Raw genomic sequence first — 61,396 nt, forward strand, 5'->3', positions numbered from 1 at the left:
TATGCCATTTGGCCCATCTGGGCTGGATGCAGTAACTTTTTACCTACAGGGGATATGCCCCATCTCTGAGATGGTCAAATTAACCCTAAATCTTTAAATCCAGCTGATTTGAATTCTTTTTCTTCAGAAGTCTTTCAATTTTTATCAACCAAGACTTACTAAATCAAGATAGACCAGACACTAAACCCAACGTTCTGCAGCTTAACTTGGCCTTACAGCATATTGTTTAGCAACTGAGAAGCTCTTACTAAGAAGCAAGAAAACCATGCCAGTTAGTTTCTGTTAAGATTGTCAGAAAGTCTCTTCACTTTAATACTTGGATACTGATTTAGAGCTTAAGTCACCTGTAAATGCTGCAAAAACGTACAAAATGCTGAAAGAACTCAGCAAGCCGGGCAGCATCTGGAAGAGGTAAACGGCTGAGGGAATAGGACAGTTGACTATGGAAGAAGGGGGAATAGAGGGAGGAGTTGGGCACACGAGAAGATATGGGGTCAGAGGATAACCAGAATGGGGTATGGAAAGAGAAGGGGTTAGGGGGATAATTACCAAATGTTGGAGAAGTTAATATTCACGTCATCAGGTTGGAGGTAATTTCTTCCCCCCTTTCTCCACCTTCTTTTCCACTCCCTGTCCTAGTTACAGTGTCTCCTCTTCCGTTGTCCTTTCTGCCCATTACCTCCCTCCTGTCCCCTCCCCCCCCCCTGTCCTTTCATATTATATTCCTTCTTCTTCGGCCCTTTATCTCCTCCACCAATCACCTCCCAGCTTCTTACTTCACTCCCCTTGCCCCTTCACCACCTTCCCCCTCACCTTGTCTCACCTATCACCTGCCAGCTGGTAATCCTCCCCTCCCACCCACCTCCTTATTCTGGCTTCTGCACCTTTCCTATCCAACCCTGGAAAGGTTTTACGCCAAAACATCCACTGCTTATTCCCTTCCAAGATGCTGCCTGACTTGCTGCATTCCTCCAGTTTTTTATTGCTCAAGATTACCAGCATGGGAGAAATACCACTAAAACCATTAACAACTCAAAAAATGCTGGAGGAACTCAGCAGGTCAGACAGCATCTATGGAAAGGAAAAGCAGTCAACACTTTGGGCTGAGACCCTTCACCAGGAATAAACATCGACTGTTTATTCCTCTGCAAAAGATGCTGTCTGACGTGTTGAGTTCCTCCAGCATTTTGTATGTGCTGCTCTCGATATCCAGCATCTCTTATGTTTATTAAAACCATTAATTTTAGTTTATCAACCGTGCAATAAATCATTTAAAACCTTCATATCAAAACCAAAGAGCAAAGATTACTTAGTGAGAAAAGCTGAAATCAAAACAAGTCGCAGCAGAGTTTTAAGCAGAGGACATTGTTATAAGCCAAAAATGCATTAAGTCTGTGTAGGAAAGCAGAACACCGGGTGAAGACAACGACTAAGAAAAACCTTGAGCTTTATTTGACTGTTATTGTAGTCAGAATCATGTAAACTTGAATTCAACTACTTGTTTCTATTTGTCTAATACTTCACTGAATGTCAATCATGTACATAATATTATTTGTACACCTACTACCAGCCTCAATTACATTTTAAGGGAATTGTAGTAATGTATCTTCTAACTAAATTAAACAAAATGAGGGAAAACAATGATTCTAGCTTTGGCTACATAATGAGAAAAAAAAACAAATTTCTTTGTCTGATAGAACCAGTTAACTCTCACAGGAAAATGACTTTTATTCACAAGAGGCATTTTACAAAGGAGAACAAAAGGCCTCCAGCACAACTGGTGTTTGCAATGAGCTCAGATGTCACATTTAACACACCACATGCAAAGGGAGTGAGTCATTTTGAAATTCAACACAAATATTAAAACACAAAAGTAAATTTAATGTTACCACAATCACGTGCAATTTCTACATAAAGAAACCTACGAATTGCAAAAAGGAAAAAGGCAACCTTGCCTAAATGATGGAAATTAAAAATTAGTTCTGATTTTAAACAAGTGCAATTCTGGCTGAGAAATTCTACATTCCTCATTTGCCCTTAAGTTCTTTTAAGAATTGAAGTTGAAAATGTCTAGACTTCTGTCACAGTGCACTGTCCATCAGGGTGCTGCTCCCTGGCTCTGAGACCATTGCTTGTTGCTCCTTCTGGGGATGGCTCACCACCTGGTATCTCATTTTCCCGCTCATTGGTTGGAGAAACGATTATTTGCCCACTGAGGGCAATGGCTGTGGATTCCTGGAGCAAGCCGGCATTCTCGTCCTCTGCGTCAGTGCTCGTGGCTGACTCTGTGTTATCATACGACACCCTGGCCGCACTCTGCTCCTCCCCCTCACCTCTGTGATTCCGGCTCACCCTGTGGCTACTGAGCTGCAACTGAGCGAGTGAGTTCACAAGCAGCACGTTGACATCTGGGGAAGGTGTGAGCGGGCTCTCTGGTTGGTCAGCTACGGAGGGTGCCTGTCTGGCCGACGGCTGCGTTGACGCTGGCGCAGGTCCAACACCAGCGGTGCTATCTGCTCCATCAGCAGAATTCTCCCTTTCTGAAGTCAGCGAACTGGAGTCACAGTCTAACCGGAGACCTGCTACCCCCTTCTTGGGAATATCTGCGACATCTCGCTTCATCTTTCGGCGCCGGCCGTGCTCGTTACGCCTGAACTGAATCATGTTCTCCAAGTCTGCCACGTACAAATACCCAGCGATCAGCATCTCGATCGTCTTCTTGCCTTTTATATGAGCGTCTTCCAGCTCCGTGCTTGTGCGTTCATCGTACTGCCACCAGCCATTCGTGCCTTCGTAGTACCAGGCGTACTCGCCATTGCCTCGGCTCGCTGCCTTCAACTCTTCAGGGGACAGCAAAGCGGGCTTGTCTAGGAAGTCTTCAGGGATTTCCTGCCGACAAAGGGCACACCGTCTGCTTTGCCACGATGCTCCTTTCACACACAGGAAACAGAAGATATGTTTGCAAGGCAGTTTCACAGGGTGAACACAAGTCTGCAGGCAAATAGCACATTCTGGTACAGTCAGGGTTGGTGTAGTGCTTGAGCAGGAGTCACTTAACTTCCGTCCTCCTGGAAGCATGTTTGATGCGTGATCAATGTTCCCGCAGCTAGCCATCCTAATAAAAAAAATCAGAACAGAGATTTTGTATCAGAAATGTTACCTTGATTAAAAATAAAAAAAGGAAAACTATTTTCTCTTTATGACTACTCAATTAAATTGCACACATCACATAAAATTCAGGTCCGCTTTCTTCCTAGAGGTAAAGCAGTCTTTTCAAAAGAAAAATAATTGCAATTTGGAGTTATAAAGGCGATACACATCTAATTCAGACAAGTACTGGGGCAGCACAGTAGCGTAACGCTATTACAGGTTCAGTCTGCCTTATCCAAAATTCCAAAATCTGAAAACCTCTGGTCTGAAATTTTTTTTGAGCACTGACATGATGTCACAAATGGAAAATTCCGCAGGGCATTGGGAAGGTTCCCAGGCGATGCACACCACAGACAGTTCTGAGAAGTGACCTCGCATGTGTAGTGAACGGACGTTACTGAAAAATAGAGAAATACCGCATAAAGTGAAAAATGAAGATCGCAATTGTGTATTAAAAGAGTGGATTCATCAGGAGAGTAAACATATGCTACTTAACGACATGCTGATCATGAAACAAGCAAGGATCTATCACAATGAACTGAAAATTGAAGGTAATTGTTTCATGCACAAAATTATTAAAAATGTTATAGGAAAATACCCCCCCCCACCCCCGAGTCATTGTTGCCATGGAATGGGTGGCTGTTTGAAACCATTGGCAGATATGAAGCCAACTGCAGCGCCGGAACCCAGTAATAGATGCAGTCGGGGGCAGTCATTCAACTCCAGCGGTCTGTGGAGGACCCAGCTCCATTACATCAGGATGCGGACTCACTTTGTGAACTTCGTAAATCAGGAATTAAATTAATTCTGGTGGGCTAATTTCTGGAGAGAACTAAGTTAGATGGAAGCAATCTGTAAGTAAAAACAACATTTTGCACCTCATGATATTTCATACTTCCTAAGATTTCTCTCATCTCACAGGAAAGCATTTTCAGAAGACAGTTTTGAGATCTATATGATTTTAAAGGGAAACTAAATTCATTAATGCCCAGTGACTTCGCACGTATAGCTTGTGTAAATACAGATATAAAAATGCAGGCTTTAACTCCAATTGCATGCAAAGATACTGGCTCAATTTGAAATAATATTTCATTTTTTTTCCCCCAATCAATGTTATAAAAATCAATAGGAAACTTCTATTCTGCTTTGACATTGTACTGGAACTTATATTTAAAAGATATAGGATTCTTACATATAAACTGATGACCCTGCTACAGAAGAAAATAAGCACCTGGATGCTATATTTTACAGGAGCTATGCTTTTGGGTGGCAGTATGGAGATACACCTCAACCAAAGGAGGTGCAGAGTGCCCCTTCCCTCTGCTAGCCTGCAGATCACCCTTGGGCAAGGTGTAGCATCCAATTAGGTCACGATCATGGTCACGTGAAGCCATGGGAGCAGATGGTGGATGGTCGTATGAGCAACCACGGAAATGGTTTGTCATTGCCTTCTTCTCGGCAGGGTCTTTACAAGACGGGTAACCCCAGCCATTATCAATACTCTTCAGAGATTGTCTGCCTGGCGTCAGTGGTTGCATAACCAGGACATGTGGTATGCACCAGCTGCTCATACGACCATCCACCATCTGCTCCTGTGGCTTCACGTGACCCTGATCAGGGAGCTAAGCAAGTGCTACACCTTACCCAAAGGTGGCCTGCAAGCTAGCGAAGGGAAGAAATACCTTACACCTCCTTTGGTAGATTATCTCCACCCCACCACCCAAGTTAGGGAGTATATCGGAGTTATGTGAATACAGCAGACATTATTTCAAGCAAGAACCAGTCTTTAGTTCTTAATGTAAAATAAATTGCAAGCAGTAAATTGAAGTTACAGTACTGTACAATGTATGTAAGATATCTTATTTATATTTATTGCATTTTTTAATATGTTCTTTAATATGTTCAGTGCTATCGTGTTTGCTGTTGTGTGCTGGGGCAGCAGGCTGAGGGTAGCAGACACCAACAAAATCAACATAAGGCCAGTGATGTTGTGGGGATGGAACTGGACTCTGACGGTGGTGTCTGAAAAGAGGATGCTGTCCAAGTTGCATGCCATCTCGGACAATGTCTCCCATCCACTACATAATGTACTGGTTGGGCACAGGAGTACATTCAGCCAGAGACTCATTCCACCGAGATGCAACACTGAGCGTCATAGGAAGTCATTCCTGCCTGTGGCCATCAAACATTACAACACCTCCCTTGGGGGGGGGGGGGGCGGGGTCAGTCACCCTGAGCCAATAGGCTGGTCCTGGACTTATTTCCTGGCATAATTTACATATTATTATTTAATTATTTATAGTTTTATATTGCTATATCTATACTCTATTCTTGGTTGGTGTAACTGTAACAAAACCCAATTTCCCTCGGGATCAATAAAGTATGACTATGACTGTCTTGTTGTGATTGTTTGCACTGTATTGGATCTGGAATAATGATTTTGTTTTCTCCTTTAGGCTTGTATATTGGAAATGATTTTAAACAATCTTGAATGTACACTTATTTTTATGAAAGGGGAAATGTATTATTATAAATTTTATGCAAATATATGTCAAAAGACTATCTGTTTAAGCATTTGCCCACCAATAATATCATCAGGAATTATGAAAAAAATTTTTGTTTCTACATCATAGCACTTTTGCTTTTATGCTGGTCCCACATAATTTTCAAATCACACATGACTTCTGATTGCTTGGTTTCTTTACCTCATGACTGTTTACTGTGGCCCTCAATGGGCTGCAGTTCCACAGGCAAAAGCAGCAATTTCCTTTCCAACATGACACATATAAGTAAAAATGTCTCTAATGGCTGTCCCAAGGCAATGAAGTGAAGCCATGATCTTTGCATGTTATTATTTGAGGACTATGAAAAATATCTCCTTTTTAACCAAACTTAACAACTAAAGCTTACAATTTGAGATTATTTTAGGGGATATGAAATAGTGGGGCTGTTGGAGGACAATGACAGAAGTTTCATTGAACCACTCCTTGAAGGAATGCAAGACTCTTTGGAACAGCAAAGCACAGAAACTGCAGGAAATTCTTTAATATCAAATTTATTTATCATGGAAGTCAAACAAAGGTTACTTCAGGGATTCCCAACCTTTTTAATGCCATGGTCCCTCACCATTAACTGAGGGGCCAGGTTGGAAACCCCGAGGTTATTTTGTAGATGATGTACTACCACCAACTCGCGTGTTACTGAATATCGGTTGCCACATTACTTTCTCCCCCAAAAGGTTTTATGAAAGACAAGCCCACAATATATCAAACAACAACAGGAATTCTGCAGATGCTGGAAATTCAAGCAACACACATAAAAGTTGCTGGTGAACTCCTGATGAAGGGTCTCGGCCTGAAATGTCGACTGCACCTCTTCCTAGAGATGCTGCCTGGCCTGCTGCGTTCACCAGCAACTTTTATGTGTGTTCCCACAATATATCAGCCTGCTCTTTTTAGAGAATTAAGCTTCTAAACTTCTTCCTACTTTCTAAACAGACTAAAACTGTCAATTGAAACCTCCTGAATTTCCAGGGTATTCTTGCTGGGTAAGGCTTTCTTTAGGAGCAAGTCAATGACTTGCTTCAAGAAAATATGAGTTGACATTATATGGAGATTTTTTCCCCTGCGGATGTCACACATATTTGTAGTTCTCTTGTCATGTTTGAACTCACTCAAAAAAGTTAAACTACAAGAGAATCAAGCCATAAAGATCAACTTTTTTTTAGAAATTTTACTGTGGTATTGCATATAGTACTTAGATTGATCTTGGAGTAGGTTTAAAGTTCAGCACAACATTGTGGGCAGGTGGGCCTGCACTGCACTATGTTCTATGTACTTCCCTGCCCTTGGCAACCTACAATGGCTTCCACCATCAAAAATCTCTCCAGTCAATCTGATCTAGCCAGTGAGACTGGTCGGAAAGATTACAAATACAAGTGAGAAATAGTCCAGCATATAAAATTTCAAGTTATCACTGTTTAACTTCCTTCAAATCTAGCCAATATCCAGCAAACTCCTTCAAACCTGCAACAAGCTCTCCAAACTTGCCCACCTCTGGACAACCTATTTCATCTAACCGCTTGCTTATCCTTTGTCATTGCTTGCAATTCTACCTTTGCTATTTCCCTCTTACTCTGGAATTCCATCTGTAAACATGCAAAACTTTACCTAGTTCATTATTAAAAATGAGCTATCAGGGTACTTGGAGGCACATGATAAAATAGGCTGAAGTCAGATTTCCTTGAGGGGAAGTCTTGCCCGACAAACCTGTTGGAATTCTTTGATGAAATTACAGGCAGGATAGACAAAGGAGACTCACTGGATGTTGCTTAGTTGGATTTTCAGAAAGCCTTTGCCAAGGTACAGCTGTTAAACAAGAGCCCATGGTATTCCAGGAAACATACTAGCATGAACAGAAGAATCGCTACTGGCAGAAGGTAAAGAGTGGGAATAAAGGGGGCATTTTCTGGTTGGCTGCCAGTGACTACTGGTGTTCCACAGGAGTCAATGTCAGAGCTGCTCCTTCTCAAGTTATACGTTAATGATCTCAGTAACAGAATTGATAGCTTTGTGGCCAAGTTTGAGCTGATAAAAAGATAGGTAGAGAGGCAGAAGGTGTCAAGGAAGCAGGGAGTCTGCAAAAAGACTTGAGCAAATCAGGAGACTGAGCAAAGAAGTAGCAGATGGAATTCAGTGTAGGAAAGTGTACAGTCGTGCACTTTGGTAGAAGGAATAGAAGTATAAGGTATTTCTAAATGAGGAGCAAATTCAGAGATTGCAGGTGCAAGGGACTTTGGAGTCACAGTGCAGGATTCCCTATAGGTTAACTTGCAGGCCGAGTCTGTAATAAGGAAGGCAAATGCAACGTTAGCCTTCGTTTCAAAAGGATTAAAACACACGAGCAAGGATGTAATGTTCAGGCTTTATAAGGTATTTGTCAGGCTACACTTGTGAACAGTTTTGGGCCCCTTGGAGAGGGTCTAGAGGTGGCTTTCAAAAATGATCACAGGAATGAAAGGATTAACATATGAGGAGTGTTTGATGGCCCTGGGTCTGTAAACACTGGGGATCTCATTAAAATATATCAAATATGGACAAGTGATTTGGGTATATTTAAAATAGAGGCTGATAAATTTTTGATTAGTAATGGCATGATAGGTTATGAGGAAAAGGCAAGAGAATGAGAGGCAGAGAGGCAGGATGCTGCCTGGTTTAGAGAGTATGCATCATGATCAGAGATTAAGGGAGCTAGGGCTTTACTCTTTGGAGAGGAGGAGGATGAGAGGAGACATGATAGAGGTGTACAAGATAATAAGAGGAATAGGTAGAGTGGATAGCCTGTGCCTCTTCCCCAGGGCACCACTGCTCAATACAAGAGGACATGGCTTTAAGGTAAGGGATGGGAGGTTCAAGGGGGATATCAGAGGAAGGTTTTTTACTCAAGAGAGTGGTTAGTGCGTGGAATGCACTGCCTGAGTCAGTGGTGGAGGCAGATACACTGGTGAAGTTTAAGAGACTACTAGACAGGTATATGGAGGAATTTAAGGTGGGGGCTTACTATTCTATGTTCTATGAATGGGGTTGAGTGGGAAAATAAATCAGCCATGATAGAATGGCAGAGCAGACACTGAACCAAATGGCCAAATTCTGCTTCTGACTTATGGTCTGAATTCTCTATTTCCTCTAATAGCTCTTTAAAACACAATAAGTTGTTGACCAATTTTTCTAATACCACATTTGAGTCTGGATCTGGTTTTCTGTCAGTTTTCAAAACATTTACAGATGTCAACGTGAAATGAGAATTCCTGAAGTAGGCAACGATGCAGTAAAATGGGGATGTCAAACAGGGGTAGAGTAGGACATACACACTAAAATGGTGGGACTGTAAAGAATGCTGATGACCAAAGGTGCTTTGCGTGAAAGCCTGTAGTTCCCCAAGGACTGGAACACGTAGAAGCAGAATTAAGCCATTCCATAATGGCTGATCTGTTATCCCTCTGAACCCCACTCTCACGCCTTCTCCTTGTAATCTTTGACATCCAGACTAATCAAGAACCATTAACCTCCGCTTTAGGTATAACTCAATGACTTGGCCTTCACAAATGTCTGTGGTAATTAATTCCACACATTCACTACCCTCGGGCTGAAGACAATTTGCCTCATCTGTTCTAATGGACGCCCCTCTGAGGCTGTGCCCCCTGGTCCTAGAGTGAAGAACTCATATTCCATGTTTGCCTTCAGAGGTCAGGGCTAGAACTTAAAGGTGGGACATCATGTTGCCACTTTACAAAATGTACTTATGGGCAGCTCTAATCACCATTCTGTAGATGTGTTTGTACTGGACAGGGTGCAGAGGAGATTCACCAGTCTGTTGCCTAGACTGGAATTAAGGGAGAGACTGAGTAGTTTTCCTTGGGGTGTAGGAAGCCCAGAGCAAACCTGATAGAAGTATATCGTTGCCAGATTCACTCCACCCTCCCCCCAATGGTAGTGATATCAAAAACAAGAGAGGAAGAAGTTTTAAAGATGATTTAAGGGGAACGTCACTTCGTTCAGAGTGATTGATACCTGAAACTCACCATCAGAGGATGTGGTGGGGTAGTCAGATACATTCACAAGGTTTAGGAGATATTTAGACAGGCCTTTAAACCGGTAGGGCAGAGGAGGATACAGATCAAGTGTGGGCAACTGGAATGAACACTGATGGGCAAAAGATTGACACTGGTATAAGACAATAGAACATAGGCACAGGAACAAGCCACTTGCTCCATCAAGTTAGCTGTGCATTGCAGTATTGCTGGCAAAAGATTACATTTCTGTGCTGCAGAACTCTATGATGAATGTAAAATGATATTATCACAATAATTAAGTTACCTGAGGTTTTTCAAAAAAAGAATAGCTGCTGTGATAAGATTTAAGTTAATTGTTGAATGGCAAAGTTAATTCTGGCTCTAAATTCCGACACAATGTATTATCATGCATGGTAAATTTAACTTGCTGGTACCCTGTACTTATCTATGGCATGACCTGTCTGGATGGCATGTGTTATGTACCCCGTAACTGGGTTGCCAAACCAGCAGAAATGGATCACTCAGTTGGAGTCTGGATTACTAGATCTAAGAAAAGTTTTATTAAAGAAACAAGCAACACAGTAATCGAAAGGATAATAAATGCAACAGTTCAGCAATGATAAACACACATGTGCACAGAATTAAGATAACAGGATCCATCAAGCTCTATCGTTGTCTAGGGGTAAATGACCAATTTCAAAGTGACACAAAGTCCAGTTTGCAGTAATCGTTGCCATGGCGATGGACAGTGTGGGGGGAAGGAGAGAGAGAACAAGAACGAATGATCATTCAAAACGGCTTCCACACACAGACCTGCGATATTGCTCACAAGCAGCTTTCGGGCGAGTCCTTTGTGATGACACCTGAGGTCACCGACTGTGACCCCTCCTCCAGATGCGCTCGATCCTCTGCAGTGAACCTGGCACCCAAACAAGGGCGGACACACACCGGGTTCCTGCTGATCGTACCCTTCCACCCTGTGCATTTATGGCCCGGTACTTCCCACCGACTCGTGAGAGGCGCACCGCTTCCAGGGTCTCGTTACCTCGAGTGTCGTGTGTGTCCTGCCTTAGCGAACCTGTCCCTTTTTAGCCCCCTGCTGGGGTATCGCCTGTCCATCACTTCAAACAGTTCAGGGTTCAAAGGGGGAGCCACTCTAGACAGCTCTCTCTCCCGTCCCTTCATTACACATCTCCAAATACTACTCCATTGTCTTCCTTATCTCTCTCTCTCCCGAAGACAGGTGGCAGACCAACTGCTGATCACACAGGACAGCTAACATCTATGTGTATTCTTGTCACACATGCAAACAAAATTGTTTTACTATAAAACACACAAAATACTGGAGGAGCTCAGCAGGTCAGGCAGCTTCTATGGAAATCAATTAACAGTTGACGTCTCGGGCTGAGACCCTTCTTCATGACTGGAAAGAAAGCCAGAATAAAAAGGTGTGGGGAGGGGAAGGAGGATAGCCAGAAGGTGATTGGTGAAACCAGGTAAAGAGCTGTAAAGGTAAAGGAATCTGATAGGAGGGGCCAGCAGACCATAGGAGAAAAGGAAGAGGGGGACCCAGGGGCTGGTGATAGGTAGGTGAGAAGTGGTAGGAGGCCAGAGTGGGAATAGCAGAGGAGAGGGAGAGGGAATTTTTCTATTTATAAGCTAGAAGGAGAAATTCATATTCATGCCAACAGGTTGGAAGCGACCCAGACGAAGTACAAGGTGCTGCTCCTCCACCCTGAGGGTGGCCTCATTGTGGCACAAGAGGAGACCATGGACTGACACATTGGAACTGGAATGGGAATCAGAATTAAAATTTGGCCACTGGGAAGTTCTGCCATTAGTGGATGGAACGCAGGTGCTCAATGAAGTAGTTCCCCCAATTTACGACCGGTCTCACCAACGTACAGGAGGCTACATCAGGAGCACTGGACTGTATCTCAGTACACGTGACATTGATAAACCAATTCCAATTGGAGTTCAAAATACTGTTCTTAATTGAAAGAATGTATGTGTGAGGACACGTGTTTCCACTGTTTCTTATTACATCACTTTTTAATAAAAGCCGTTTGCTCTCCAATAATATATAGAAGTGGGATGTGGTACACTTTGGAAGGACAAACTCCAAGGCAAAGTACAAAGTAAATGGCAGGATACTTGGTAGTGTGGAGGAGCAGAGGGATCTGGGGGTACATGTCCACAGATCCCTGAAAGTTGCCTCACAGGTGGATAGGGTAGTTAAGAAAGCTTATGGGGTGTTAGCTATCATAAGTCGAGGGATAGTTTAAGAGTCGCAATATAATGATGCAGCTCTATAAGACTCTGGTTAGGCCACACTTGGAGTACTGTGTCCAGTTCTGGTCACCTCACTATAGGAAGGATGTGGAAGCATTGGAAAGGGTACAGAGGAGATTTACCACGATGCTGCCTGGTTTAAAGAGTATGCATTATGATCAGAGATTAATGGAGCTAGGGCTTTACTCTTTGGAGAGAAGGAGGTTGAGAGGAGTCATGATAGAGGTGTACAAGATAATAAGAATAGATAGAATGGATAGCCAGCACCTCTTCCCCAGGGCACCACTGCTCAATACAAGAGGACATGGCTTTAAGGTAAGGGGTGGGAAGTTCAAGGGGGATATTAGAGGAAGGTTTTTTACTCAGAGAGCGTTTGGTGCGTGAATGCACTGCCTGAGTCAGTGGTGGAGGCAGATACACTAGTGAAGTTTAAGAGACTACTAGACAGGTATATGGAGGAATTTAAGGTGGGGGCTCATATGGGAGGCAGGGTTTGAGGGTTGGCACAACATTGTGGGCCGAAGGGCCTGTACTGTTCTATGTTCTATAGCAAGTAACTTAAGTTCAAATGTTAATCAACAAAATGCATTCATAAGTAAACATTAGATTCAACGAGCTATGATAAATTGAATAAAATTTAAAACAAATTTACCTTCACCCCATCCCCCCGTGCTTCTCACCTTCACCAATATTTTGAAGACTTAGTCAATGAGTTTATTACAGAGTAATAATTACTCAATGAGCATTTTGGTGTCAATTCTAAATTCACGTTTTATCAGTTCCAATGTGTAACTTCTTGTTCCGTTCTAGCATTTCAGTTTGAACTATCTACAGGTTTCAATGTCTGCTGTCTGCTCTACTCAAAAGACAAAGGGAAACAAAATTTCTGTAGCTCTTCATAAACAGCTCTCGGATGTGAGGGCTCTAGCGTGAACTACTTCCAGCAACCTCTGTTATTAGGAAGAGTACTTGGGCAAGACAAGATTGCAGTCTGAACATGCCTCCCCTCTGAACAGAATCTCAGTGTTCCACTTGCACATCATAAACACAAGTATATTGGCCCACGGCCTTCTCTGCTGCCATGATGAGGCCACACTCAAGTTGGAGGAGCAACACCTCATATTCCATTTCAGCAGACTCCAACCTGATGGCAGGATCATTGATTTCTCGAACTTCTGGTAATTTCTCCCCCTTCACTTCTTTCTTTTTCCATGCATTGTTCTAGCTCCTCCCCTCTTACCCCTTTTCTACTCCTCACCTGCCCATCATCTCCCTCCGTGCCCCTCCTCCCACTGTCCACTCTCCCCTATCAGACTCCTTCATTTTCAGCCCTTTTCCTCTTCCACCTATCACCTTCCAGCTTCTCACGTCACACCCGTCCCTTGTCCACCCACCTTTCCCCTCATCTGGCTTCACCTGTCACTTGCCAACTTGTACTCCTTCCCATTCCCCACCACCTTATTCTTCCCCTTTCCTTTCCAGTCTTGATGAAGGGTCTCGTCGACTGTTTACTCCTCACCATAGATACTCCATTTGAGGGCAGAACATCAGATTTTGAAACCAAGGATAGCAGGTGAGCCAAAGCAAGATGGTGCTGTACAATATAGTCATAGTCATACTTTATTGATCCCGAGGGAAATTGGTTTTCGTAACAGTTGCACCAACCAAGAATAGAGTATAAATATAGCAATATAGCAACATATTTTCAGCGGTGAAAATATGGTCTCAGGATTAGTGCAGAAGAAAATTACTCACAAGTCAAATGTGGCAAAATGTTATTCAAAGAGAGAAGGCTGGAATTCACTGCTTACAGGGGACAACACTATTGAGAGCTCCAAAACTTTGAGAAAATTTCCACTCATCCAGTACTATATGCCAGTCAAGTAATGGTGGAAAGGTGACAATGTACTTGTGAAAATTGATATTATTTCAGTTTCTCTTGGTAACAAGCAAAGAGAAGCGAAGAAAATAATGGAGATAATAGTCAAGTTACTGGTGCTGTCATCCAACTGTGGCTTTTTAGATAGTAATAGGGAACTAGGCAAGTGCAATCTCAAAGTTCAAAGTAAATTTATTATTAAAGTACACATACGTATCATATACAACCGCGAGATTCGTTTTCTTGCAGACATACACAGCAAACCTAAGAAACAAAATACAATCAATGAAAGACCGCATCCAACAGGACAGACAAGCAACCAATGTGCAAAGGACAACAGACGGTGCAAATACAAAAAAGATATAATTTATAAACAAGCAATAAATATCAAGAACATGAGATGAAGAGTCCTTGAAAATATGCCCATAGGTTTTGGGAACAGTTCAGTGATGGGGCGAATGAGGTTGAGTGAAGTTATCCTCACCGGTTCAAGAACTTGATGGTTGAGGAGTAGTAACTGCTCCTGATTTGGCCAACGACAGTAGCCTCCTCAGCAAACTTAAACACAGCACTGCTGCTGTGCTCAAGTCATAAATATAAAGTGAGTAGAGCACGGGGCTAAGCACAGAGCCTTGTGGTGTGCCTGTGCTGATGGAGATAGTAGGCGAGATGCTGTTACCAGGTCGAACTGAACTGGGGTCTGTAAGCCTAGAAATCAAGGATCCAAACTGCATAAGGAGACATTGAGGCTAAGGTCCTGAAGCTTATTGATTAGCTTCGAGGGGATGAAAAGTGTTGAATGATGAGCTGTAGTCGATAAGGAGCATCCTTGTAATCCAGGTGTTCCGGGGCTGAGTGAAGAGCGAATGAAATGGCACCTGTTGTGCCAGTAGGCAAATTGGAGCGGCAGTCTCACTCGGGAGTGGAACTGGGTCAAGTATGTCAAAGACTGCTGACAGGTCAAGATGGATGAGGAAAGATTAATGTTGCAAGTAACCACTGCACTACCACGAGACAGGTGGAAGTGTAACTGAAAGTAATCGGTTTCTTCTTCTCATTACTACCATCAGGGAGAAAGTACAGGAGGCTGAAGAGAAACATTCAACATTTTAAGAACAGGTCTCCCCTCTGCCTTCATATATTTATAAATGAACAATGAACACTATTTAGCTCTTGCAACACATATCAAAGTTGCTGGTGAACGCAGCAGGCCAGGCAGCATCTCTAGGAAGAGGTACAGTCGACGTTTCCAGCCGAGACCCTTCGTCAGGACTAACTGAAGGAAGAGCTAGTAAGAGATTTACTCTAGCTCTTCCTTCAGTTAGTCCTGACGAAGGATCTCGGCCCGAAACGTCGACTGTACCTCTTCCTATAGATGCTGCCTGGCCTGCTGCGTTCACCAGCAACTTTTATGTGTGTTGCTTGAAATTCCAGCATCTGCAGAATTCCTCGTGTTTAGGCTCTCTTTATTTTTAAATTTCTTGTTGCAACTTACAGTACATGTATTGCACTATACCGCTGACATAAAACAAATTTCATGACATATCAGTGATACTAAATTTGTTTCCGATTTTGACGTTGGAAATCACTTGGAAGGAGACAACATTTTCCAAGGAATGAGAAGGAAGGGGCAAGGAGATGGAACACTAAATTTACAAAACAGTGGTTTGCATGCATAAGCGAACGTAGGCAACTGACAGAAAGATCAATTGAGGCAGAGTTGAAGTAGTGAAAATATTTTTTATGAAGATAGGGTAAACCACCTCTTTGCAGTGACTTCAGTTGTCAATCTATGAGGTGGTGGGGAAACAACTGTCAATCTGTAAAGAAAATAAACTGAACAGCTTCTCTTACCCTCTGTCCATCTTGAATGTTCCTTCCACTACAAAAGCAAGAAATGTGTCTCCCAGAGCTACCGCTGAACAAAAATGTAGAAACCCAAGAGCTACAAAATCTTATTTCATTTTGATGTGGTATTGCTTCAGCTATGCTATGCAAAATGTAACATATAGCAGCAATTAACATTGATAGTGTCTTGTGATTCAAAAATGTGATTCTTGTGAATGCAATGTATAAAATGAGCTATATTGTTCATATGAGAACAGATTTAGTGTTAATACCTTAACCAACGCACAAACCACAACCCTAGCACAAACTTCACTCATTAGTTCAGAAAAGCTTACTAACACCGGCTTCCATGCTGGCCTCTCTAATCTCCAAGGAGCTCACCTCTAGCACACCACAGGGCCTTGGCCCAACTACATTGTGGCACCCTGGGATCACTGTGGCAGCTTGGGGTGCAAGAATATAAAAAGACAAGGGAAAAGAAACAAAAAAAAAGGATGTGGGCAGGGGGAAGCCAGGTTGCAGATGTATTTACCAAAATAGAAAAACCTACACCTCTAAAAGAAAAATTAAGCTGTTTAACTGGGAATGATATGAACAGGTGGAAATAGGGCTGGATTAAGCATTAAATATCAGTACTTTAAGGAGTTCTATTTAATTCCACAAATGAACAACCAAAACCAACCAAGCATTCTAATAACCCTATCCAATATTTAATCTCAAATCATTCTGCTGTTTCTTCACAGTCATAGAAAACTACAGCATAGAAAGAGGCTCTTTGGCCCATCTAGTCTATGGCGAAACATTTAGTGCCTAGTCCCTCGACCTGCACTGGAACATAGCCCTCCCATCATGTGCCTATCCAAACTTCTCTTAAACGTTGAAATCAAACCCACACCCACCACTTGCGCTGGCAGCTCGTTCCACATTCTCACCACCCTCTGAGTGAAAAAGTTTCCCCTCATGTTCCCCTTAAATATTTCACCTTCCACCCTTAACCCATGATCTCTACTTGTAGTCCCACCCAGCCTTATTGGAAAAAGCCTGCTTGCATTTACCCATCTATACCCCTCATAATTTTGTATACTTCTATCAAAACTCCCCCAAATCTTCTATACGTGTCAATTTTAAAAGAGGCAGTATTCTATTCCTCACAGTAATTATCTTCTAATACGTGTCCACAGAATAGATTCCTGATTGTTTTTATTCCAAACCCTCTAAAGAAAATGAAAGGCAGTAAGTAAACAATACCTTGATTTTACATTCACCCACAAATTCGTCCTCCAAAACCTTAGGCTTATCATAGAATAGTGGCTGTGGATACACTTAAGTCCAAACTTAAGCAAGAGCCAGAGGTTAGGTGAATCCGTAGAATTTTAAAATTCGAGTTGGATATCTGCCTTTTTGATGTTTTATATTCTGCGTTTTTCGCTGTTTTTTGCCATTTGTGCAATTAGTTCTTTTTTTGCGCGTTGGGTGTTTGATGTTTTCTCTGAACAGGTTCCATGGTGTTTCTTTGTTTCGTGGGTGTCTGCGGGAAGACAAATCTTATGGTTGTATACATATTTTGAAAATAAATGTACTTTGAATCTTTTGCTTGTGTGCTTCTACCTCTTTATCTACCTCTTGCTATCACTCCCACTCAGAATCAGGTTTAATATCACTGGCATACGTGGTGAAGTTTGTTGTTTTGCCACAGCAGTACAGTGCAATACACTAAGAACTAAATTGTATATTTATTGTACTTTTTATTTTTCTATTCTGATTCTGAATGAGAGTGAAAGCAACTCAAATTTTAAAATTCAAGATTTACCAAACCTCAGGCTCCTGCATCCCAGCTCCAAAATAAAAAGAACAAAAACAAAGCAGTGCCCAAAATGTTGACTACTTCCCCCCACCGCCATAGATGCTGTCTGGCCTGCTGAGTCCTTCCAGCATTTTGTATGTGTTACAAAGGAAGTATAGATTTAAGACAGGATTTTGCGGGTTCTTTTGAAATTATTACAATACAAAATATCTAAATCCAGCACCCCAAAAGCTTAAAAAAAACACCTGATGTGTACAAGCTGAAACAGAAATGGTGGAAACACTCAGCAGATCACATAGCATCTACAATCTACAGAGAAAGTTATTTGTTTCACAGTACTATCTTTTATCAAAATTTGGGAAAAGTTAGAAATGCCACAGATTTGAGTTGATAGGCAGAGAAAGGAGGGAAGTTGAGTAATACAGGGAAAGGCAAGGTTTACAATAGAATGTGAGTTACAAGAGTTTAAAACAAAAGATGAATGCACAAAGGATCACAATTTAAAAGGAACAACGTAGGGAGAGGGGATGACAGAATAATGAAAATTAGTTGATTTTCAAAAGAATACTCAAAACATTGGTTATCTGAAATGTCTGAACATATTGTTGCATCTTGAAAGAATTATGAAAAAATTGTTTGTCTGCAACATCCCGAATTGCGACAACTCCAACATACTAGAAATACCACACAAGAAAGGAGGGGTGACTGATAGGCAAATTAGAATGTCACAGAATCTTCATTTCATTGTTGAAAGGGACGGGGGCAGATTGTTTGATACACCGTGTCAAAAATAATACAGTAGGACCCATCAAATGGGTAAAACTGGTGACTGGAATGCGTATGTTTCCTAGTTTTGCCTCACATTGATGAAAAGGTAAACATATCAAAACCACCTGCCCGGAAGTTTATATCGCCAAAACAGATGAGGCTGCGCCACCCGGAGAAAATAATTTACGGGAATCGAGATGGAAGTTAGTGTAAACAAGGTAATTATGGGAATCCGTGAACTTTTAATTGATAACCAATAATCGAAATGGAGTACAAGAAAACAGTGACAGAACATTTACAGCACCTAACGGAGGGTCCTGGCCCCCAGTTTCTGAGGCCAGCAAACGTGTTTGGTCCCATTCGGTCAGAGAGTTGTTAAAGGGGAAGACCCCGACGACAAATGAACCCGTCAGCCCCGCTTGCAGCGACGTAAATATGGGGAGGTGGACGCTAACTCGGGTTAGGAAAGACTCCCAAACAATCGAGAGAGAGAGGTGGAGAGGGGGGAGGGAATGAGAGGAAGATGGAAGAAGTTCCTGCTATGCTGCTGAATCTAGCCGCCTGTCGGATACGCGGTGAAGTGTCTCCAGGCCGCGTTCGATTGAAACTCTCAGACAGTGTCACCGCGTTCGATTGGAACTCTCGGACAGTGTCACCGTGTTCCATTGGAACGCGGACTCCCAGTCCACTTACAATCGGCACCCAGCACCGTCGTCGCCAGCAGGCGGGCGATGGGGAGTGCTACTTCTTTATGAGCTAAACAATGAGAGGACCCGCTGGCCGATGTATCAACGTACGGCACTTACCCAGGACCGCTCCGCCACGGTGCCCACTATCGCGCACCAAGCCAAACTCAACGCCCGCCTGCCACCGGCCTAATAACTCCACCGCCGCCGCGACCACCACCGCGCAGTTTGCGGCGCTGTCGCGATTTCCGCACGTCAGCTCCGCAAAGCGTGCGGCCGCGGTAACGCCGGCAGCGCGCACTCGGCGGCCGAGCGGGAGAGGGGTCGAGGCTGTCCGCGCTCCTCGCTGCGGTAGGACTAGGTTGTCGAAGCCGCTCAGCAGGTGTCACTGTTCAGTGGGAAATAGCTGGAGCTGTCCCCGACCGTCCAGCACGCACACAAAACGCTGGAGGAACTCGCTCGGTCAGGCAGGCATATGCGGAGGGAAATGGACAATCGTCGCTTCGGCTGAGATTCATCATCAGGGCCCAGCATTTTGTGTATAAAATTTCAACATTTTTTGTGTTAGCCTACACACACAAAATGCTGGAGGAACTCAACAGGCCAGGCAGCGTCTCTGGCGGGGGGAGAAGTACAGTCGATGTTTCGGGCCGAGACCCTTACAAAGCGGCTGTGGAATCCTTTGAGTGTATTTAAGGCAGAGGAGGATAGATTCTTGATTAGTAACGGTGCCAAAGGTTATGCAGAAAGCCAGAAGGATGGGGGTGAGAGGAGATAATATATCAGCCATGATTGAATGACAGAACAGTTAATGGGCCGAATGGCCGAATTCGGCTCTGATGTCAAAGTTCAAAGTAAATTTATTATCAAAGTACATACAGTATATGTCACCAAATACTGACCTGAGATTCATCTTCTTGCAAGCATTGACAGTAGAATCTATGAAAAAACACACACAAAGACTGACCAGCAAGCAATGTGCCAAAGACAATGTGTACAAATATAAATAATATTGAGAACATGAGTTGTAGAGTCCTTGAAAGTGAGTTCAGTGTTATTGAGTGAAGTTGTCCAGGCTGTTTCAGGAGCCTGATGCTTGAAGGATAATAACTACTTCTGAACCTAAGGCTCCTGTCCCTCCTCCCTGGTAGTAGCAGTGAGAAGAGAGCATAGCCTAGATGGTGGGTATTTCTTGTGTCGGCTCTCTTTGCAGGTGTGCTCAATGGTGTCTTATGGTCAACTGGATTTTCAATATCTCAGTATTTTTACATTTGAAATATTTATTCTTCAACTACTGTCATTTGAGGAAGATGGTTCCAAAGATGCAATCTCAGGGGAAATGATTCATTGCTGTTTTAAAAAGGCCTTTAAGTCTAAGTTCAAGTTTAAATGTCATTCAACCATACATGAATACAGCCAAATGAGACAGCATTACTCTGGGGCCAAGGCACAAAACTGTCATGCACCGCACAAGGTGCATACAAGCACATACAAGATAGCTGTAAAATAGTCACGCACAAAAAAATGGTCCAACTCCCTGAGTTCATGAATGTATTAGAATCAGAATCAGGTTTAATATCACTGGCATATGTTGTGAAGTTTGTTGACTTAGCAGCAGCAATACAGGATAATATAGAAAAAAGGTAAGCAAATCAATTATAGTAAGCATATATATGTATATTAAATAGTTACATTAAAAATAGTGCAAAATCAGAAATAATAAAAGTGAGGTAGTGTACATGAGTTCAATGTCGATTTTGGACTTGTATGGCAGAGGGGAAGAATCGCTGAGTGTATGCCTTCAGGTTTCTGTACCTCCATCCTGGCAGTAACAATGAGAACAAGGCATGACCTGGGTAACGGAGGTCCTGAATGATGGTCAGAATGATCTCCACAGTACATCTGTAGAAGTCTTCGAGTGTCTTGAGTGACAAACCAAATCTCTTCAAACTCCAAATGAAATATAGCCACTGTCTTGCCTTCTTTATAGCTGCATTGATATAGAAACATGGAAAACCTACAGCACAATACAGGCCCTTTGGCCCACAAAGCTGTGCCGAACATGTCCCTACCTTAGAACTACCTAGGCTTTACCCATAGCCCTCTACTTTTCAAAGCTCCATGTAGCCATCCAGGAGTCTCTTAAAAGACCCTATCATTTCCGCCTCCACCACCGCCGCTGGCAGCCCATTCCACGCACTCGCCATTCTCTGCGTAAAAAAACTTACCCCTGACATCTCCTCTGTACCTACTTCCGAGCACCTTAAAACTATGCCCTCTCGTGCTAGCCATTTCAGCCCTGGGGAAAAACCTCTATCCACATGATCAATGCCTCTCATTATCTTTTACACCTCTATCAGGTCACCTCTCATCCTCCATCGCTCCAGGGAGAAAAGGCCGAGTTCACTCAACCTATTCTCATAAGGCATACTCCCCAATCCAGGCAACATCCTTGTAAATCTCCTCTGCACCCTTTCTATGCTTTCCATGTCATTCCTGTAGTGGGGTGACCAGAACAGAGCATAGTACTCCAAGTGGGGTCTGACCAGGGTCCTATATAGCTGCAATATTATCTCTTCGCTCTTAAACATGATTGATGAAGGCCAATGCACCATATGCCTTCTTAACCACAGAGCCAACCTGCGTAGCAGCTTTGAGTCCGAGCTATGGACTCAGACCCCAAGATCCCTCTGATCCTCCACACTGCCAAGAGTCTTACCGTTAATGCTACATTCTGCCATCAAATTTGTCCTACCAAAATGAACCACCTCACACTTATCTGGGTTGAACTCCATCTGCCACTTCTCAGCCCAGTTTTGCATCCCATCAATGTCCCGTTGTAACCTCTGGCAGCACTCCACACTATCCACAACACCCCCAACCTTTGTGTCATCAGCAAATTTACTAACCTATCCCTCCACTTCCTCATCCAGGTCATTTATAAAAATCACAAAGAGTAAAGGTCCCAGAACAGATTCCTGAGGCACACCACTGGTCACCGGCCTCCATGCAGAATATGACCTGTCTACAACCACTCTTTGCCTTCTGTGAGCAAGCCAGTTCTGGATCCACAAAGCAATGTCCCCTTGGATCCCATGCCTCCTTACTTTCTCAATAAGCCTTGCATGGGGTACCTTATCAAATGCCTTGCTGAAATCCATATACACTACATCTACCGCTCTTCCTTCATCAATGTGTTTAGTCACATCCTCAACAAATTCAATCAAGCTGGTTATGCACACCTGCCTTTGACAAAGCCATGCTGACTCTTCCTCATCATATTATGTCTCTCTAAATGTTCATAAATTCTGCCTCTCAGGATCTTCTCCATTAACTTACTAACCACTGAAGTAAGAGTCCCTGGTCTATAATTTCCTGGGCTATCCCTCCTCCCTTTCTTGAATAAGGGAACAACATCTGCAACTTTCCAATCCTCAGGAACCTCTCCTGTCCTTATTGATGATGCAGAGATCATTGCCAGAGGCTCAGCAAACTCCTCTCTCAATTCCCACAGTAGCCTGGGGTACATCCCGTCCAGTCCCGGTGACTTACCCAACTTGAGGTAAGGTTGGGATCAGGTTAGATCCTCAAAGATCTTGACACCCGGGAACTTGAAATTGCTCACTCCCTCCACTTCTGATCCCTTTATGAGGAGTGGTTCAGGTTCCCTCATTCTACCCTCTGAAGTACACAATCAGCTCTTTGGTCTTACTGATGTGGAGCGCAATATTGTTGCTGCTACACCACTCAACTAGCTGGTGTATCTTGCTCCTGTATGCCCTCTCATCTCCATCAATGTTGCAGCAGTCTGCAGTTGAACACAATACAGCTTGTATTCTGCTGTGTGAACACTGGGGGCAGCACTGACTCCAGCATGGACGCTGCGCCACACTGCCTCTGGTACTCCGGTGTACCGACGCCTCTCTCTGGACGGCTGCAAACGGGCGACACTGTGGCCTGAGGCTTAGTCCTCGCTATGAACAAGGTACTGTCCACCCCCACCATTCGTCAATAAACCAGTGAATTGGACCTGCAACATTCCACAACACCAATGTACAACTGGGTCTTGCAATTACAAATAAAGCAACTAGGATGATCCCCACTGCTAGACTGCGCTCTTTCTTTGTGCATCGACATACGTCTGTCACAGGCAGCATCGCAGTCCACACCAAGTTCAAATCCTTTAGTTTCTCTGCCAACGAGCAACTTGCTGATGGGGTGGACCTGAAGTACTTTAAGTTCTTAATATCCAGCAGGGTCTTGTGATTGTTTTAAAAAAATTCAATAACGTCTTTGGTTGACCCCAGAGGAACCACTGCATCTGAGCACGCCGCCATCTTACCGGAACAAAGACCAGTGTCCAGCAAGAGGAAACATCCCCTTTGTATTCATAAACATGAGAAAGTCTGCAGATGCTGGAAATCCGAAGCAACACACACAAAATGCTGGAGGAACTCAGCAAGTCAGGCAGCATCTATGGAAATGAATAAGCTATTGTTGTTTCGGGCCAAGACTCTTCTTCAGGACTGGAAAGGAAGGGGAAGATCCCAGAATAAAAAGGTGGAAGGATGTGAAGGAGGATTAACTAGCAGATGATTGGTGAAGCCAGTGGGTAGGAAAGATAAAGGGCTGGAGAGGAAGGACTCTGATAAGAGAGGAGAGTGGACTGCAGGAGAAAGGGAAGGAGGAAGGGACCGTAGGTGAGGTTACAGGCAGGCGAGAAGAGATAAGAGGTCAGAATGGAGAATAAAGATGGGAGGGGGAGGGAAATGTTTTTTAACTGGAAGGGGAAATCGATGTTCATAGCATCAGGTTGGAGGCTACCCAGATGGAATATAAACTGTTGCTCCTCCACCCTGAGGGTGGCCTCATCTTGGCACAAGGCCATAGACCGACATGTTGGAATGGGAATTGGAACTAAAACGTTGGGCCACCGAGATATTCTGCTTTTGGTGGATGGAGCAGAGGTGTTCAATGAAGCGGTCCTCCAATTTATGGTGGCTCTCTCCAGTGCAGAGGAGGCCACATCAAGAGCACAGGAATCAATAGAAAACCCCAGCAGATTCGCAGGTGAAGTGTCGCCTTACCTGGAAGGACTGTTTGGGGCCCTGAATGGAGGTGAACGGGCAGGAGTAGCACTTTGGCCGCTTGTAGGGATAAGTGCCAGGAGGGAGATTAGTGGGGAGGGACAAATGGACAGTGATCGATCCCTGCAGAAAGCTGGGGGTGGGGGGAAGGTAAAGATAGAATAGAATAGGAAGGGCAAGAGGGAGAGGTGTTGCATTGCTTGTCAGAGATTATATAACAGCAGTGCTCTGGCAGGATAGATTAGTGGACTCATCTAGGGAGGCTATTTGGGTGGAATTGAGGAATAGGAAAGGTGTTGTGTTGCTTATAGGGGTGTATTATAGACCATCTAATGAGGACCGAGAACTGGAGGAGCAAATTTGTAAGGAGATAGCAGATATTTGTAGTAAGCACAAGGTTGTGATTGTGGGAGATTTTAGTTTTCCACACATAGACTGGGAAGACCATTCTGTAAAAGGGCTGGATGGTTTGGAGTTTGTAAAATGTGTGCAGGATAGTTTTTTGAAGCAATACATAGAGGTACCAACTAAAGAAGGAGCAGTGTTGGATCTCCTGTTAGGAAATGAGACAGGGCAGGTGACGGAGGTATTTGTTGGAGAGCACTTCGGGTCCAGTGATCACAATACAATTAGTTTCAGTGTAATTATGGAGAAGGATAGGACTGGACCTAGGATTGAGATTTTTGATTGGAGAAAGGCTAACTTTGAGGAGCTGCGAAAGGATTTAGAAGGAGTGGATTGGGAAAATTTGTTTTATGGGAAGGATGTAACAGAGAAATGGAGGTCATTTAAAGGTGAAATTTTGAGGGTTCAGAATCTTTATGTTCCTATTAGGTTGAAAGGGAAGGTTAGAAGTTTGAGAGAGCCATGGTTTTCAAGAGATATTAGAAACTTGGTTCAGAAAAAGAGAGAGATCTTCAATAAATATAGGCAGCTTGGAGTTAATGAGGTACTCGAGGAATATAAAGAATGTAAAAAGAATCTTAAGAAAGAAATTAGAAAAGCTAAAAGAAGATACGAGGCTGCTTTGGCAAGTAAGGTGAAGATAAATCCAAAGGGTTTCTACAGTTATATTAGTGGCAAAAGGATAGCGAGGGATAAAATTGGTCCCTTAGAGAATCAGAGTGGACGGCTATGTGCGGAGCCAAAAGAGATGGGGGAGATTTTGAACAATTTCTTTTCTTCGGTATTCACTAAGGAGAAAGATATTGAATTGAGTAAGGTAAAGGAAACAAGTAGGGTAGTTATGGAAAGTATGACAATTAAAGAAGAGGAAGTACTGACACCTTTAAGGAATATAAAAGTGGATAAGTCTCCGGGTCTGGACAAGATATTCCCTAGGACTTTGAGGGAAGTTAGTGTAGAAATAACAGGGACTCTGACAGAAATATTTCAAATGTCATTAGAAATGGGAATGGTACTGGAGGATTGGCGTATTGCTCATGTGGTTCCATTGTTTTAAAAGGGTTCTAAGAGTAAACCTGGCAATTATTGGCCTGTGAGTTTGACGTCAGTGGTGGGTAAATTGATGGAAAGTATTCTTAGAGATGGTATATATAATTTTCTGGATAGACAGGGTCTGATTAGGAACAGTCAACATGGATTTGTGCGTGGAAGGTCATGTTTGACAAATCTTATTGAATTTTTTGATGAGGTTACTAAGAACATTGACTGGGGTAAAGCGGAGGATGTTGTCTATATGGACTTCAGTAAGGCCTTTGACAAGGTTCCACACAGAAAGTTAGTTAGGAAGGTTCAATCGTTAGGCATCAATATGGAAGTAGTAAAATGGATTCAGCAGTGGCTAGATGGGAGATGCCAGAGAGTAGTGGTGGATAACTGTGTGTCAGATTGGAGGACGGTGTGTAGCAGTGTGCCTCAGGGATCTGTACTGGGTCCAATGTTGTTTGTAATATATATTAATGATCTGGATGGTGGGGTGGTAAATTGGATTAGTAAGTATGCAGATGATACTAAGATAGGTGGTGTTGTGAATGATGAGGTAGGTTTTCAAAACTTGCAGAGAGATTTAGGACAGTTAGAAGAGTGGGCTGAAAGATGGCAGATGGAGTTTAATGCTGAAAAATTTGAGGTGCTACATTTTGGTAGAACTAATCAAAGTAGGACATACATGGTAAATGGTAGGGCATTAAAGAATGCTTTAGAACAGAGGGATCTAGGAATAATGGTGCATAGTTCCTTGAAGATGGAATCTCATGTGGATAGGGTGGTGAAGAAAGCTTTTGGTTTGCTGGCCTTTATTAATCAGAGCATTGATTATAGGAGTTGGGATGTAATGTTGAATTTGTATAAGGCATTGGTAAGGCCAAATCTGGAGTATTGTGTACAGTTCTGGTCACCGAATTATAGGAAGGATGTCAATAAAATTGAGAGAGTACAGAGGAGGTTTACTAAAATGTTGCCTGGGTTTCATCTCCTAAGTTACAGAGAAAGGTTGAACAAGTTAGGTCTTTATTCTTTGGAGCATAGAAGGTTGAGGGGAGACTTGATAGAGGTGTTTAAAATTATGAGAGGGATTGATAGAGTTGACGTGCTTAGACTTTTTCCATTGAGAGTGGGGAAGATTCAAACAGGAGGGCATGGGTTGAGAATTAGAGGACAAGAGTTTAGGGGTGACATGAGGGGGAACTTCTTTACTCAGAGAGTGGTAGCTGTGTGGAACGAGCTTCCTGCAGAAGTGGTTGAGGCAGGTTCTATGTTGTTATTTAAAGTTAAATTGGATAGATATATGGACAGGAAAGGAATGGAGGGTTATGGGCTGAGCAGGTCGGTGGGAATAGGATAGGGTAAGAGTTCAGCACGGTCTAGAAGGGCTGAGATGGCCTGTTTCCATGCTGTAATTATTATATGGTTATATGTCTCTATATGTTCACCCTGTCATGGATCTTAGTTGATTCCATCAAAGTCACTTATCACTTTTCGAAACTCCTGTAGGTACAAGCTTAATTTATCTAATTTTCCTTCATGAGACAACCATTCCATTCTAGTTTGTAGTCTAGTAAATCTCTGAATTGCTTTCAACACATTTATACCCTTAAAGTAAGGTAGCGATGAGTCACCAGAATGAAAATCAGAATCAGGTTTAATCAATGGCACATGTCATGAAATTTGTTGTTTAGCGGCCGCAGTACATTGCAGTACATAATAATAAAAACTGTAAATTACAATAAGAAATAAATATGTATATAATTAAATTAAATAAATAGTGTAAACAGAAAGGAAAAAAACAACTTTTTCCTGATCCTGTGCAGAGGTCCTTCCATGCCAGACAGGTTTGCAACCAGTTGGAATGCTCTCCATTTCTAGAAATTTGCGACATATCAATTCTCCTCAAACTCCTAATGAAGTATAATTGCTGTGGTGCTTTCTTTGTAATTACATCAATATATTGGGCCCAGAACAGGTCTTCAGAGATGTTGACACTCAGGAACTTGCAACTGCTCACCCTTTTCCACTTCTGAATCCTCAATGAGGACTAGTGTGTGTTTCCTCAACCTACCCTTTCTGAAGTTTGCAATCAATTCCTTGGTCTTACTGACATTGAGTACAAGATTGTTGCTACGCCACCAATCAACCATTGAAGGACATCCATTTAGAACTGAGATGCGGCGAAATTACTTCAGTCAGAGGGTGGTAAATCTGTGGAATTTGTTGCCACAAGCAGCTGTGGAGGCCAAGTCATTGTGTGCATTTGAGGCAGAGACAGATAGGTTCTTGATTAGCCAGGTCATCAAAGGGTATGGGGAGAAGGCAGGGGAGTGGGGATGACTGGAAGAATCATGATTGAATGGTGGAGCAGACTTGATGGGCTGAATGGCCTACTTCTGCTCCTATATCTTATGGTCAACCAGCTGATCTACCTTGCTCCTATATGTCTCCTCATCACCATCAGAAAATCAGCCAACAAAGTTGAAGTGTGCCAGTGTTGATTGTCAATGAGGAGGAGATGTTATTTCAGATCAGCACAGACTGGTCTGCCGGTGGGGAAGTCAAGGATCCATTTGCAGAGAGAGGTACAGAGGCCCAGTTTGGAGCTTGTTGACTAGAACTGCGGGAATGATTGCGTTGAACACTGAGCTGTAGTCAATAGACAGCAACCTGACATAGGTAAGTAGCCACATAGAATGCCATGAAAATGGGAGAAAGTGTGATGGAGAATTGGGAAGGGAGTTTGTTGATAACGGCCAACTCCCTGTGATCTGCCATCCAAGTCACTGCTGTAATCCCTTCAAATGTTGGCACTGGGCCTAATTGTCTGACTGCCCTCATTTGAACCAGTCTACAGTCAGAATATGATCACTCTAAACTGCGTATTTTAACCCTAATCTCCCTGCTCCTGGTTTTTGACAGTACTCCACTCCCCACTTTCTGAAAATTCACCCTCCCCCTCTCCCTGATAATTTGGTAACAATGCTAAACTGAGTTTTGCACACAAGCGGAAACATTTCAATCCCAAGAAGAAACAACTATATTTCATCCTACATACCATAATGGCAGATACCAACCTTAGCTACCAGGGCCCTTTACTGTTAATTGCATTTGACTCATTTGGACACAAACTGCTAACAAAATCTGTAAAAGCTGGCAAGTTCCAAATATGGCAAGCTGTCAACCTAATTAAAAATGTATATGAGAGCAGTACCGATAAAATTTGGAACCAGAACAGACTAGATGGACATAAATTGAGAAGTTGAATGGAGCAGTCTGATCTCACTATTGTTCATTATAGCAACAAACCAATACCTTTTTTTCCCTCTGAACAGGTATGTATAGGCACAAGGTGAAAAAAGAGAGAAAATCCATAAAAGCACTGAGCATGTCTTGTTTTTATTCAGATCCATAAAATCTGCCTGAGAGGGAAGAAATGGAGTCAAGGGAGAGTCAGCTTGTTGCTGCTCCACCATTCAAGATCATGACTGATTACGTGTTCATGTGCGTCTTGACACCTCATCCCAAAATCTTCCATTTTCCTTTCTGTCCAAAACTCTATAGTGCCTAAAATCCAATAGTTCTCAGAATTGAATGTGCTCCGTGGCCCTCCAAAGTAAAATTCCTTTTTTGACACGTGGGTCGTAAATCTCAAACACCAGAGTTCCTGCAGATGCTGGAGATCTTGAGCAGTGCACCCAAAGTGCTGGAAGAACTCAGCAAGTCAGGCAGGATCTATAAGAGCCAGGGGTGGGGAATCAATAAGCAATTGATGTTTTGGGCCAACTCCCTTCATCAGGACTGGAAGGGAAGGGGGCAGAAAGCAGAATGAGCGGATGGTGGGGGGGGTGGTGGAGAAGGAGTACAAGCTGGCAAGTGATAAGTGAGATCCTGTGAGGGGGATGATAGGTAGGTTGGGGAGAGGGGGATGAAGCAGGACGTTGGCAGGTGATAGGTAAGTGGGAAGGTGGGTAGACGGGGAAGGAGGGAGGAAGTAGGAAGCTGGGAGGGGATAGGAGCAAGAGGTAAAGGGATGAAGGGGAAATGATCTAATAAAAGAGGACAATGGACCATGGAATGGAAAAAAGAGATAAAGAGGGAAGGGAGAAATTATTGGCAGTTAGATAGATTGATGTTCATGGCATCACGTCGGTTGCGACCCTGATGGAATATAAGGTGTTGCTTCTCCTCCAACTTGAGTTTGCCCTCAGTTTGTACATCTCCATCAGTTTACAATCCTGCGTATCAAGAAATTTCTCTCCACTTGAGTCCTAAATGTTGTTTTTGTCTGAAGATCATTTACAAGTTTCTCACTAAACAAAGCATTCCATTTTTGTGTTCTTCCTACCAAACTCCATAACCTCAAGTTTCCTCGCATTGCCCTCTCGCTTTACTTGTCTATATCTTCTGCAGGCTCTGTTACATCCCAAGTTTACTTTCCCACCTAATTTTGTATTTTCAGCCAACTTGTTGCGAGTGACTAAAACTGAGCCAATTGGAAGTTATGATTGGGATATATAGAAGTCTTTATTCACAAAGCAAACTTCCAGGAGATGGAGAGAGGGAGCAGAAGAAATTCAATCTCTGACATAGTTTTATACTTCAACACAAAGGTGACACAATAAACCATTAACTACAATTTCAATTGCTATAATTACCTACTTCAACATTTTGAATATAGTCAGGATATTTTGACAGAATTACATATTTACAATGGTTACACATCCCAGATAGCAGAACCGCTTTGAATATTCAATACTAACATCTGTTCCAAAAGGCTTTGAGTACAGACTGCAGACACCCAGAGGGACTCTGATGAAGGGTGCTGTCTGGCCTGCTGAGTTCCTCCAGCATTTTGTGTGTGTTGCTTGGATTTCCAGCATCTGCAGATGTTCTGGTTTTTGACATGCAAAATAAATCTCTTTAGTTGGTCAAACACTTCCATTTTGTGGGTGTTCCTCTCTTTTGTTAGCGCTGAAGGATGGCTTTATGAATATACAAATAACCAGAAGGTTACGTGACAAAAAACATCTCTCCTGAACTGGGCATTAAATGGCAGGTATATACATTTGCCTGGATTTCCAGCATCTGCAGATTTTCTCATCTTTGTGCTAATACATATTTAACTATGTACTAATAGCAGAAACATTCATCTCACAAGCGAGAGAGAATCTGCAGAGGCTGGAAATCCAAACAACACACACAAAATGCTGGAGGAACTCAGCAGGCCAGGCAGCATCTATGAAAAAAAGTACAGTCGATGTTTTGGGCCGAGACCCTTTAGCAGGAAACATTCATATATTGTCTTTCCCCATGGAGTTTCAATGGGACAAAGTATCAGTTGGGAGTTAAATTGTGTACATCTTTTCTTTCCTGAATCTGGTTCTCATTTTAGTTAATCCATAATTATACCATCCAATCGCATTCATCCTGAATACATCTTCAAACTAAACACGAGAAACTCTGCAGGTGTTGGAAATCCAAAGCAACACACACAAAATGCAGGAGGAACTCAGCAGCTCAGGCAGCATCTATGGAAATGAATAAACAGTGGATGGTTTGGGCCAACACCCTCTTTCAGGACCAATCAGGACCCTTTAAAATGTTGAGGGCTCAGGACTGATTCCTGTGGACAACTAATCAACTATCCATATTGGAACTATCCATTCAGCCCTCCCCACGGATCTCTCTCCTAGCATCTATCCCTGCAAACTTAATACCGAGTCCATGGTCATTCTTACTTTAAGAAATCCAGACTGGACTTTCCAGCTAATTTTCCACTACTTTCCACAAAATAAGAAAACCTTGCTATAACCATTCATTCCATTATCTTACATACATGTCAAGTTAGCAAAATAGGTTTATGACAGGAAGGGATCTGATTGATCCTTACCATGTTTCAATATAAGGATAACAATCACTAATTTTGCTAATGAAGGAAGCAAGAAGTCACCTTTCAATCGATATTGTATTAAAGAATTTCAAAACCAACACAAGTTTTGAATCCGATAACTCTAAACATATTATAACAATTAATATCTTTCCTAGGTGATGTCTGACAAGCACTATTAAAAGTCCTTTTAAGTTCAGAAAATGTAAGTTCAACATCCAAGCAAGAACTGGAACATACTTTTCCTCAACAATCTGAGTATTGCTTGCCAAAAAGGTTTTCCTTCTTTACTTAATTTAGCCGAACTATGTACACTGACATGTTTTTGCTAATAATTCTGCTTTTTTCAGAGATAGTAACCATAACCTTCTCCCTACCATACAAAGCAGGTAATGTATCAAGTTTTCTAACTCCCCCCATTTTCTGCATTGCACATCAAACTTCCTGACCCAGATCTCTTTCCCAATGCCATAACAGTACATTCTTCAATATATTTCCTTTGCCCTTCTCACTATTTTTCTAACAATATTTGAGCTCTTTTATATTGCATGAAAGATGAATAGGAGTAACACTGCCTAACTTTCCTAAAAGCGTCATTCCACTCCTCTGCAGCTCTTTTCCATTCACCTGTCCATTAGGGAACAGTTTTTTTTAATGATCTCCCAATGATCTGGGAATTATTTCCTTTGCTGTTAGTTCCAGAACACAAGGTATTATTACTCAACTCATTGTCATCCTAAACCAAATGACTAGGAAATCTACTTCATGTAAGTCATCAAATACATTTCAATTTGCCTTTTTAAAGTTTCATTTGGGATAGGAGATCTTTTTCTCTGATACACATCTATTCCCATTTTACCGATAATGGGGAAATGATCACTCCCCACTGTCATATCATCATGCATCTCCCAGTTACACACACACACTTGCTACATCCTCAGATACCAGCATAAGGTCTATAGCAGAAATAGTGTTGTTAAACAGATTTATCCTTGTACTCCAACGATCATTCAACCACACCAAACACTTCTTCCTGAAAGTTTTTTACCACCATCCCATTCACATTTGTGTCATTACAGACCCACATCATACTTTAAAAATTAAAATCCCATATAATGTGACCTTTATTCCCTATTTCCACCCACACTTTCCATTATTTATTTATTGAGATACAGTAGAGACGAGGCCCTTCCTCTTGACCTTGTCTGCATACTTTTATGCATCGAATTGCTGCCACCCGATTGGCTAATTGGATATTTGCACTAAAAAGCAGGTGTACAGGTGTATGAAATAAAGTGGCCAATGACTGTATACCAGCTCAAACAATTCCCTGTTGTCTGCTGCCTAATGAGTTTTAGTAAACGTCATGGGATCTAATTAGAGCCATTAGTGAAATTTATGCCAGCTGTCACTTGCAGTAGTTACTCTGTGGCCCAGAAAGAGGTTAAAGGCAAAACTCTCAGTGGATTGTAAGAACAAATACTGATGTGTTCCCTTGATGTGGAAAGGTGTGCAGAAGTTTAATCTGTGGCTGGTGGCTGGTTTCTGGGCTGGCTGGACTTGCTGAGGAGGTGCTGGAACTGTTGTGGGGGACATTCTGTGGGAATATTGACCGACGGCCTGTATAGGTCCGGAACGATATTCGTACACGGTTCCTTGCAAACTCTGATAGGATGGTGGGGAGGGAGACTGATGGTGACAGCAACAGCACGGAGTGTGAGTGGGAAGAGGTGGGGAGAGGGACTAAGAACAGGAAGGTGAAGGGTCGGAAGAGAAAGAAAGGAGGCGGGTCTAGTGTAGGTGGATTGGGAAGTGAGGGAAGAGAAGCTGAGGAGAAGGGCCCAGCGGCAAAATTGCTAAATGTAAACATAGAAAACATAGAAAATAGGTGCAGGAGTAGGCCATTCGGCCCTTCGAGCCTGCACCGCCATTTATTATGATCATGGCTGATCATCCAACTCAGAACCCTGCACCAGCCTTCCCTCCATACCCCCTGATCCCTTTCGCCACAAGGGCCATATCTAACTCCCTCTTAAATATAGCCAATGAACTGGCCTCAACTGTTTCCTGTGGCAGAGAATTCCACAGATTCACCACTCTCTGTGTGAAGAAGTTTTTCCTAATCTCAGTCCTAAAAGGCTTCGCCTTTATCCTCAAACTGTGACCCCTCGTTCTGGACTTCCCCAACATCGGGAACAATCTTCCTGCATCTAGCCTGTCCAATCTCTTTAGGATTTTATACGTTTCAATCAGATCCCCCCTCAATCTTCTAAATTCCAACGAGTACAAGCCTAGTTCATTCAGTCTTTCTTCATATGAAAGTCCTGCCATCCCAGGAATCAATCTGTGAACCTTCTTTGTACTCTCTCTATGGCAAGGATGTCTTTCCTCAGATTAGGGGACCAAAACTGCACACAATAATCCAGGTGTGGTCTCACCAAGGCCTTGTACAACTGCAGTAGTACCTCCCTGCTCCTGTACTCGAATCCTCTTGCTTTAAATGCCAGCATACCATTCGCCTTTTTCACCTCCTGCTGTACCTGCATGCCCACTTTCAATGACTGGTGTATAATGACACCCAGGTCTCATTGCACCTCCCCTTTTCCTAATCGGCCACCATTCAGATAATAATCTGTTTTCCTGTTTTTGCCATTAAAGTGGATAACTTCACATTTATCCACATTAAATTGCATCTGCCATGAATTTGCCCACTCACCCAACCTATCCAAGTCACCCTGCATCCTCTTAGCATCCTCCTCACAGCTAACACTGCCGCCCAGCTTCGTGTCATCCGCAAACTTGGAGATGCTGCATTTAATTCCCTCATCCAAGTCATTAATATATATTGTAAACAACTGGGGTCCCAGCACTGAGCCTTGTGGTACCCCACTAGTCACTGCCTGCCATTCTGAAAAGGTCCCGTTTATTCCCACTCTTTGCTTCCTGTCTGCTAACCAATTCTCTATCCATATCAATACCTCACCCCCAACACCATGTGCTCTAAGTTTGCACACTAATCTCCTGTGTGGGACCTTGTCAAAAGCCTTTTGAAAGTCCAAATATACCACATCTACTGGTTCTCCCCTATCCACTCTACTAGTTACATCCTCAAAAAATTCTATGAGATTCGTCAGACATGATTTTCCTTTCACAAATCCATGCTGACTTTGTCTGATGATTTCACCGCTTTCCAAATGTGCTGTTATCACATCTTTGATAACTGACTCCATCAGTTTCCCCACCACCGACGTTAGGCTAACCGGTCTATAATTCCCCGGTTTCTCTCTCCCTCCTTTTTTAAAAAGTGGGGTTACATTAGCCACCCTCCAATCCTCAGGAACTAGTCCAGAATCTAACGAGTTTTGAAAAATTATCACTAATGCATCCACTATCTCTTGGGCTACTTCCTTAAGCACTCTGGGATGCAGACCATCTGGCCCTGGGGATTTATCTGCCTTTAATCCCTTCAATTTACCTAACACCACTTCCCTACTAACATGTATTTCGCTCAGTTCCTCCATCTCACTGGACCCTCTGTCCCCTACTATTTCTGGAAGATTATTTATGTCCTCCTTAGTGAAGACAGAACCAAAGTAATTATTCAATTGGTCTGCCATGTCCTTGCTCCCCATAATCAATTCACCTGTTTCTGTCTATAGGGGACCTACATTTGTCTTTACCAGTCTTTTCCTTTTTACATATCTATAAAAGCTTTTACAGTCAGTTTTTATGTTCCCTGCCAGTTTTCTCTCATAATCTTTTTTCCCCTTCCTAATTAAGCCCTTTGTCCTCCTCTGCTGAATTCTGAATTTCTCCCAGTCCTCAGGTGAGCCACTTTTTCTGGCTAATTCGTATGCTTCTTCTTTGGAATTGATACTATCCCTAATTTCTCTTGTCAGCCACGGGTGCACTACCTTCCTTGATTTATTCTTTTGCCAAACTGGGATGAACAATTGTTGTAGTTCATCCATGCAATCTTTAAATGCTTGCCATTGCATATCCACCGTCAATCCTTTAAGTGTCATTTGCCAGTCTATCTTAGCTAATTCACGTCTCATACCTTCAAAGTTACCCCTCTTTAAGTTCAGAACCTTTGTTTCTGAATTAACTATGTCACTCTCCATCTTAATGAAGAATTCCACCATATTATGGTCACTCTTACCCAAGGGGCCTCTTATGACAAGATTGCTAATTAACCCTTCCTCATTGCTCAAAACCCAGTCTAGAATAGCCTGCTCTCTAGTTGGTTCCTCGGCATGTTAGTTCAAAAAACCATCCCGCATACATTCCAAGAAATCCTCTTCCTCAGCACCTTTACCAATTTGGTTCACCCAATCTACATGTAGATTGAAGTCACCCATTATAACTGCTGTTCCTTTATTGCACACATTTCTAATTTCCTGTTTAATACCATCTCCGACCTCACTACTACTGTTAGGTGGCCTGTACACAACTCCCACCAGCGTTTTCTGCCCCTTAGTGTTACGCAGCTCTACCCATATCGATTCCACATCTTCCCGGCTTATGTCCTTCCTTTCAATTGCGTTAATCTCCTCTTTAACCAGCAACGCCACCCCACCTCCTTTTCTTTCATGTCTATCCCTCCTGAATATTGAATATCCCTGAACGTTGAGCTCCCATCCTTGGTCACCCTGGAGCCATGTCTCTGTGATCCCAACTATATCATAATCATTAATAACAATCTGCACTTTCAATTCATCCACCTTGTTACGAATGCTCCTTGCATTGACACACAAGGCCTTCAGGCGCTCTTTTACAACTCTCTTAGCCCTTATACAATTATGTTGAAAAGTGGTGGTAAGATTTGAGGGGGAAGGGGGAGTAAAGAAAATTGATCCGCTTAAGCTAACAAAAATCATCAGAGGACAAATAGGGGAAGTGAGCCATGCGAGAATTTTAGGAGATGGAAACCTGCTGATAGGATGTAAAACTGAAGAGCAGATGGAGAAGGCAATGAAGGTGACTAATGTTGGGAAAGTCAAAGTGTCCAGGGTTGTAAGAGTTGGAGCACAAAGGGTCAATGGTTGCAAAGGGGTGATCTCTGGGGTTCCCCTTAGTGTTAATATGAAGGAGCTAGTGGAGAACTTGAGGGTGAGGAATAGTTCAGTGAAGAGTGTGAAAAGACTGACAAGGGGAGCAGAGAAAAGGGAGACTGAAACTGTTCTGGTAGAATTGAGGATAAGGTGCTTCCAAAGCAGTTATATTTTGGATTTCTAAGATACAGTGTAAGAGAATATATACCAAAACCTATGAGGTGTTTCAATTGCCAGGAGTTTGGGCATGTGGCCAAAGTGTGCAAAGGAAAGAGAAGATGTGCAAGGTGTGCTGGGGAACATGAATATGGAAAATGTGGAGAGGGAGTGAGACCAAAGTGCTGTAATTGTGGAGGTAACCATAGTGTAGCGTACTGGCGATGTGAAGTGTTGAAGAAAGAGGTGGAGGTGCAGCAGATAAGGGTGAAGGAAAAAGTCTCATATGCTGAGGCAGTCAAGTTGGCAGGACAGAAGAAAATGAATGAGCGAGGATGTAGCAAAGAGCAAGCGGCAGCTAAAGAAAGGCAAGATAAGAAGAATGCATGGATAGAGAAGAAGAAATTGGTGACCTTTATAGCAGGAGTGGTAAACGCAACGTATGAGATCAAATCTAAAACTGAAAGGATTCAGGTTTTTGTGAAAGTTGCAGAGCACCATTTGGATATGATAGGATTAAAATGGGAAGAAGTAAACGATGAACTCTGGGTACAGTCAAGTCAAGAGACAGTATGTGTGGGTTGATATTACTAATAATGCTACTTCTTCAGTGGAATGCAAGAAGCCTGATTGCTAATGGACAAGATTTCAAGCAGTTTATAGCTAGTAGGAGAGAAAAGCCAGATATGTGTATCCAGGAGACCTGGTTAAAACCTAATTTAGATTTTGTTTAATATGGTTATGAGGCAGTAAGGCGAGACAGGAGAGAGGGGGGAGGAGGAGGAGGATGTGCAACTTATGTAAAGCAAAGTATTCCTTATAGAATACTAGGTATAGGAAGTGAACAAGAGTATGTGGTAGTAAAAGTATGGGCTGAAAGGAAAGAGTTGGTGATTGTGATTTATTATAATCCATGCAAAAGACTAGAGTTAAACAAGCTTGAGGAGATAGAAGGGGAGAATAGTAGTAACGTTGTTTGGTGATTTTAATGGACATAATGTATTATGGGGAAGTGATAGAACAAATGTCAATGGTCAGGTAACAGAGAAGTTGCTAGATGAGATATATTTAGTGTGCCTAAGTGATGGCAGTAGTACTAGAATTGATGTTAATACAGGTAAAGAATCTATGCTTGATCTTACATTAGTATCAAACTTCACTGCATCGGTGTGTGATTTTTCGTGTACCAAGAAGGAACTGTAGGGAGTGATCATTACCCAACCTGGTGCAAGATAAATATTTCTGCCTCATTGGTCACAGAGAATACAGGTGAGAAATGGATCCTTGAGAAAGCCAATTGGGAGAAATTTCTGGAAAAAAGTGATAGCTATCTAAGTCAGGTCAGTGATGGAATGGACATAGAAACACTTGACAGCATATTAAAACAAGGTATAATATCAGCTGCATTAGAATCCATTCCTAAAAGTAAAGGAAAGAATAAAGAAGAGAATAATACCATGGTGGGATGATAATTGTAAGGAAGCAGTGAGAAATAGAAATAAGGTATTTAAGCAACACACATCAAAGTTGCTGGTGAACGCAGCAGGCCAGGCAGCATCTCTAGGAAGAGATACAGTCGACGTTTCAGGCCGAGACCCTTTGTCAGTTAGTCCTGACGAAGTGTCTCGGCCTGAAACATCAACTGTACCTTTTCCTAGAGATGCTGCCTGGCCTGCTGCATTCACCAGCAACTTTGATGTGTGTTGCTTGAATTTCCAGCATCTGCAGAATTCCTGTTGTTTGCGTTATAAGGCATTTAAACTGGTTAAAAGAACTCATAACTTCCAACATATGATTCAGTACAAACAAGCTCAGGCAGTAGTAAGGAGGACAATAAGACATGCTAAAAGGACGCACTGGAGAAAGTATTGTGATTCAATCGGAAACACCTCAAGCAGGAGAGGTGTGGGGGATGATAAAAAGGATGGGAGGGGACAGGAGAGAGTGGAAGTACCCAGTTCTGGTTGATGGAAATGTGACTGCAGTAACAAATAAGGAAAAGGCAGAGTTGTTGGCAAACACTTTTATTATGGTACATAGTTCCGATAATTTGTCTGAGAAGGGAAGAAGAGGTAGAGAGAGAACAAAAGCTGAAAATATGGAGGCTTTATGTAGGAAAACTAACCTTGACGGTGTGCAAGATGTCCCTTTCAGCATGGGAGAATTAAGAAAGGCACTAGATAAAACAGGAAGGACTGCGCCAGGTAAAGGTGAAACATGTTGTAGTATGATAAAACACTTGAGTGAAGGAAGTCTGCAGAAACTACTGCTTCTGTATAACAAAGTCTGGGATGAAGGGAGAATACCAGGGAACTGGAAAGAGGCAAAAAATTATTCCAATAAAGAAACCTGGAAAAGATGCCAGCAGGCCAGGAAACTACAGGCCAATTGCCTTGATGTCACATGTATGTAAACTTATGGAACGTATGATAAATGAGAGGTTAGAGTACTTCTTGGAAAGTAGAGGTATGGTGGCTAAGTATCAAAGTGGATTCAGGAAAGGAAGGAATACTATGGATCCAGTGTTGTGTCTAGAGCAGCGGACCCCAACCACCGGGCCGCAAAGCATGCACTACTGGGCCGCGAGGAAACAATATGATTTGGCGATAGGAGTTAGCTGCACCTTTCCTCTTTCCCTGTCACGCCCACTGTTGAGCTTGAATGCACACAAGGTCATTACCCGTGCGTCATCCATGTCAGCGCTGGAAGAAGTTCAACTCCTCGAGCTTGCAAATGACGGTGGGCTGAAAAGTATGTTTGACATAACATCTCTGCCGGCATTCCGGATCAAAGTCAAGGCTAAATAACCTGAAATAGCCATGAAAGCACTGAAAACATTGCTTCCATTTCCAACATATCTCTGCAATGAATGCGACGAAAACTAAATTGCAGAATAGACTGGACATAACGAACCCCCTTCGAGTATCGCTGTCTCCCATCACCCCTCGATGGAACCGTCTTGTTGCAGAGAAACAAGCCCAGGGCTCACACTGATTCAGCGATATTGGTGTGTTGCAATGATTTTATATGTTCATATGGGGAAAATATGTGCTGTGTGTTTAATATCCAAACGTTACTTAAAATGTTATGATGCTGTTGGCTTATAAGTGACTAATATAACCATATAACAATTACAGCACGGAAACAGGCCATCTCTGCCCTTCTAGTCCATGCCGAATGCTACTCTCACCTAGTCCCACCGACCTGCACTCAGCCCATAACCCTCCATTCCTTTCCTGTCCATATACCTATCCAATTTTTCTTTAAATGATAATATTGAACCTGCCTCTACCACTTCTACTGGAAGTTCGTTCAACACTTACTTCAAGCTCCCCTGTCCTCCCCTGATAATTGACTTATCACTATATTCACGTGAGGAAAACATGTGTTGTGTGTTTAATATTAAATTCGTTAGATAAACCCTTTTAGAAATGAAATTGAGTGTATTAGCCACTTATCACCTATATTGTGGTAGTGATTAACACCCCCCCGAACAGAGTCGCCAAAAACGATTTGTAAAAAAAAATCGGTACGTACATGCATGTGCACTGGTGCGCGCGTAAGGCTTCATGGTCATTGTAGTCTTTCTTGGGGTAAACACAACGTATTTGACTGCTACTCTTGTCCGTTGGCAACCCTACCCATCCCCCCCCCCCCCCCCCCCCCCCGGGTTGGCCAGTCCACAAGAATATTGTCAATAATAAACTGGTCTGCGTTGCAAAAAAGGTTGGGGACCCCTGGTCTAGAGGATGAAATAACAAAAGCTCAAGTAAATAAAGAGACAGTGGTTGCAGTTTTTTTTGATGTTGAGAAAGTTTATGATATGTTATGGAAAGAAGGGCTCCTAATCAAGCTACATTTAATGGGAATTGCAGGGGGGGGGGTGCAATGTTCAATTGGGTTAAGGACTTTTTAAACGTGAGAACTATTCAGGTGAAGATAGGATCAGAGCTATCAAGCCAGTATGTTGTAGAAAACAGCACGCCTCAGGGGAATGTAGTGAGTTTCATTTTATTCTCCATTTTGTTAAATGATATATTCGTAAATATTCCAACGGAAGTGGGGTGGTCATTGTTTGCAGATGACGGGGCTTTGTGGAAAAGAGGGAGAAATATTGAACATATAGTTACGAAAATGCAAGATGGAATTAATCAAGTAGAAGAGTGGGGGACAAAGTGGGGTGTTCAATTTTCAGTGGCGAAGACAAAAGCCATGTTCTTTACAAGAAAAAAGTTCAGGGGACTTAATTTGAATCTGTATGGAAGTAACCTGGAGAGAGTTGAAAGTTTTCGGTTTTTGGGAGTGCACTTTGACTTGAGATTAACATGGAGAGAACATGTTAGATAAGTAAATGTAAAAATGTGATAAATGTCATGAGGTGCCTTGCTGGATTGGAATGGGGTGCTGATTTTGCATCACTGAAGTATATTTATGTAACATTAATAGGATCAAGATTAGACTATGGAAGTATTGTATATGGGTCAGCAGCAAAATCTGTGCTGCCAGAACTGGATATCATGCAAGCTCGGGCCCTAAGAGTGTGCTTGGGAGCGGTTAGAACTTCCCCAGTGTGTGCACTCCAAGTTGAAGCAAATGAAATGCCATTGGGGCTGCGGTGTAAACAGCTGGAGGCCAATTACTGGATTAATTTAGGGGGGCATGGTGATAGCCATCCTACAAAAAGGGTGTTGCAGACATGCTGGGAGAAGAGAGGACACAAAAAGAAAGTTTTGGCTTGACAGGAGAGTAAACAGCAAAAGATATGGGTGTATATGATAAAGTGTTTTGTCCAAGTGTGGTGTGGCCTGTCAGACCTTTCTGGGTATTAGAAAATCCCTCTGTAGGTTTGGAATTGCTTAAGATTAAACGCAGTAATAAAACAGCTGATATACTTGGTGAATAAGGGAATATAAGTATAAAGACATACAGATTTTTACGGATGGATCAAAGGATCCAGAAACAGGCGCAACAGGGTCTGCAATTGTTGTGCCAAGTTATCAAGTGGAAATGAGCAAGAGAACACCTGATTGTTTGAATGTATATGCAGTTGAAATGTTTGCCATGTTGTTAGCACTAGAATGGAGTGAGCAGATTGATTGTAATAATATTGTGATATGTAGTGATTCTGTATCGGCTCTGCAAGTATTAAGGTGGGTACAGCTAGAGGTCACCAGGATCTGCTTTATGAAATCCTGTTTGCAAATTCAAGACTGGCTAGACAAGGCAAAAATATCGCATTCATGTTGGTTCCAGCACGTTCGAGTATTATGGGAAATGAGACAGCAGATAGGCTGGCAAAAGCAGCAGTCAAAAAAGGATCTATAGAGGTCAATATTAAACTATCAAAATCAGGGGGGAACAGTACAGTGTGGAGAAGGATAAATCAACAGTGGCAGCAGCATTAGGATAGAGCAATAAAAGGAAGACATTTATATTCGATTCAGAACAGAGTAGATATGGGAAGAAGTAGGGGAGTAAAGCGGAAGGAGCAAGTAATTATAAGTAGACTGAGAATTGGGCACAGCAACCTTAATGGTATTCTGGCCATCCTAAATAAACATCCAACAGGTTTTTGCGATCTATGTCAGGAGACTGAAACAGTAGAGCATATCCTTATTTCATGCAGGAAATTTGCACAGGAAAGACAACAAATGTTGCAACAATTACGCAGAATAGGACTGGTAGAGAACAGGTTTATTGGAATGTGGAGAGAGTGATCAGGCGAGGAAATGGTTGTTTTGTTTTTTAAGGGCGACGGGACTGGAAAGACGGCTTTAAAGTGAATGGACAATGAGGGACAATAAATTCTGAAGATGGCAGTAATGCAACAGTGAGAATGCCAACTGCCGTAAAAACTCAAGGAAGAAGAAGAAGAAGAAGAATTCAATCTGTTGTGCTATGTAGCTGTGTATGACTGGGATACTTCTAGGGATGTTGTATTGACTATTTATTGTGCTTTAATGTGCTGTTGTCTGGATTATGGTTGTATGATTTATGGGGAGGCAGCATGGTCAGTTTTATGTGGGTTAGATGTTCTACGGGCCAGTGCACTTAGAATTGGTAGTGGAGCATTCTAGTCCACACCTAGAGATGCATTGGGGGTTGAACTATTTGAAATGCCTCTCAACCCGTGGAGAGAAAAATTGAGCCTTGCATTCTAGGAGGGGAGGAGAAGATGGCAGCGCGATGCAGCGCATGCAGCTGCTCCAAAATGATATTGTATTTGTTAAGTAGGGGCCATGCACAATCCTGATTTGATGGAGACAGACGTGAGAAGCACAGAGGAACATCTGGAGAAACTTCTGAAATGCCTGCTTTGCTGCCGCTGCTACTGTGTGAGTGAGAATCTCCAGAGGGGAAGGCCCCAAATCCTTGGCTTTGCCTACTGCCTTTTGCCGGGGCCGGGGTCAAAGCGCTCGGCAGAGATGGTGCTTGGTGTTGGAGGGCTGGTCGGAGACTCAAAGCTTTCAGACGGACTCAAGAGTCGGCTGTGGTCGGGTGCTTCCAGGGCGCTGCATCGGCAAGTTTGCGGCGCTGGAAGCTCATGGCAGGGAGAGTTTCTCCCTTCTACTGTCTGTGGGAGATGATGGGACTTTCGAGAGACTTTGAGACTCTTTTTTTTACCGTGCCCATGGTCTGTTCTTTATCAAATTACAGTATTGCTTTGCACTGTTGTAACTATATGTTATAATTATGAGGTTTTTGTCAGTATTTTTAGTCTTGGTTTGCCTTGTGTTTCTGTGATATTATTCTGGAGGAACATTGTATCATTTCTTAATGCATGCATTACTAAATGACAATAAAAGAGGACTGCGTGTCCTCATAATCTAATCTAGACTTCCTTAGTAGGGTGAGGGGTGTCCAATTTAACATATTCTGTTTTAATGGATTGTTGGGAATATTGTAGCAGAGTTGGCAAATGTTATGGGTGAGTAATTAGAGAATATGTGTGTGAGTGTTGTCTTGGGAATTTGTGAATTAGCCCAGCTGTGGCCTGTTCAGGTGTTCCAATGTGAAAGTTTCCACTTGTAGAAAATAATATGATGATTCTGGAGGATATCCAGGGTCTTGCGGGTGGTGTGAGGGTGTCTGGCCATTCATGGCAGCAGTATCTTTTCATTTCTGCCTACCTTTACAGATGGTTCTAAAGACCCAGTTGGTAACCGGGTGGTCTCAGGGATATTTATCCCCTGGTTTAATGTTGAGGTGAGGAAAAGTCTGATTAATGGGTTGTCCATCTGTACAGCAGAATTTATGACCATTATCGTTAGTCTGCAATGGATTGAACAAGTTAAGCCATTCAGAGTCATGATCAGCTTGGACTCTGCCTCAGTACTGCAGAGGTTGGAACTGAAGCCTTTAAGGAGACCTGATCTGTTGATGGAAGTGTATTACAATCTATATGTTCTGGAGAATGTGGGAATAGTACAACAGTTTGGTTGGGTACCTCTACATGTGGGTGTATCAGGTAATGAAAGTGAAGACATTATAGCAACACAGGCACTATCTGAGGTAGATATTATCATTAGTACTGGGAAGTATGAAGCCAAACCTTGTTGGCTGGAACTAGGAAATGGCTGAAATTGTCGGACAGGGAGTTGGTATTACAATTTGTTTCCATTGGCCCAGTGGGGTGCCTTTTGGGAAAGAATAGGAGAGAAGATTTGTGGTTGGTGAGACAGAGGTTTGGATATAGGGATTTGCACTCCACTTTGGCACTTCTTGGTAAGAATGGGAATGGGTGGTGTAATTTTTGTAAAGTCCCAGAGACGGTGGATCATGTGATCATGGTGTGCCATAGATATTCGTTGGAACATGGGAAGATGTTTAGGCAATTATTGGGTAGATCTGTGATGCCTAGTTTGCAGGATATTCTGGCACCTGAGGCAGTGATGGTTAAGTCGCGTAGGGCCTTAATGAATTTTTTGACTAAAATAGTTTGGGAGGTAGGATCTGATCCCCATCATGGCTCCCTTCATACGCCATTACAGTAGGTGGCAGTAATGCATCTTTTTGATGTATGTGAGCTGCCATTAGCGCAAAGAAGAATACAATCTGTTGTTTTGTCAGTGAAAAATAACAGAAACATAGAGCACAAAGCTAGAGGGCTGGTTTTGGTCTCATTTTCTGGTCTGTGCAGTTTCTGTCCTACACCTGTGAATCCCTGTGTAATTCACTTAAATAGCATTTTGCCTCATAACTAAGAGCTATGCATGAGCCTTTGTACAATGCATTAGAACATAGAAATCTACAGCACATTCCAGGCCCTTCGGCCCAGAATTTTGTGCTGACCATGTAACCTAATCTAGAAACTACCTAAGATTTCTCTACTGCATAGCCCTCTATTTTTCTATGCTCCGTGTACCTATCTGAGAGTCTATTAAAAGAACCTCTTGCATCCGCCTCTGCCACATCGCTGGCAATGAATTCCACGCACCTACCACTCTGTGTGTGCAAAAAACTTACCCCTGACATTCACTTTGTACCTACTTCCAAGCACTTTAAAACTAAGCCCCCTCGTGTTAGCCATTTCAGCCCTGGGAAAAAGCCTCTGGCTATCCACAGGATCAATGCCTCTCATCATCTTATACACCTCTATCAGGTCACAATTGTTAGAGTGAGTTATTTTGGGTAGATGATCTGTTTACTCTTAAATGACTTTGGCCGCCAGACTTCTATTTGACAAAGTACTGTGGATTGAGTCCACAACAATGCGTTTCCTAAAAAGGTGTGAATACCAGATGCTTCTGGTGCCGTAATTTGACCTGATGCTGTAGTTTCAAAGACAGTATTATCTATACATTATAAATATTAATTGTCTTCTGTGTTAGCATGTGAAATGCCAAATAAATGTATCGTGGACTTAACTTGCATTCCTAAAGGCTGTGGATACCAACCCAGACATGTTGGCGTCGGAAGGAAAGGATGGTGTGATATTTTGTATGTAGCTTCAATAGGAAACATTTTCTATGCATTGTCTATAACTTTTTAAGTAACGATTACTTTTGTGTTTAGCATATAAATATCGAGCCCACATTGGGCTAGCAGATCTTTCTACCGAAAGCATCTCCATCCATATGATGCCTGCTTGTTGTGTCGAATAAAGAAGCTGCTTTGTATCTACCAGTGACTCTGTCTCTCCCGTGATTTCATCCACGCTACAACAATTGTAGCAAGTTCTCACATTTTCAGAAGTGGGATGAGGAAAAGTTGTTGGAAAGGAGGCTGCAAAACAAGCAAACAGCTCTACTTTGCTTTGAAGGCTACAACTTCTGATGTGATTAATGTTTCAAGTTATTTAATGTTAAAATCTTGTAACAATTACTGATCAAACTCGGACAAGATGAAAGTAGCAGTACCTATTATTTGAATTGACAGGATTTTGTTTAAGAGAGACGTTGCTACTTTAAAATAGCATAATGAATACACCATATTGTTTACAATATTTCATTTTAGGCTCCGTTAGAGGTTTTTCATGAACTATGCTCTCATACATGATTAAATTCTATTGCTTGGTAGTTAAGAGTAATTTGTAACATTGCTTTTGATTCATCCTTGAAATAAAAAAAGCAATTGAGAATTCAAGTGTTTTATAATACAATTTACTATAATAATATACTGTATACCTTCCAAAATTGACTCATACTGTTAACAAAAGTAGCTTGCATACTTCAACAAGGATCTCATAAAAGTAAAACATATAATCACTAATTTTGTGAGTGCATTACTTTCAGTTTCATAAAATAAGCTCATTTAGTGTCTGGTAGATGAATTTGCCCTGTAATTATAAAGATAATTTTTAATTTAATAAACGGTCATGAATACACTGAGCAACTCCTGTATTTTAATTACATGTTTCTGAATTGTAGACTTGTTGATGTAGATGTCTCAATTAATATGTTTAAACTGGTACTAACAAGGAAACTACTGAAGATGAAACTCAAGATGAAAATATATTTAATGACAAAGAAAGACTGTATCATGATTGCATAGCAGCAGTTGTTTGATGTGCTTTGCAATGAGACTGGATCAGAAAGAGGAATTATGGATCAATCAGTGTTCATTCTTTGTTCTTTTATCCACAGCATGGATCTGTTAGGCTGATGGTTCTGTTTCTGTGTAATATCTCTCTGTGACTGAGAGCCTGTGAAAAATAATCAGCAACATCTTCCAGGACATACCTGGCCACCAGAAGTGCAAGTGTTATAGAATACTAGAGAGAGATTTCAAGCTTGGTCACCCGCAGTAATGTGCTGGCCAGACTTAATAAACTCAGGAAATAATCAATCACATCCATGATCTTGTTGCTGTAAACAACTGACAGTTAATTACTTTTTTAAATTTATTGTTGATTATTTATTATTTATTTACTTGGGGGCTGCACGGTTGTGTACTGATTAGCACAACGCCTTGCAGTACAGGTGACCCGGGTTCATTTCCCACTGCTGCCTGAGACTGTATGTTCTCCCTGTGATTGCGTGCATTTCTTCCGGGTGCTCCGGTTTCCCCTCTCAGTCCAAAGATGTACTGGCTGGTAGGTAATACGTAATTGTAAATTGTCCTGTGATTAGGTTAGGATTAAATCGGGGGATTGCTGGGAGGTGCAGCTCGAAGGGCCAAAAGGGGCCTTGTATGTCAATAAATAAGTAAATAAATTTTGCTGTCCACTCTTTCAAAGATATGCATTTGTGTCTTACCCCATTTCTCCCTTCCGTGTTCTGTATTTTCCTTTGAACTGTTAAATATCTAAACCTTTTCTGCTTCTGATCAAAAAAAAATTGAGACCCAAAAACTATTTTGACCTACTGAAAGAAAGCATTTTCTCTGTTTTATTTTTAATTAATTAAACTTTTAATTTAGTACCCCACAACAATAAATGGCTGGTAGATGGAATAAAGTTGCATCTCCATGGAATATTTGCAGTATCTCTCAATTCTCATTCATCCATATCTGGAATAACACACACAAGATGCTGGAGGAACTCAGTGGGTCAGGCAGCATCTACAAAGAGATAACATTTCAAGTCAAGACCCTTGATCAGGCACTGGCCCTCAGTATCAAAAATATATATTTTTAAAAATTAAATAGTAGTGCAAAAGGAGAGCAAACAAAATTAGTGAGGTGGTGTACATGGGTCAATGTCATTCAGAGATCTAATGGAGGAGGGGAAGAGCTGTTCCTGAATCATCGAGTGTGTGCTTTCAGGCTTCTGTACTACTTTTTTTTTGAGGCATCATCTTCTGAAGATGTCCTCATCGCTGAGGAAGCTAGTGCTGGTGATGAAGCTGGCTGAGCTTACAACTTTCTGCAGGCTTCTCTGATCCCGTGCAGTGGCCTTCCATACCACACGGCAATGCAACCAGTTGGAATGCTCCCTATGACATATTTGTAGAAATTTGTAAGAGTATTTGGTGATGTACCAGGTCTCCTCAAACTCCTAATGAAAGTTTCTGCTTCTTTGTAATTGTTGGGTCCAGGATAGATCTTCAGAGATGTTGACATCCAGGAACTTAAAAATTGCTGCAACACACATCAAAGTTGCTGGTGAATGCAGCAGGCCAGGCAGCATCTCTAGGAAGAGGTACAGTTGACGTTTCGGGCTGAGACCCTTGGTCAGGACCAACTGAAGGAAGAGCTAGTAAGAGATTTGAAAGGGGGGTCCAAAATGATAGGAGAAGACAGGAGGGGGAGGGATAGAGCCAAGAGCTGGACAGGTGATTGGCAAAAGGGATATGAGAGGATCATGGGACAGGAGGCCCAGGGAGAAGGAAAAGGGGGAGGGGGAGAAAAACCCAGAGGATGGGCAAGGGGTATAGTGAGAGGGACAGAGGGAGAAAAAGAAGAGAGACAGAAAGAATACGTGTATATAAATAAATAACGGATGGTGTACGAGGGGGAGGTGGGGCATTAGTGGAAATTAGAGAAGTCAATTTTCATGCCATCAGGTTAGAGGCTACCCAGACGGAATATAAGGTGTTGTTCCTCCAACCTGAGTGTGGCTTCATCTTTACAGTAGAGGAGGCCGTGGATAGACATGTCAGAATGGGAATGGGATGTGGAATTAAAATGTGTGGCCACTGGGAGATCCTGCTTTCTCTGGCGGACAACTTAAAAATTGCTCACCTTTTCCATTGCTGATCCCTCAATGAGGCATGCTATCTTTTCCCTCAGCTTCCCCTTCCTTGTAGTCCACAATCAATTCTTTGGTCTTACTGACATTGAGTTGCAACAGCACTCACCCAGCTGATCTATCTCACTGCCTCCACTTCACCATCTGAAGTTCTGCCAACAAAAGTTGTGTCATCAGCAAATTTATAGATGGTCGTTCAGCTGTCTAGCCACACACAGCTATGGGTGTGCAGAGAGCTGTAATCAACAAACAGCAATCTGACCTAAGTATTGCATTGCTACCATATTTATCATGTAAGCAGAGAAAAACCAAGACAACTAATTAAGTAACAGAATTTCACCATCTGGCTAGGAGTCTGGCCCCATTTAATCGTGATGGCTTTACACAGGATCCCACTGAACACAGTCATGACCAGGCACATTTAGGTGACTGCTAGTCGTGGAAATGGCATTTGTGATATTCAAGTCAAGACCCTTGATTAGGCCTTGGTTCTCAGAATGAGATTTAATATCACTGGTACTTGTAGTAAAATTTGTTGTTTTGCAGCAGAGATACATTGCAATACATGATAAATGATAAATTACTGAAGTATATATTTTTAAAAATTGAATAAACAGTGCAAACAAAATTAGTGAGGTAGTGTACATGGGTCAATGCCCATTGGGAGAAGTGGTGGCGGAGGGGAAGCCCCTGATGGAGCTGGCTGAGTTGCAACTTTCTGTAGCGTTTCCCGATTCTGTGCTATCCCCGCTCCGTACCAGACGAGACTAACAACCAGATAGAATACTCTCCATGGTAGAAATGAAGAAATTTGTGAGTGTCTTTGGTTACATGCCAAATCTCCTCAAAGGTAACATTCACTCTTTATTCCTCTCCATAGATGCAGCCTGACCTGCTAGCTTCCTCCAGCATCTTGCATGTGTTACTCTGGATTTCCAGCATCCGTAGGATCTCTTGTGTTAATCCATATCCATCCATTTCAACGTTGCCCTTTATACTCTTGTGCGGTTTAGAATCATTTCATTAATTTTATAAATAAATAGACATCTTGTTAAGTTACTCATTTTGTTTCATTCTTGCCCTGTAGCCAACTGTTTTATTGATGATAAAATCAGAAAAATCAAGGAAGTCTCATCAGATCAGGCACTATCTGTGAGGCTATGTTTCAAGTGAATGACTTTATAGAACCTGGTTTATAATGGCTAACTTGAACTATTAAACCAACCTTCCTCTCTGCTTGGAGTTTATTGACTTGCAAAGGATTTGCACATGCCTGTCTATTTCTCCTTGAAATCTTGCAATGCAAAATTAATTAATTGTATCAAGTCACTGCACTAACAATAGAGCATTATTAAAATTGAATTTTAATATGAGGATTTCTGCTATGTGTGCAGAATATGATCATTGGGAATAATTTATTTTATATTCCATTTGGACCAAAATTTAGTTAACATTATTCTTTAATTAACTTAACCCACTTCTTCTCAGAACCAGAATCAGAATCAGGGTTACTATCACCGGCACGTGACGTGAAACTTGTTAACTTAGCAGCAGCAGTTCAACGCAATACATAATCTAGCAGAGAAAAAAGATAATAAATAAAATTTTAAAAATAGTAACTAATCAAGTAAATCAATTATGTATATTGAATAGATTGTAAAAAATGCAAAAACAGAAATACTGTATATTTAAAAAAGAGTGAGGTAGTGTCCAAAGATTCAATGTCTATTTAGGAATTGGATGGCAGAGGGGAAGAAGCTGTTCCTGAATCGCTGAGTGTGTGCCTTCAGTCTTCTGTATCTCCTACCTGATGGTAACAGTGAGAAAAGGGCATGCCCTGGGTGCTGGAGGTACTTAATAATGGATGCTGCCTTTCTGAGACACTGCCCCCTAGAGATGTCCTGGGTATTTTGAATTAAATTGACTTTATTTCTTACATCCTTCACGTACATGAGGAATTAATATCTTTACTTTGTAGACTAGTGCCCAAGATGGAGCTGACTAGATTTACAACCTTCTGCAGCTTCTTTCCGTCTTGTGCATTAGCCCCTGCATACCAGACAGTGATGCAGCCTGTCAGAATGCTCTCCACAGTAAAACTATAGAAGTTTTTGAGTGTATTTGTTGACATGCCAAATCTCTTCAAACTCCTAATAAGTCCATAGGGCCCACATGACTAAGGATAAGTTGTCTCATTTTTATTTAGGTATATCTCCATATTGTGATAAATGTAATAATGGAGAAGCTTCACTCATTCATATTTTTTGAATATGTCCCAGTCTTGGAAAATATTGGAAAGAAGTATTTCAAACCTTTTCGGCCAGGCAGCATCTCTAGGAAGAGGTACAGTCAACGTTTCAGGCTGAGACCCTTCGTTAGGACCCCCTGACAAAGGGTCTCGGCCCGAAACGTCGACTGTACCTCTTCCTAGAGATGCTTCCTGGCCTGCTGCATTCACCAGCAACTTTGATGTGTGTTGCTTGAATTTCCAGCATCTGCAGAATTCCTCGTGTTTATGTTTCAAACCTTTTTGATACTTTTTAAAGTAAATTTCAAGCCTAATCCTTTGACTGCTTTATTTGGTATTGTTGGAGGGAAGGATATTATTTTGGAGCCATCTGATTTGCACATTTTGGCTTTTATGTCTCTTATGGCCAGAAGGACGCTGTTGCTTAAATAGAAAGATGTGGCCCCTCCTATTCACGCCCAATGGTTACGTGCTGTGACGTCATGTTTAAATTTAGAGAAGATTCGATGATCAATCTTTGAATCTAATCAAGACTTTCAAACATTGTGGGGACCTTTTCTGAATTACTTTCAAAACCTTTGATTTGCTGATAAAGCACAGATGATGACAAACAATCTTTTTTTTCTACTAATCAGCTTTGGTCTTGTTAGGGGGTTAGATTTTTTTATATAATAAAATTATTATTTTTCAATGTTAGGAACTAATTGACTTGTGCGAATATAGGGTAAGGAGTCTTTATATGTGATTTAGCTTAATGTATTGACATATATATATTTTTTCCTGTACTCTGTATTCTTATACATAAATTAATAAAAATACTGGAAACAGAAACTCCTAATAAAATATAGCCGCTGTCTTGCCTTCAGCATTCATAATCCACCTGATTCTGCTGTGCGTGGAAAGGCACTAAAATATCACAAGATGATTCTTTGAAGAAACCGTGGTTATTGTTGAATGTACTGCTAGGATATAACCAATACCAGGTATACATTGTTGTGGAGCCTGCAGCTGAGCATACACTTCAAGTTGCAATGCTGACACCTGGTGGCAGTATTGCATTACAGTATTCAATCCTAAGGCGGATGACCATCATTGGAGCACAGACCAGAATCAGAATCAGCTTTACCGTCACTGACATACATTCAAAGCCCACTTTATCGGGTACCTCCTATACCTAAAGCTCATGGTCTTCTGCTGCTGTAGCCTAGCCCACCCACTTCAAAGTTTGACTTGTTGAGCATTCAGAGAAGCTCTTCTGCACACCACAGTTGTAGTGCATGGTTACTTTATTTACTGTCGCCTTCCTGTCAGCTTGAACCAGTTTGGCTGCTCTCCTCTGACCTCTCTCATTAACAAGGTATTTTTGCCCTCAGAACTGCAGCTCACTGACTTTTTTTTGTTTTCCACATTATTCTCTGCAAACTCTAGAGCCTGTTGTGTGTTAAAATTACAGGAGATCAGCATTTTCTGTCACCAACAGTCAAAGTCACTTAGATCACGTTTCTTCCCTATTCTGATATTTGGTCTGAACACTAACTGATCCCCTTGACCATGTCTGCATGCTTTTTATGCATTGAGTTGCTGCCACATGATTGTCTGATTCGATATTTTCATTAACTAGCAGGTGTACAAGTGTACTTAATAAAGTTGCTACTGTGTGTATGTCAAGAAATGTTGTTTTGTGACAGTGGTACAGTTTAATGCATAAAATATAATAAGAAATTAAATAGTGCAAAATAGAGAGCAGACATATTTCCTTAAATTTCCTAAAATGTTGGGTGTGTGTCTTCAGGGTGCTGTACCTCCTCTCTGATGGTAGTGATGAGAAGAGGCCTGTCCTGTGTGGTAGGGGTCCTTAATGCCTTTTTGAGACATCACCTTTTAAAGACAACCTTGATGGTGGGAACTCCACACCGACTGTGGTCTTCTGATGAGGAAGTCAAGGATCCAGTTACAGAGGAAGGATGGTGAGTTAGCATTTGTATGCATGAGTTTGAAAAAGCCACACAGTGTTTTGCCACCATAAAGCAAGTTTTACTTTCATTTTTATTTTTGCAATACCTTTTATCGGCAGATTTGTTGCATTAAATTAGGGAGACGGAACCAAATCTTATAGATTAGTCAGTTCCTAATCTGTAGAAGAAACTTCAAGTATTCTTTTCTAGTCACACACGTGAATGACTTCTTTGACTCAATTCACTTGCAGTAAGTCATTGAGATGCATTTCCCAAAGCATTCATGGTGTCTGCCCTTCTAAAATGAGATTAATATTTGTAGATTTGTTAAAGCTTTAATCCTAAAATATTTTGAAAAGTAGATCGATCCTTTTCAGTATTATTTAATTCCATTTTCTAACGCCTCTTTTTCTAGCAATTTAAGATTAGGTTGCATTTGAAAATTTCTACAGATGTACCGCGGAGAGCATTCTGACTGACTGCATCACTGTCTGATATGAGGGGGACTACTGCACGGGGATCGAAGTAAGCTGCAGAGTTGTGAAATTAGTCAGCTCTATCATGGGTATGAGCTGCCACCATATCCAAGACATCTTTAGGGAGCGGTGCCTTAGAAAGGTGGTGGCCATCATTAAGGACCCCCACCACCCAGGGCATGCCGTCTTCTCATTGTTACCATCAGGAAGGAGGTACAGGAGCCTGAAGGCACACACTCAGTGATTCAGGAACAGCTTCTTCCCCTCTGCCATCTGATTTCTAAATGGACGTTGAACCCATGAACACCACCTCATTTCTCTTTTTAATATTTGTTTTTGCACTACCTATTTAGCTTAACAATTTAATATACATATACTGACTGTAATTCACAGCTGTTTTCTATATCATGCATTCCATTGTACTGCTGCCACTAAGTTAACAAATTTCATGACATATGTCGGTGATATCAAACATGATTCTGATTCTTGTTCTTTCTTTATATGGTATATCCGCAATAATTTTCATTAATTGCTTTCAAAGAGGAAGATCATTGAAATATAAATTATTTCCTTTACAAAATCCCTACATAATAAAGTGAGAATCCTTTCCTTCTTGGAACATTTAATTTACCTCCACGTATCAGGTATCTTGATAGCCATAGATCTACAGTGAGTTCCATTTTTGGCCAGGGGTAAGGGGGAGCAAAGTTGAGCAACAATTTTCACATTATACCATTGTTTTTCCTTGGTGAAAGTTGCTTAAATTCTACAGATTAATAAAGGCATTCATGTTTAACACCGTGATTTCATAGAAAGTTGCGTGATCACATAAATTCTATATTAATACATGAGACGGAGGCACTAACCAAAATATTCTAGTTAAAATAAATACATTTTCCATACTTATACATACTTGCCTATTTCTCCTTGAAATCTTGCATTGCAACATTAATTAAGTGAACCAAGTCGCTGCATAATAGTAGAACATTATTAAAACTGAATTTTAATGTGTAGATTTCTGCCACATGGACAGAATATGATATATAATTAGTCCTTACTCTTAATAATTTCTCCTTTGGCTCCTCCCACTTCCTCTAAACTAAAGGTGTAGCTATGGGCACCCGTATGGGTTCTAGCTATGCCTGCCTTTTTGTTGGCTTTGTGGAACAATCTATGTTCCGTGCCTATTCTGGTATCTGTCCCCCACTTTTCCTTCGCTACATCGACGACTGCATTGGCGCTGCTTCCTGCACGCATGCAGAGCTCGTTGACTTTATTAACTTTGCCTCCAACTTTCACCCTGCTCTCAAGTTTACCTGGTCCGTTTCTGACACCTCCCTCCCCTTTCTAGATCTTTCTGTCTCTGTCTCTGGAGACAGCTTATCCACTGATGTCTACTATAAGCCGACTGACTCTCACAGCTATCTGGACTATTCCTCTTCTCACCCTGTCTCTTGCAAAAACGCCATCCCCTTCTCACAATTCCTCCGTCTCTGCCACATCTGCTCTCAGGATGAGGCTTTTCATTCTAGGATGAGGGAGATGTCTTCCTTTTTTAAAGAAAGGGGCTTCCCTTCCTCCACTATCAACTCTGCTCTTAAACGCATCTCCCCCATTTCACGTACATCTGCTCTCACTCCATCCTCCCGCCACCCCACTAGGAATAGGGTTCCCCGGTCCTCACCTACCACCCCACCAGCCTCCGGGTCCAACATATTATTCTCCGTAACTTCCGCCATCTCCAACGGGATCCCACCACTAAGCACATCTTTCCCTCCCCCCCCTCTGCATTCCGCAGGGATTGCTCCCTACGCAACTCCCTTGTCCATTCGTCCCCCCCATCCCTCCCCACTGATCTCCCTCCTGGCACTTATCCATGTAAGCGGAACAAGTGCTACACAAGCCCTTACACTTCCTCTCTTACCACCATCCAGGGCCCCAAACAGTCCTTGCAGGTGACGCAACACTACACCTGTGAGTCCGCTGGGGTGATATACTGCGTCCGGTACTCCCTATGTGGCCTTTTATATATTGGCGAGACCCGACGCAGACTGGGAGACCGCTTTGCTGAACATCTACGCTCTGTCCGCCAGAGAAAGCAGGATCTCCCAGTGGCCACACATTTTAATTCCACATCCCATTCCCATTCTGACATGTCTATCCACGGCCTCCTCTACTGTAAAGATGAAGCCACACTCAGGTTGGAGGAACAACACCTTATATTCCATCTGGGTAGCCTCCAACCTGATGGCATGAACATCGACTTCTCTAACTTCCGATAAGGCCCCACCTCCCCCTCGTACCCCATCTGTTACTTATTTTTATACACACATTCTTTCTCTCACTCTCCTTTTTCTCCCTCTGTCCCTCTGAATATACCCGTTGCCCATCCTCTGGGTCCCCCCCCCCGTCTTTCTTCCCGGACCTCCTGTCCCATGATCCTCTCATATCCCTTTTGCCAATCACCTGTCCAGCTCTTGGCTCCATCCCTCCCCTTCCTGTCTTCTCCTATCATTTTGGATCTCCCCCTCCCCCTCCAACTTTCAAATCCCTTGCTCACTCTTCCTTCAGTTAGTCCTGACGAAGGGTCTCGGCCTGAAACGTCGACTGCACCTCTTCCTAGAGATGCTGCCAGGCCTGCTGCATTCACCAGCAACTTTGATGTGTGTTGCTTGAATTTCCAGCATCTGCAGAATTCCTGTTGTTTGCGACAGAATATGATAATTGGGAATAGTTTATTTTATATTCCATTTGAATCCAAAATTAGTTAACGTTCTTTTTAGCTGTTTTGTTAGCCTAACTCACTATCTCTGCTTCACATAAAGTTGGTGGTTTCAGCACTCACAGACAGTCTGAAGACTCCCAGCCACCAGAGGCTGCAGAGTGTCCAGAGAACCTCATCTATCCTAAAGTCTGTCATAATCAGCACTCACGAAGAGAATCTGCGCTTCTCTACCCAAAGACACCAGCATTGATGAAAACTACCAAAAGATCCAGGAGATAAAATACTGCAAACATAAGTTGTTCTTGGCTTGGAAACTCCATCATGCTTCAAGTGAGTGGGGGGGGGGGGGCGGTGGTGGTGGACATAGAACTGCAGCCCCTGAAGACTGAGATCCAACAGAAAACCTGAGCCCCCAATGACTAATGGTGGCTTGAAATGGCACAGGAGCTCCAGCCACTTATTTTTAACCATAACGTGCATGTGGTGCAACATTGTGATCAAGATAATGTAAGGCATCTAAATAAAGAAAAGTTGATGAAGAATAGAGAGGTGGTCAGTACCCTCTGGAAGGAGCCATTTAATTAGGGGGAACTATGAATATGGTGGATAATTATATGTGACTTTCTCAGCATGACCCCAGAACTCTTCCCCTTTCTGGGATGATTAGAATAAAACTATCTTCTTGGCCAGACCCTCATGATTTAAGGTGACATAGTTCCTCTCCAGAATTGTGGGTTCATGAAGGTGATGTGGGAACTGGAGACTTTTCCACAGATGGAGTAGGACTTCCCTTGTGGTTGACTTCGTCAGCTGTACTGTTCCTTTTGTCTTACGTGGGGCCTCTGTGTGCATCTGATACTTTGACTAGTCATGGGCCCAAGATTCCCAACAGAGTGCTGGGAAAGTTGGCACGGCAAATAACATTGATGTTATTCCTTCCAGTATATATGGAGGATTGTGCAAAGACACCATTGTTAGTCATTTTTCAATGTCTTGTTTACATGTACATAGGAAGGCAGGGATCACTGCTGCAATTCTGTGCCAGGTCTTCAAAGGTATGTTCAGTGATTTTAACAATCAACTCTGCCAGCATTGGAAAATACTAGCATATTATCCATCTAAAAACCTTTTCTGCTTGGTACAAAATGTCGAACTTAACGCTATATGTTGACAACAAAAGTTCAATGATTTGGCACATTAATACTTGAAAAATTGAAATATTGTTTGAACACAAGATTCAAGGATTAGGCCCTGTTGAAATGTTTTTGACTTAAATTAATGAAATATAAGTTTGTCCTCAGATCGGTACCCCATCCACCACCCTAAATAGTTCTTCCCTCTCCGTCTCTCCACAATGCACACAAATTGCGATTATGATGTGTGCCATCCGTAAAATACACTGCAGCTACTTTCCTTTGCTATACTGAAAGCACATCCCAAATCCACAATTTTTGCCATTGCGAACACAAAGGCAACATGTGCAAGATAACATCGCCTCCTACAGGTTCCCATCCCAATGGCACCATCTTATCTGAATGCAGTTATTTCACTGATCCTTTACAGGTGCTGTTTCTGAATCCTGGAACACTCTCCTGATAACATTTTGGGATTGTCTTTGAAAGACTGCAGTATTCAATGAAGTAGCTCACTACCATGCTTCCAATGGAAATTATGGTGGGCATTAAATGTTGGTGACCTTGATAGAAAATCAGTACTTCCTGTGTTTTTCTTCAAATTTCCAGCATTGGTGCCAAATTTCTATGCTAAATTTTAGATAACTGTCCTGTATTCACATACTGTACTGTATATTTGGGCATTATAACTCTTTCCATTGCATCATTAGGAGAATTGCCTTGGGTACGATTTGAGATCTGCACCGAATGCAGAGCAACAATTTGAGACAATGTAAAGCAACATGTTCAATGTATTTTTAAATATTTGCTTAAACACTATAGAGCCTATGAAGTACTACAGAATTTTAACTATTGTTGTAACTTAAGAAATGAAACAGTCAATTCACATGATCAGGCTCCCTTCAAATTGAAGATGAAAAGATATTCTGTTTTTGCAATGCTAATCAGGACAATGGGGATAGCTAACATGCTAGCATCCAAGATAGCAAGATAACATTCAAGATATTATGATATTATAGACAAAGCATAGGTCACAAATCAAATGGTATCTATGTTAATCCAGCACTACCTCAGCAATACAGCCAAAAATCACACTAAATATTTGTGCTCAGGTCACTGCTGTGGTACCTGAGTTATCCTCTGCTGCAAAATATTTTGTAAAAAAATTATAGGATAGATACATGCTGAATGTTAATAATTTTCATTAATAATAAAAGGAAGTAAATTTTTTAAGTGTTGTAAGCATATGTCACTATACATAGGGTTTTTACATAGGGTTATTGAAGCTGAGATTATAACACCATTTATAACACAAATGAATAATGAGCAGATGATATGGAGGAAGGGCAACAGATGAAAATGGAACTATATTCACTAAAACACTAGAAGGAGCACAATATGGGCTAGCTAGCCTCCCTCTTCATTGTATATTCTGAAATTAATAAATTAAGTATGAAACTTCAATAGTAAAATTTAAGAAACACCAAGGGCATCAATGGAGAATGACTTTTTTTCATAGAGGCAGATAACATGGTGGAACTAATTTAGAATTGAATTTAGAATGTTATATTAAAGGTTAGATAAGAAACTTTACTCAAATTTTGTGGTGGTGGGGAGAAACATTAAAAGCATGTTAAGACTTGACAAAATCAAAATAAAATTAAATTGGTTATTACTGTAGGTAAAAGATCAGAGAAAATGAGAGATTTGCAATATGAATGGAATTGACTTTATTACTTACATCCTTCATATACATGAGAGTAAAAATATTTACGTTAAGTCTCTGTCTAAATGTGCAATGTGCAATTATAGTAATTTATAATAAATACAGGTCCACAATCCCTTATCTGAAATTCTGAAAGCCGAGAAGCTCCGAAAACCAAAGTTTTTTCATGAAGCGCACCAACAGCTGACGTCACTCAGGTGTGACGTGGCAGCACTAGCAGAGGCTGCTAGATGTCATTTGTGGCTCAACGCTCGTACTGGTTATATGTGCATTTGCTGTTCGCTGATATTTTGTGTTCACTGTTGACTTTGTGTTTAATTTCACAGTGAAAATGTCAAAAAGAGCTGCAAATACCCCTATGGGTAACAATGAGAAAAAGAGAAGGAAGCATCTATCATTATCAGTAATGCAGAAAGTGGAGTTATTGCAGAAGCTTGATCGTGGTGTGTCTGTGCAGCGTCTTACTGAAGAAAATAGTGTCGGAACTACCACTGTATATGATTTAAAGAAACAGAAAGACAAGTTACTGAAATTTTACAGTGACAGTGATGACCATAAACTAATGAAAAATAGGAAAACACTGCATAGGGCAAAAAATGAAGATCTTGATGGTGTGTTGATTGAGTGGATTAGACAACGAAGAAGCGAACATATGCCACTGAATGGCATGTTGATTATGAAACAAGCTAGAATATACCATGAAGAACTGAACATTGAAGGTGAGTGTCAATATTTAGAGGGTTGGCTGCAGAAATTTAAGAAGCGTCATGGTGTAAAATATCTGAAAATCTGTGGTGAAAAAGCTTCTGCTGATCATGAAGCAGCTGAAAATTATATTGACGAATTTGCCAAGAAAATATCTGATGAAAACCTTAGCCCTGAACAAATTTACAATGCTGATGAAACAGCTTTGTACTGGCACTACATTCCTAGAAAAACATTAACAATGGCTGATGAGAGAGCACCAACAGATTTTAAAGATGCTAAGGACAGGTTAACTATTCTTGGGTGTGCCAATGCAGCACAAGGTGAAGTTGGCAGTGATTGGAAAAAGCCAACATCCGAGATATCTGAAAGGTGTACACAATTTACCTGTGCATTATTATGCAAACAAGAAAGCATGGGTAACCCAAGAACTGTTTTCTGACTGGTTCAATAACCACTTTATACCAGCAGTATGAGCTCATTGCAGGCAAGCTGGACTAGAAGAAAACTGTAAAATTTTATTGTTCCTGGACAACTTTTCCGCACATCTCCCTGCTGAACTCCTTGTGAAAAGTAATGTTTTCGCAATTTACTTGCCCCCCCAATGTGACATCTATATCACAGCCTTGTGACCAAGGAAATTTACGCTCCATGAAGAGCAAGTATAAAGACTATTTTTTTGAATTGTATGCTTTCTGCATTCAACAGAGGAGTAGGAATCCAAGACTTCCTGAAAGAGTTCAATGTTAAGGATGACATTTACGCAGTTGATAATGCTTGGAATGATGTTGATAAATTAACATTAACAAATGCTTGGCACAGACTCTGGCCTACAATGATCTTTGATGTAAATGAACCTACAGATCAAGACTTTGAAGGATTTCGTGTCACTAATGAGGATGTCAAACCTCGTAACTTACACTAAAATATTATCGAACGAAAGTGTAAGTAAGTTAGAGGAAGCTGGCCTCGAAGAAATGCTGAACATTGACAATGATGCACCTGTTGTGCATTCCTTGAGTGATGTGGAAATTACTGAAATGGTGTTAAATACAGATAAGCATGCAGATCGTAGTGATGATGATGATGACATAGTGAACACAGGTGAAAAAATCCCCATCGACGATATGGTGAAAATGTGTGATCAGTTAATTGCTGGCCTTGAATAATGTGCATTTATCAGTGAGCAAGAGATTATGGCAGTTTACTCAGTTAAAGAGAGATTGCTTAGACATAAACCTATGTTAATGAGACAGATGACACTTGAAGAAGTCTTTAAAAACACCGTCTTTCGAGGTGCTGCTTCATAACTTGAGAATCCCGTTCCTGGCCCATCAGGTACAGTACCTGTAGGGTATTTAGCTTTGTTTGCCAGATGCAACACAACTTAACTGGAGGTACCTGTATGTATTTAGCTTAGTTTGAACCTGTATATGTTTGATTCGATTCGTTTGAAGCTGTATATTTTTATGTTTTATTGAATGTTTTTGTAGGAAATAAAATGTTTTTATGGTCTATAATTATCCCACTATTTCATTTATCAGTATATTACTCTATAAATAAACTGTAATAATATTTGTAAAAGAGCGTGGATTGGGAAAACGCGGAAGTTCTCTCTCCAGCACTCGTTGTTTGAGCATGTACAGACATTTTTTCTTGTCATT

At 41.8% G+C, this 61,396-nt stretch overlaps 1 protein-coding gene across 2 annotated transcripts; it reads right to left on the bottom strand.

The window, feature by feature from the left end:
• Positions 1-1,445: 1,445 nt before the first annotated feature.
• Positions 1,446-19,271, bottom strand: rnf146 (ring finger protein 146). 2 transcript variants are annotated; one of them, XM_072251557.1, is made up of 3 exons: positions 19,119-19,271; positions 16,989-17,268; positions 1,446-3,115 (listed from the first exon to the last, which is right to left on the bottom strand). In XM_072251557.1, exons 2-3 carry the CDS (start codon positions 17,039-17,041, stop codon positions 2,071-2,073), a joined length of 1,098 nt encoding a protein of 365 aa, XP_072107658.1. In that variant the 5' UTR covers positions 17,042-17,268; positions 19,119-19,271; the 3' UTR covers positions 1,446-2,070. The 2 variants fall into 2 exon arrangements, with proteins under 2 accessions (XP_072107658.1, XP_072107659.1); XM_072251558.1 differs by lacking the exon at positions 16,989-17,268.
• Positions 19,272-61,396: the final 42,125 nt, after the last annotated feature.

This window comes from Mobula birostris, chromosome 2 (assembly GCF_030028105.1).
Source record: "Mobula birostris isolate sMobBir1 chromosome 2, sMobBir1.hap1, whole genome shotgun sequence".
NCBI lineage: Eukaryota > Metazoa > Chordata > Chondrichthyes > Myliobatiformes > Myliobatidae > Mobula > Mobula birostris.

Coding starts and splice junctions, on each gene's coding strand:
- rnf146 (XM_072251557.1), bottom strand. CDS start 17,041: ATGATAAGCCTAAGGTTTTGGAGGACGAATTTGTGGGTGAATGTAAAA. Junction 3,116..16,988: donor TGGGTGAATGTAAAATCAAG/GTATTGTTTACT, acceptor TTTTTTTATTAG/GATGGCTAGCTGCGGGAACA.